General features: G+C 33.1%; 3 protein-coding genes and 3 long non-coding RNA genes across 8 annotated transcripts; 3 read left to right on the top strand and 3 right to left on the bottom strand.

Moving 5' to 3' along the window:
- Positions 1 to 25,334: 25,334 nt before the first annotated feature.
- On the top strand, positions 25,335 to 37,645 carry LOC109165292. The gene is made up of 3 exons (XR_002051522.1): positions 25,335 to 25,349; positions 27,961 to 27,968; positions 37,439 to 37,645. It is a non-coding gene; the product is annotated as an uncharacterized LOC109165292 (long non-coding RNA).
- On the top strand, positions 25,682 to 27,441 carry LOC109165288 (60S ribosomal protein L7a-1). Its single transcript, XM_019313979.1, has 6 exons — positions 25,682 to 25,730; positions 25,830 to 26,082; positions 26,452 to 26,621; positions 26,721 to 26,849; positions 26,927 to 27,019; positions 27,112 to 27,441. The coding sequence occupies exons 1-6, from the start codon at positions 25,728 to 25,730 to the stop codon at positions 27,241 to 27,243; spliced, it is 780 nt and encodes a 259-aa protein (XP_019169524.1). The 5' UTR covers positions 25,682 to 25,727; the 3' UTR covers positions 27,244 to 27,441.
- On the bottom strand, positions 36,854 to 37,106 carry LOC109165291. Its single transcript, XR_002051521.1, has 2 exons — positions 37,027 to 37,106; positions 36,854 to 36,938 (listed from the first exon to the last, which is right to left on the bottom strand). It is a non-coding gene; the product is annotated as an uncharacterized LOC109165291 (long non-coding RNA).
- A 4,375-nt stretch (positions 37,646 to 42,020) lies between the features above and the next one.
- Positions 42,021 to 47,109, top strand: LOC109165290 (ABC transporter G family member 18-like). The gene is made up of 4 exons (XM_019313981.1): positions 42,021 to 42,751; positions 43,916 to 44,095; positions 44,176 to 44,444; positions 45,475 to 47,109. Exons 1-4 carry the CDS (start codon positions 42,377 to 42,379, stop codon positions 47,009 to 47,011), a joined length of 2,361 nt encoding a protein of 786 aa, XP_019169526.1. The 5' UTR covers positions 42,021 to 42,376; the 3' UTR covers positions 47,012 to 47,109.
- Positions 47,110 to 47,708: 599 nt separating this feature from the next.
- On the bottom strand, positions 47,709 to 51,910 carry LOC109165284 (protein TIFY 6B-like). 3 transcript variants are annotated; one of them, XM_019313975.1, is made up of 8 exons: positions 51,646 to 51,910; positions 49,357 to 49,547; positions 49,031 to 49,272; positions 48,849 to 48,939; positions 48,522 to 48,758; positions 48,455 to 48,488; positions 48,300 to 48,357; positions 47,709 to 48,214 (listed from the first exon to the last, which is right to left on the bottom strand). In XM_019313975.1, exons 1-8 carry the CDS (start codon positions 51,707 to 51,709, stop codon positions 48,103 to 48,105), a joined length of 1,029 nt encoding a protein of 342 aa, XP_019169520.1. In that variant the 5' UTR covers positions 51,710 to 51,910; the 3' UTR covers positions 47,709 to 48,102. The 3 variants fall into 3 exon arrangements, with proteins under 3 accessions (XP_019169520.1, XP_019169519.1, XP_019169521.1); XM_019313974.1 differs by having other exon boundaries at positions 48,455 to 48,758; XM_019313976.1 differs by lacking the exon at positions 51,646 to 51,910 and adding an exon at positions 49,638 to 49,873 and having other exon boundaries at positions 48,455 to 48,758.
- LOC109165293 lies at positions 50,145 to 50,386 on the bottom strand. Its single transcript, XR_002051523.1, has 2 exons — positions 50,237 to 50,386; positions 50,145 to 50,195 (listed from the first exon to the last, which is right to left on the bottom strand). It is a non-coding gene; the product is annotated as an uncharacterized LOC109165293 (long non-coding RNA).
- Positions 51,911 to 72,089: the final 20,179 nt, after the last annotated feature.

A 72,089-nucleotide genomic window follows, 5' to 3' on the forward strand; every position in this document is an offset into this window, starting at 1 on the left:
CGACCTTCTCTAGCCGGGAGTACCGGAGCTCGGGACCGTGTAGCGCGTGGCTTACATAGTACACCGGTCGCTGGACCCCTTCCGGATCGGTTCGGCACAACACTGCGCTTACTGCGCGATCGGACACGGCGAGGTACACGTCTAGCTCTTCCCCGAGCTCAGGCTTTGAGAGCACGATCGGTGACATGAGATACTCTTTCAGCTCATCAAAAGCCGCTCGGCATTCTTCGTCCCAGACGAATCCATTAACTTTCCGCAATACCTTGAAGAAAGGTAAAGCGCGCTCGGCTAGCTTGGAGAGGAACCGGCTGAGGGCTGCTAACCGACCAGTCAATTGCTGGACTTCTCGCACGGTGGAAGGTGGTTGCATGTCCAGAATCGCCTTTACTTTGGCCGGGTTAGGCTCAATTCCTCTCTTGGTCATCATATAGCCGAGGAACTTGCCGGTCTGAACCGCGAATGTGCACTTGGTCGGGTTCAGCCGCAACTGGTACTTCCTCATGATCTGGAAGCACTCCCGGAGGTCCCGAGTGTGGTCGGACCGGTCCCGACTCTTGACCAGCATATCGTCGATGTAAGCTTCCATCGTCCGGCCCAGTAGATCAGCAAAGAGCATGTTGACCATCCTTTGGTAGGTCGCTCCTGCGTTTCGGAGGCCGAACGGCATCACTCGGTAACAATACAGCCCATCCGGTGTTACGAAGGCTGTCTTGCTCTCGTCTTTATGGTGCATCATAATTTGATGATATCCCTTAAAAGCATCCATGAAGCTCATTAGCTCGGCCCCGGCCGTCTCGTCGACCATCTGGTGAATGCTCGGTAAAGGATACGGGTCGAACGGACAGGCTTTGTTGAGGTCCGTGAAGTCGATGCACATCCTCCATGCTGGGGGCTTAGGAACAAGAACGATATTTGCCACCCACTCGGGATAAACCACCGGACGGATGTGCTCGATCGCCGCCATCTTTTTGACTTCTTCTCTTACAAACTCGCGGCGATCGGAGGAAAGGTGTCGTGTTTTCTGCACGACTGGCTTAGCTGCGGGATCGACGGCCAATTTGTGACAAATGACCGACCGATCAATCCCGGGCATATCTTCGGGCCCCCATGCGAAGATATCAGCATACTCCCGGAGCACGGCCAGAACTTCCGCTCGGATCTCGGGGGTGAGGGCTCGACCAATCTTTATCTTCCTGTCCGGGCGGTCCTCGGACAAGGGAACTTCTTCAATTTCTTCGGAAGGCTCAGACTGTTTCTTCCGATCCTTAGCCTCTTCTTTGGCTATGGTGTTCACCCGGGAAGATGGACCGGAGTCACGTCTATTGACCGCTCGAGTGTAACACTTCCGGGCGGATTGGACATCGCCACGGACCACGCCGACCCCGTTAGGGGTGGGGAATTTCATGCACAGGTGGGGCATAGAAATTATCCCACCGATCTTCATAATGGCGGGTCGGCCCAAGATAATGTTGTGGACGCAATGGAGGTTGACCACAACAAATTCCAGCTCCGTTCTGATCGATTTTGGAGGTGCGCCAATCTCGACCGGGAGCGCTATTTTTCCCTCGGGGTAAATAAGAGCCCCGGTAAATCCTGACAGTGGTACACCGACCGGAGTCAGCTCCTTCCTGTCGAGGCCAAGCTTCTCAAAGACGTCCAAGTATAGGACATTCACACTGCTGCCCGTATCAACCATAACCCTCTGGACGTCTGTCCCCTTAACGTCAATCGTGACCACGAGCGCCTCCATGCCGTGGTCGCTGCTAGTAGGTTGGTCCTCGAGGGTGAAGGTTATGGGCTCCATCTTCTGCCTCTTCCCGGTCCCCCGGGAATCCACTATAGCGACCGGGCAATTAGTCCGCGGTCGGGAAGCATTCTCTAGTCCACCAAAAATGACGTGGATGGTAGGCTTTCCGGACGGGCGGCTGCCAAATCGGTCAAGCTTTCCCCTTCTAATTGCTTGGCCTTCTCGAGATACATGTAGGACTTCCTCACCACTTTGGAAGTGATGAACTTCCTCACAAATTTGATCGCCAGGGTCTCAAATTTATCGATCGACCCCGGTTGCAGGGTACGGAACCACTCCGCCGCCCGACCGGTGAGGGTCGAATAGAAGGCCCTGCACATCACGGCGTCCGAAACGCCCTTCAGCATCATGTTGCTGAAAAAATCATTTACGTGGGCCTCAGGATCTGCCCGCCCGTCATAACTCTTCTCCCCAGAGACCTTTAAGTCAAGCGGGTAAGGCTGGGCCATTACCGCTGCTGTGAAAGGCGTCTGGTGCAGGGTCGATTGGTTGACCGGGGGTGTTGCAGGGTACGCATTCCTGAGCTGCGCAACTTCCGCCTGGAGGTTATAGAGTAATCCTCGGGTTTCGTTGAGCTCGGCGGCTTGAGCGGCTTGGGCTGTATCCCGAGCGCGTCGCCGTCGGTGAGATCTTGACCCGCTATACCCAGATGAAGCCTCCTGGCTAGCCTCCTGCATCTGTACGTCCTCTTGCCCGCGGTTCGGGTCTTGGGGTCCCAAACGCTGGCGCATCTCCGGTCGAAGACGATCAAAAGCTACCGCTCGGGCAACTTCTTCAGGGTCCTCCGCTTGGACGGCTTGAGCTGGTGCCTCCATCGCATCAGCACCCCCCGACCCCAACCGCGAATGAGCCGAGCGTCGAGCCCGGGATGCGGACTGACGCTGCGGCTCTACTTGTGCGGTCGGTTGTACTGGAGGGGCGGCGGCTGGAGCTGTATAAGCTGGCGTATATGGTGGATAACCAACCGGGGACGTGTAGCACATCGGTTGGCCTGGCCAATACCCATACGGCGGAGGTGGGACCGGGTAGGGATACTGGGCGGGATACATCATCGGCTGCTGCTGGTATGGCAGGCCGGGTGTTGGGTATCCCGGTTGTATGTAATTCACCGGCTGCTGGGTGGCCGGGTATGCATTTGACGGATGTGGTGGTGAGAGGTTGAGGTTGAGGTCCATCGTCTGACCCTGCTGTTGGGTAGCATAGTGGTCGAAGGAGCTCGCCGCATCCGCCTGGTCGTCGGCAAAGTTGTTGTGTGCCCACGGATACATGCTGATATAGAGGTCGGGTGCTCGTCAAGACGTTGGTTTCTTGGACGGGTCCCCACAGACGGCGCCAAAATGATACTGCTAATTATACGTAAGCAATATGTAACAACACGAGACCATCAAAGCAAGTAAATGACTTTATTGATCGCAATAGAGGCCCTAAGTACAATCTACTTGGTTGCTCTGAGTACCGACTGACTGCGGTCGGGATTCTCTAATAACAACCTATCGATCGTCCAAAAGTCCCTCACACTGTAGCTACTGTGGGTATTTATAGCCGTGATGCCGGGGACAGGATTCCAGCCGTTCGGCATGTCCTCCACGTAGCCACCACGTGTCATCCTCCCGGGTGCCCTGTCTGTCGATGTAGAGAGCCGCCACGTATCCTTCGTCAGCTCTCCCGCCCAAGGGCTACCGCTCGGTGGTTGACATCGTCGTTCGGGCAACTCCCGGTCGGACCCCGACCGGGTTCTTCACAAGGAGCCCGACCTGTTACCTGCAAAGACAAAGAGAAAAGGACAAAGGCTTCTCGGTCGTGGTGAAGCTACGTCGGTCGGGATATTCCCTACCACCTTTATTCAAAAAAAATTATTCATTATCAATAAATTAAATAAGAGAAATAATTGTATTAGTTATATTGTCTTTATCTTTCTACAATATATAAAAATTCTTTATATTCAAATTTATTAATTGATTATATTTGATACATTGTCCTTACCATGTCTTAATTCAGTGAAAAAAAATTATTCATTATCAATAAATTAATTAAGAGAAATATTTTCATTAGTTATATTGTCTTTATTTTTCTCAAATGTAAATTATATGATTATCCATTTAACTTTTTCGTTAGATACCATTAATTCACCGTTAGTCTAATTCTAATATTAACGTCTAATATAGAATTATAATTACACCATTAATCTAATTCTAATATTAAAGTTTTAATAGAACTTAACCACAAATCCTAATGTCGAAATCTCCTCAAACAATATTAGTATATATTTAATATTTTATGCCCTAATTTTTATTTGTTCTCCCTTATGTCCCGTATTTGGTTTCAACCATACCTATACAATTATTTTATTGACAATTATAATCAATCTTGACTATATTATCTTGCATTTGTAAACTTAGAATTACCTATTTAACCCGCACGAGCTTAGTTCAATGGTTTAGTGGGCAGTATTTGGGAGAAGAGACCAAGGTTTGAACCTCGGCGGCGGCAGTGCGGGAATTATGTCCAAAGTGGGCAGATTCCTTGTTCGCACCAGCATTTGGTCCTCTCTGTTGAACCATTGAGTCACCGTGATTTACAACTTCCCACACTGCTCTGTCGGGTCGGAGTGTGGGGGGCCCTTGGGGTTGGGGACTCAACCTTTGGGGGAAGAATTACCAATTTAAATACACAAATTCAACCTTCAATTATCTATGCATGAACAATTTCAATATAATCTTACCTTAATATACTTTAAAGTACTTATTAAAAAAAAAACATTGGGCATTATCCCAATCGCGCAATGCGCGTAAAAAACTAGTAGATATCAATAATGGGGGAAGAAGCTGGGTTGAACCGAGTTGGCTACATATATAGGCAATTTATATCCTACACCACGGCGCGCGTTGCACTGTGCGCCCAGATGCAAAACGACGTCGTTTTAATTTTTTTTTTTTTTTTAATTTCCCGCCCCAGTGAATGGCAGTAATTTTTTCTTTTAAAAAAACCCCGTTGTTCAAAAATGTACATAATGTTATACTAGAATACACATAATTGTATACATGAATGTACATAATTATACGGAGTATAACAAAATATAGATCAAAGTACTTATGAGGTCCCTGTACTATAACGTTTTGTTCAATTTAGTCCTTATACCTTTATTTTGTTCAATTTAGTCCTTGTACTTTAAAAAATGGTGTAATTAAGGACAATAGTTAATGGTGTTAATATTACGGCTAACTTAGGTTACGTGGCGCTGACGATATTTATATTCTTACTCATATATTTCTTTATAAATATTTAAAATTAGTTATTTTTACCACCAATATATTAAATTAGTATGTCTAAAATAAATAATAGAAACCATGTTTTTAATGAGATTTGGACAATTGTCCTTAGTTTCATCACTTTTTAAAGTAGAGGGACTAAATTGAACAGAATAAAGGTACAGGACTAAATTGAACAAAACACTATAGTACAAGGACTTTATATGTACTTTGACCCAAAATATACATACTCTTTTTAAAAGATAATACACATAATCTAACATAATACATAATAAACATAAACTTTTAACATAATACACATCAACTCTTAACATAATACTCACAAATTTTCTGATTCGGATGTACATAATTGTATAAAAAGAATGTACATAATTGTATAAAAAATATACATAACTGTATGAACAAATACACATAATTGCGTAAATAAATACACATAATTGTGTGAATAAATACACATAATCACAGAAACTTCCTACCGCGCCTCTCAAAACGATCGCAAAACGACGTCATTTTGGGAGGCGCGCGACGCACAGTGCTACGCGCGCCGTGGTGTAGGGTATAACGATTGACATATATATACCTGGGCTATGATTTTTGGGCCTAAAATATTATATGTGATTTTGGGTCTTTTAGGAGTGAAAACATTTCACAGATTTTTTTATTTTATTTTTGGAAAGTCAGAATAGTCCACTGATTAATATTATTATCCATAATATTAATATTTATAGTAATATTTTTATTAGTGTTATTGTTATTATTTTAATATTATTAGTTTATCATCATCATCATCATCATCATCATCATCATCATCATCATCATCATCATCATCATCATCATCATCATCATCATCATCATCATCATCATCATCATCATCATCATCATCATCATCATCATCATCATCATCATCATCATCATCATCATCATCATCATCATTATTATTATTATTATTTCTGTAAGTAGTAAGTGTATTTGAGAGTCTTTAATTATTAATTATTATATATTACGTTTAGAATAATATTTATATTTATTTATGTATTTATTCATTTATCTATACTATATATAAAAACAAAATCCTGAAATTTTAACTTTTCCCGCCCAATTCATAAAAAATCTCTCTTCCTATTAAAATATATTGATTGATTTCTACTTTCCCATTCGTACAATAATTCTGCGTTAAAATTCTATTCTAATATTATAAAATAGTGTAATACAATCTATACTATATATAAAAACAAAATCCTGAAATTTTAACTTCCTGCCCAATTCCTAAAAAATCTCTCTTCCTAATAAAATATATTGATTTCTACTTTCCCATTCGTACAATAATTCTGCGTTAAAATTCTATTCTAATATTATAAAATAGTGTATTACAATCTATACTATATATAAAAATAAAATCCTGAAATTTTAACTTCCCGCCCAATTCCTAAAAAATCTCTCTACCTAATAAAATATATTGATTTCTACTTTCCCATTCGTACAATAATTCTGCGTTAAAATTCTATTCTAATATTATAAAATAGTGTAATACAATCTATACTATATATAAAATCAAAATCCTGACACTTTAACTTCCCGCCCAATTCCTAAAAAATCTCTCTTCCTAATAAAATATATTGATTTCTACTTTCCCATTCGTACAATAATTCTGCGTTAAAATTCTATTCTAATATTATAAAATAGTGTAATACAATCTATACTATATATAAAATCAAAATCCTGACACTTTAACTTCCCGCCCAATTCCTAAAAAATCTCTCTTCCTAATAAAATATATTGATTTCTACTTTCCCATTCGTACAATAATTCTGCGTTAAAATTCTATTCTAATATTATAAAATCGTGTAATACAATCTATATCTATACTATATATAAAAACAAAATCCTGAAATTTTAACTTCCCGCCCAATTCCTAAAAAATCTCTCTTCCTAATAAAATATATTGATTTCTACTTTCCCATTCGTACAATAATTCTGCGTTAAAATTCTATTCTAATATTATAAAATTGTGTAATACAATCTATACTATATATAAAAACAAAATCCTGAAATTTTAACTTTTCCCGCCCAATTCATAAAAAATCTCTCTTCCTAATAAAATATATTGATTTCTACTTTTCCATTCGTACAATAATTATGCGTTAAAATTCTATTCTAATATTATTATAAAATAGTGTAATACAATCTATACTATATATAAAAACAAAATCCTGAAATTTTAACTTCCCGCCCAATTCCTAAAAAATCTCTCTTCCTAATAAAATATATTGATTTCTACTTTCCCATTCGTACAATAATTCTGCGTTAAAATTCTATTCTAATATTATAAAATAGTGTAATACAATCTATACTATATATAAAAACAAAATCCTGAAATTTTAACTTTTTCACGCCCAATTCATAAAAAATCTCTCTTCCTAATAAAATATATTGATTTCTACTTTTCCATTCGTACAATAATTATGCGTTAAAATTCTATTCTAATATTATTATAAAATAGTGTAATACAATCTATACTATATATAAAAACAAAATCCTGAAATTTTAACTTTCCCCCCAATTCCTAAAAAATCTCTCTTCCTAATAAAATATATTGATTTCTACTTTCCCATTCGTACAATAATTCTGCGTTAAAATTCTATTCTAATATTATAAAATAGTGTAATACAATCTATACTATATATGAAAACAAAATCCTGAAATTTTAACTTCCCACCCAATTCCTAAAAAATCTATCTTCCTAATAAAATATATTGATTTCTACTTTCCATTCGTAAAATAATTCTGCGTTAAATTTCTATTCTAATATTATAAAATAGTGTAATAAAATCTATACTATATATGAAAACAAAATCCTGAAATTTTAACTTTCCGCCTAATTCCTAAAAAATCTCTCTTCCTAATAAAATATATTGATTTCTACTTTCCCATTCGTACAATAATTCTGCGTTAAAATTCTATTCTAATATTATAAAATAGTGTAATACAATCTATATACTATATATAAAAACAAAATCCTGAAATTTTAACTTTCCGCCCAATTCCTAAAAAATCTCTCTTCCTAATAAAATATATTGATTTCTACTTTCTCATTCGTACAATAATTCTGCGTTAAAATTCTCTTCTAATATTATAAAATAGTGTAATACAATCTATACTATATATGAAAACAAAATCCTGAAATTTTAACTTCCCACCCATTTCCTAAAAAATCTCTCTTCTTAATAAAATATATTGATTTCTACTTTCCCATTCGTACAATAATTCTGCGTTAAAATTCTATTCTAATGTTATAAAATAGTGTAATACAATCTATACTATATATGAAAACAAAATCCTGAAATTTTAACTTTCCGCCCAATTCCTAAAAAATCTCTCTTCCTAATAAAATATATTGATTTCTACTTTCCCATTCGTACAATAATTCTGCGTTAAAATTCTATTCTAATATTATAAAATAGTGTAATACAATCTATACTATATATGAAAACAAAATCCTGAAATTTTAACTTTCCGCCCAATTCCTAAAAAATCTCTCTTCCTAATAAAATATATTGATTTCTACTTTCCCATTCGTACAATAATTCTGCGTTAAAATTCTATTCTAATATTATAAAATAGTGTAATACAATCTATACTATATATAAAAACAAAATCCTGAATTTTAACTTTTCCCGCCCAATTCATAAAAAATCTCTCTTCCTAATAAAATATATTGATTTCTACTTTCCCATTCGTACAATAATTCTGTGTTTAAATTCTATTCTAATATTACAAAATAGTGTAATACAATCTATACTATATATGAAAACAAAATCCTGAAATTTTAACTTCCCGCCCAATTCCTAAAAAATCTCTCTTCCTAATAAAATATATTGATTTCTACTTTCCCATTCGTACAATAATTCTGCGTTAAAATTCTATTCTAATATAATAAAATAGTGTAATACAATCTATACTATATATAAAACAAAATCCTGAAATTTTAACTTTTCCCGCCCAATTCATAAAAAATCTCTCTTCCTAATAAAATATATTGATTTCTACTTTTCCATTCGTACAATAATTATGCGTTAAAATTCTATTCTAATATTATTATAAAATAGTGTAATACAATTTATACTATATATAAAAACAAAATCCTGAAATTTTAACTTTCCGCCCAATTCCTAAAAAATCTCTCTTCCTAATAAAATATATTGATTTCTACTTTCCCATTCGTACAATAATTCTGCGTTAAAATTCTATTCTAATATTATAAAATAGTGTAATACAATCTATACTATATATGAAAACAAAATCCTGAAATTTTAACTTTCCGCCCAATTCCTAAAAAATCTCTCTTCCTAATAAAATATATTGATTTCTACTTTCCCATTCGTACAATAATTCTGCGTTGAAATTCTATTCTAATATTATAAAATAGTGTAATACAATATATACTATATATAAAAACAAAATCCTGAAATTTTAACTTTCCGCCCAATTTCTAAAAAATCTCTCTTCCTAATAAAATATATTGATTTCTACTTTCCCATTCGTACAATAATTCTGCGTTAAAATTCTATTCTAATATTATAAAATAGTGTAATACAATCTATACTATATATAAAAACAAAATCCTGAAATTTTAACTTTTCCCGCCCAATTCATAAAAAATCTCTCTTCCTAATAAAATATATTGATTTCTACTTTTCCATTCGTACAATAATTATGCGTTAAAATTCTATTCTAATATTATTATAAAATAGTGTAATACAATCTATACTATATATAAAACAAAATCCTGAAATTTTAACTTTCCGCCCAATTCCTAAAAAATCTCTCTTCCTAATAAAATATATTGATTTCTACTTTCCCATTCGTACAATAATTCTGCGTTAAAATTCTATTCTAATATTATAAAATAGTGTAATACAATCTATATACTATATATAAAAACAAAATCCTGAAATTTTAACTTTCCGCCCAATTCCTAAAAAATCTCTCTTCCTACTAAAATATATTGATTTCTACTTTCCCATTCGTACAATAATTCTGCGTTAAAATTCTCTTCTAATATTATAAAATAGTGTAATACAATCTATACTATATATGAAAACAAAATCCTAAAATTTTAACTTCCCACCCATTTCCTAAAAAATCTCTCTTCTTAATAAAATATATTGATTTCTACTTTCCCATTCGTACAATAATTCTGCGTTAAAATTCTATTCTAATATTATAAAATAGTGTAATACAATCTATACTATATATAAAACAAAATCCTGAAATTTTAACTTCCGCGCTCAATTCCTAAAAAATCTCTCTTCCTAATAAAATATATTGATTTCTACTTTCCCATTCGTACAATAATTCTGGCGTTAAAATTCTATTATAATATTATAAAATAGTGTAATACAATCTATACTATATATAAAAACAAAATCCTGAAATTTTAACTTTTCCCGCCCAATTCATAAAAAATCTCTCTTCCTAATAAAATATATTGATTTCTACTTTTCCATTCGTACAATAATTATGCGTTAAAATTCTATTCTAATATTATTATAAAATAGTGTAATACAATCTATACTATATATAAAAACAAAATCCTGAAATTTTAACTTCCCGCCCAATTCCTAAAAAATCTCTCTTCCTAATAAAATATATTGATTTCTACTTTCCCATTCGTACAATAATTCTGCGTTAAAATTCTATTCTAATATTATAAAATAGTGTAATACAATCTATACTATATATAAAAACAAAATCCTGAAATTTTAACTTTTTCACGCCCAATTCATAAAAATCTCTCTTCCTAATAAAATATATTGATTTCTACTTTTCCATTCGTACAATAATTATGCGTTAAAATTCTATTCTAATATTATTATAAAATAGTGTAATACAATCTATACTATATATAAAACAAAATCCTGAAATTTTAACTTTCCGCCCAATTCCTAAAAAATCTCTCTTCCTAATAAAATATATTGATTTCTACTTTCCCATTCGTACAATAATTCTGCGTTAAAATTCTATTCTAATATTATAAAATAGTGTAATACAATCTATACTATATATGAAAACAAAATCCTGAAATTTTAACTTCCCACCCAATTCCTAAAAAATCTCTCTTCCTAATAAAATATATTGATTTCTACTTTCCATTCGTAAAATAATTCTGCGTTAAATTTCTATTCTAATATTATAAAATAGTGTAATAAAATCTATACTATATATGAAAACAAAATCCTGAAATTTTAACTTTCCGCCTAATTCCTAAAAAATCTCTCTTCCTAATAAAATATATTGATTTCTACTTTCCCATTCGTACAATAATTCTGCGTTAAAATTCTATTCTAATATTATAAAATAGTGTAATACAATCTATATACTATATATAAAAACAAAATCCTGAAATTTTAACTTTCCGCCCAATTCCTAAAAAATCTCTCTTCCTAATAAAATATATTGATTTCTACTTTCCCATTCGTACAATAATTCTGCGTTAAAATTCTCTTCTAATATTATAAAATAGTGTAATACAATCTATACTATATATGAAAACAAAATCCTGAAATTTTAACTTCCCACCCATTTCCTAAAAAATCTCTCTTCTTAATAAAATATATTGATTTCTACTTTCCCATTCGTACAATAATTCTGCGTTAAAATTCTATTCTAATGTTATAAAATAGTGTAATACAATCTATACTATATATGAAAACAAAATCCTGAAATTTTAACTTTCCGCCCAATTCCTAAAAAATCTCTCTTCCTAATAAAATATATTGATTTCTACTAACCCATTCGTACAATAATTCTGCGTTAAAATTCTATTCTAATATTATAAAATAGTGTAATACAATCTATACTATATATGAAAACAAAATCCTGAAATTTTAACTTTCCGCCCAATTCCTAAAAAATCTCTCTTCCTAATAAAATATATTGATTTCTACTTTCCCATTCGTACAATAATTCTGCGTTAAAATTTCTATTCTAATATTATAAAATAGTGTAATAAAATCTATACTATATATGAAAACAAAATCCTGAAATTTTAACTTTCCGCCTAATTCCTAAAAATCTCTCTTCCTAATAAAATATATTGATTTCTACTTTCCCATTCGTACAATAATTCTGCGTTAAAATTCTATTCTAATATTATAAAATAGTGTAATACAATCTATATACTATATATAAAAACAAAATCCTGAAATTTTAAATTTCCGCCCAATTCCTAAAAATCTCTCGTCCTAATAAAATATATTGATTTCTACTTTCCCATTCGTACAATAATTCTGCGTTAAAATTCTATTCTAATATTATAAAATAGTGTAATACAATCTATACTATATATCAAAACAAAATCCTGAAATTTTAACTTCCCAGCCCAATTCCTAAAAAATCTCTCTTCTTAATAAAATATATTGATTTCTACTTTCCCATTCGTACAATAATTCTGCGTTAAAATTCTATTCTAATATTATAAAATAGTGTAATACAATCTATACTATATATGAAAACAAAATCCTGAAATTTTAACTTTCCGCCCAATTCCTAAAAAATCTCTCTTCCTAATAAAATATATTGATTTCTACTTTCCCATTCGTACAATAATTCTGCGTTAAATTCTATTCTAATATTATAAAAATAGTGTAATACAATCTATATATATATATAATAAAAATCCGAATATAATTCAAAAAATCCTCTTCTAATAATATATTGATTCTACTTTCCCATTCGTATAATTCTGTGTTTAATTCTATTCTAATATTACAATAGTGTATCACTATATATGCAAATCCTTTTACTTCCTCCAATTCTATAAAATTATAAATATGATTCTACTTTCCCATTCGTACAATAATTCTGCGTTAAATTCTATTCTAATATTATAAAATAGTGTAATACAATCTATACTATATATAAAACAAAATCCTGAAATTTTAACTTCCCCAATTCCTAAAAAATCTCTCTTCCTAATAAAATATATTGATTTCTACTTTCCCATTCGTACAATAATTCTGCGTTAAAATTCTATTCTAATATTATAAAATAGTGTAATACAATCTATACTATATATAAAACAAAATCCTGAAATTTTAACTTCCCGCCAATTCCTAAAAAATCTCTCTTCCTAATAAAATATATTGATTTCTACTTTCCCATTCGTACAATAATTCTGCGTTAAAATTCTATTCTAATATTATAAAATAGTGTAATACAATCTATACTATATATAAAAACAAAATCCTGAAATTTTAACTTTCCGCCAATTCTAAAAAATCTCTCTTCCTAATAAAATATATTGATTTCTACTTTCCATTCGTACAATAATTCTGCGTTAAAATTCTATTCTAATATTATAAAATAGTGTAATACAATCTATACTATATATGAAAACAAAATCCTGAAATTTTAACTTCCACCCAATTCCTAAAAAATCTCTCTTCCTAATAAAATATATTGATTTCTACTTTCCCATTCGTACAATAATTCTGCGTTAAAATTCTATTCTAATATTATAAAATAGTGTAATACAATCTATACTATATATAAAAACAAAATCCTGAAATTTTAACTTCCCGCCCAATTCCTAAAAAATCTCTCTTCCTAATAAAATATATTGATTTCTACTTTCCATTCGTACAATAATTCTGCGTTAAATTCTATTCTAATATTAACAAATAGTGTAATACAATCTATACTATATATGAAAACAAAATCCTGAAATTTTAACTTGCCGCCCAATTCCTAAAAAATCTCTCTTCCTAATAAAATATATTGATTTCTACTTTCCCATTCGTACAATAATTCTGCGTTAAAATTGTATTCTAATAATATAAAATAGTGTAATACAATCTATACTATATATAAAAACAAAATCCTGAAATTTTAACTTCCCGCCCAATTCCTAAAAAATCTCTCTTCCTAATAAAATATATTGATTTCTACTTTCCCATTCGTACAATAATTCTGCGTTAAAATTCTATTCTAATATTATAAAATAGTGTAATACAATCTATACTATATATAGAAAACAAAATCCTGAAATTTTAACTTCCCGCCCAATTCCTAAAAAATCTCTCTTCCTAATAAAATATATTGATTTCTACTTTCCCATTCGTACAATAATTCTGCGTTAAAATTCTATTCTAATATTATAAAATAGTGTAATACAATCTATACTATATATAAAAACAAAATCCTGAAATTTTAACTTTTCCGCCCAATTCCATAAAAAATCTCTCTTCCTAATATAATATATTGATTTCTACTTTCCCATTCGTACAATAATTCTGCGTTAAAATTCTATTCTAATATTACAAAATAGTGTAATACAATCTATACTATATATGAAAACAAAATCCTGAAATTTTAACTTTCCGCCCAATTCCTAAAAAATCTCTCTTCCTAATAAAATATATTGATTTCTACTTTCCCATTCGTACAATAATTCTGCGTTAAAATTCTATTCTAATATTATAAAATAGTGTAATACAATCTATATACTATCTATATACTATATATAAAAACAAAATCCTGAAATTTTAACTTTCCGCCCAATTCCTAAAAAATCTCTCTTCCTAATAAAATATATTGATTTCTACTTTCCCATTCGTACAATAATTCTGTGTTTAAATTCTATTCTAATATTACAAAATAGTGTAATACAATCTATACTATATATGAAAACAAAATCCTGAAATTTTAACTTCCGCCCAATTCCTAAAAAATCTCTCTTCCTAATAAATATATTGATTTCTACTTTCCATTCGTACAATAATTCTGCGTTAAAATTCTATTCTAATATTATAAAATAGTGTAATACAATCTATCTATACTATATATAAAAACAAAATCCTGAAATTTTAACTTCCCTCCCAATTCCTAAAAAATCTCTCTTCCTAATAAAATATATTGATTTCTACTTTCCCATTCGTACAATAATTCTGCGTTAAAATTCTATTCTAATATTATAAAATAGTGTAATACAATCTATACTATATATAAAAACAAAATCCTGAAATTTTAACTTTTCCCGCCCAATTCATAAAAAATCTCTCTTCCTAATAAAATATATTGATTTCTACTTTTCCATTCGTACAATAATTATGCGTTAAAATTCTATTCTAATATTATTATAAAATAGTGTAATACAATCTATACTATATATAAAAACAAAATCCTGAAATTTTAACTTTCCGCCCAATTCCTAAAAAATCTCTCTTCCTAATAAAATATATTGATTTCTACTTTCCCATTCGTACAATAATTCTGCGTTAAAATTCTATTCTAATATTATAAAATAGTGTAATACAATCTATACTATATATGAAAACAAAATCCTGAAATTTTAACTTTCCGCCCAATTCCTAAAAAATCTCTCTTCCTAGTAAAATATATTGATTTCTACTTTCCCATTCGTACAATAATTCTGCGTTGAAATTCTATTCTAATATTATAAAATAGTGTAATACAATCTATACTATATATAAAAACAAAATCCTGAAATTTTAACTTCCCTCCCAATTCCTAAAAAATCTCTCTTCCTAATAAAATATATTGATTTCTACTTTCCCATTCGTACAATAATTCTGCGTTAAAATTCTATTCTAATATTATAAAATAGTGTAATACAATCTATACTATATATAAAAACAAAATCCTGAAATTTTAACTTTTCCCGCCCAATTCATAAAAAATCTCTCTTCCTAATAAAATATATTGATTTCTACTTTTCCATTCGTACAATAATTATGCGTTAAAATTCTATTCTAATATTATTATAAAATAGTGTAATACAATCTATACTATATATAAAAACAAAATCCTGAAATTTTAACTTTCCGCCCAATTCCTAAAAAATCTCTCTTCCTAATAAAATATATTGATTTCTACTTTCCCATTCGTACAATAATTCTGCGTTAAAATTCTATTCTAATATTATAAAATAGTGTAATACAATCTATACTATATATGAAAACAAAATCCTGAAATTTTAACTTTCCGCCCAATTCCTAAAAAATCTCTCTTCCTAATAAAATATATTGATTTCTACTTTCCCATTCGTACAATAATTCTGCGTTGAAATTCTATTCTAATATTATAAAATAGTGTAATACAATCTATACTATATATAAAAACAAAATCCTGAAATTTTAACTTCCCTCCCAATTCCTAAAAAATCTCTCTTCCTAATAAAATATATTGATTTCTACTTTCCCATTCGTACAATAATTCTGCGTTAAAATTCTATTCTAATATTATAAAATAGTGTAATACAATCTATACTATATATAAAAACAAAATCCAGAAATTTTAACTTTTCCCGCCCAATTCATAAAAAATCTCTCTTCCTAATAAAATATATTGATTTCTACTTTTCCATTCGTACAATAATTATGCGTTAAAATTCTATTCTAATATTATTATAAAATAGTGTAATACAATCTATACTATATATAAAAACAAAATCCTGAAATTTTAACTTTCCGCCCAATTCCTAAAAAATCTCTCTTCCTAATAAAATATATTGATTTCTACTTTCCCATTCGTACAATAATTCTGCGTTAAAATTCTATTCTAATATTATAAAATAGTGTAATACAATCTATACTATATATGAAAACAAAATCCTGAAATTTTAACTTCCCACCCAATTCCTAAAAAATCTCTCTTCCTAATAAAATATATTGATTTCTACTTTCCATTCGTAAAATAATTCTGCGTTAAATTTCTATTCTAATATTATAAAATAGTGTAATAAAATCTATACTATATATGAAAACAAAATCCTGAAATTTTAACTTTCCGCCTAATTCCTAAAAAATCTCTCTTCCTAATAAAATATATTGATTTCTACTTTCCCATTCGTACAATAATTCTGCGTTAAAATTCTATTCTAATATTATAAAATAGTGTAATACAATCTGTACTATATATAAAAACAAAATCCTGAAATTTTAACTTCCCGCCCAATTCCTAAAAAATCTCTCTTCCTAATAAAATATATTGATTTCTACTTTCCCATTCGTACAATAATTCTGCGTTAAAATTCTTTTCTAATATTATAAAATAGTGTAATACAATCTATACTATATATAAAATCAAAATCCTGAAATTTTAACTTTTCCCGCCCAATTCATAAAAAATCTCTCTTCCTAATATAATATATTGATTTCTACTTTCCCATTCGTACAATAATTCTGCGTTAAAATTCTATTCTAATATTACAAAATAGTGTAATACAATCTATACTATATATGAAAACAAAATCCTGAAATTTTAACTTCCCGCCCAATTCCTAAAAAATCTCTCTCCCTAATCAAATATATTGATTTCTACTTTCCCATTCGTACAATAATTCTGCATTAAAATTCTATTCTAATATTATAAAATAGTGTAATACAATCTATACTATATATAAAAAACAAAATCCTGAAATTTTAACTTTCCGCACAATTCCTAAAAAATCTCTCTTCCTAATAAAATATATTGATTTCTACTTTCCTATTCGTACAATAATTCTGCGTTAAAATTTTATTCTAATATTATAAAATAGTGTAATACAATCTATACTATATATAAAAACAAAATCCTGAAATTTTAACTTCCCGCCCAATTCCTAAAAAATCTCTCTTCCTAATAAAATATATTGATTTCTACTTTCCCATTCGTACAATAATTCTGCGTTAAAATTCTATTCTAATATTATAAAATAGTGTAATACAATCTGTACTATAGATAAAAACAAAATCCTGAAATTTTAATTTCCCGCCCAATTCCTAAAAAATCTCTCTTCCTAATAAAATATATTGATTTCTACTTTCCCATTCGTACAATAATTCTGCGTTAAAATTCTATTCTAATATTATAAAATAGTGTAATACAATCTATACTATATATAAAAACAAAATCCTGAAATTTTAACTTCCCGCTCAATTCCTAAAAAATCTCTCTTCCTAATAAAATATATTGATTTCTACTTTCGCATTCGTACAATAATTCTGCGTTAAAATACTATTCTACTATTATAAAATAGTGTAATACAATCTATACTATATATAAAAACAAAATCCTGAAATTTTAACTTTCCGTCCAATTTCTAAAACAAAATCGTGAAATCGGCCTCCTCAGCTGGAGCCTTGACCGCGGAACCGGCCTTTAATTTTTTTTTTTTTAAGTTGTAAAGTGTCAAAAGTTCGGCAATGCATAACTTTTGACGCCGTTGTCCGTTTTGGACAAATATTTTTTTAAAATCGCGTATTTTTTCGAGATCTATCCACCGCAAACTGCCGTAAGCGGTTTGACCCACCAATTTCTAAAAAGAAATTACTTTATTAAAGAGTTTCTACGAAAAAACTATGAGAACCTTATGTTTTATTAATGAATTTTTAAAATTTTTAATTCAAGAATTGTCCCGTGCATTATTTAATAATCTTTCTTTATAATTGGTCAAATTAGTTAATTATGGTAAATTTGGGAATAATTAATGATGGTAATAGAAATCCTAGAAGAATATAGAATTGAACAATATTTAATTATTGTTATATTATTATTGTGACTCACGGAATACAAGAGTTAATGCTATTTTTGTTCCTAGACTTATTGGGGCATTGACACTTTTCATCCTCCATAATAAAAATTACCACTTAGTAGCCACGTTTATTGATCGTTGGACAGTTTTGATCCTCCGTCAATGACGCCGTTTGTTGACCGTGAAATAGAATGGTTTTTCTGTCTTTTTATGTTCTGATCCTTGTATTTCTCAATCCGTTGGTCACTGCTACATCCATTTCTTCAAACTGAGGTTATCCGCTTCAGTCCTTTCTAACATTAAGAAACCATCTTCACCCAACTAACAATCACGAATTTTACATTTGACATCAATCTCAAGATAATGGAAACAAGTGCAGTTGGAATAGAAAGGGCGTTAGTCCATGTCTGTGGAAATTTTGTCAAGCATACAACATAACTAGCAAAGTCAGGAATATCACCCAACCCCTCCATTAACCTTTCTGCATCAACTATAATAGGTATGCCCCTACTCTATTGCCTCATGCACTACAATCAAAGCAGTCTCATGCAACCTTCCATCTAAGTAGACAATATTTACTCCAAGCGCTGAAGACAATTTTGATTTGGGTTTGTAGACCCTCAGATATCATGGGTGGATATCCTGGAGTGAAAATGCACGTGCGAGTTTTTTTTTTTTTTTTTGGTTGTCAACAATGACATATGTGAATGGTGAGTTTCCTCCTTTGGACACCACCATAAAAGATGTATCAACACCATCCCTTTCAAACTCATCAAGTATTCTTTCGCCATGCGAGTCATCAGCAACCTTAGATATGATCCTTGGATTAACACCAAGACGAATTTTATCATCCGGGTTTTATCAAAGCATTGCCAGTGTTACCACCTCCTTGAACCTCAAAGCTGGTGCTCCGAATTTTATCATCCGGGTTGGGGAATGAAGCTACAGTAGCCAGGAAGTCAACACCGGCCATTCCAACATCTCAGACAATGCGATTTTTGGGGAGCGGCGGATTCCACATTTTCAGATTGAAACTTCAATGAATTTCAGGTAGAATAACAGAGTTTTTGAGGTTGTGCACCAAGTAGTTGTGGTCAGAGAGAGAGAGAGAGAGAGAGAGAGAGAGATGGGAAGGATATTTGTGGTCAATATGGAAAGGATGACTTACAGGTGCAAATTCTACATCACGCCATCTACAACTACAACTGCTATTTACCATAGGAGGGTTCGCCGACCTGCTGCCCTCTCTGCTTCGCCGGAACCAAAAACCACCGGTGAAGGCCCCAACCTCGCCGGATCTGTTACTGCACCGCCAGATTTGCCTTACTTGTTCGTCGCCGGAAGGAGTTATTGCTTCGTATGCTCGCCGCCGTACCCACAACTCGCCGGAGAAGAAACTCGCTGCTACTCACTACCAACGATTACTACTTAGCCGCCAAGTCTCGCCATCTCGCCTCACAGGAGTCACAGCAGCGCTGGTTTAAACAAGATTAGAAGAATAAGACATAAAAAGACAGAAAATCCCTTCTAATTCACGGTCAACAAACGACTTCATTGACGGAGGATCAAAACTGTCCAACGACCAATAACAGTGTCTACTAAGTGGCAATTTTTATTATGGAGGATGAAAAGTGTCAATGCCTCAATAAGTCTAGGACCAAAAATGGCATTAACTCCGGAATACAATACAACAATATTTAATTATGGTTATATTATTATTGTGCCTCACGACCATTATATACTAACAGTACTTGAAAAGAAACTAATAATAATAATAATATCTAAAAGTAATTAAGTGTTAATAATAATAGTAAGAATATTAACGTAAGAGTTGTAACATAGAATAAATTGTACGGAGTAATAATTAATAACTATAGTCTAGGATTAAATTTGGAATTGTCAGGAAAGATAAACGACCTCTGGTGAAATTAACTCTTAAATAATTATATATCGATTTAAATATTCTTAATATATTACAACAATTCCATTCCGTGATCGCACGGGTGAAAATACTAGTTTATGTTAATAACATTATTAGTTGCATTAATAATAATAATAATAATAATATTATTATTATTATTATTATTATTATTATTATTATTAGTAAAAGTGTTTTTGTTATTATTTTATTATTAGTATTAGTATTCATATTATTCTTTTTATTATTATAGTAATTGTATTCCATAAAATATTTAATTACTGATTATTATTTTAATGAGAATTGTAATCACTTTTATATATATATTTTTTATCATTATTATTATTAAGGTTATTCATTGTTTAGTGCTAATTATTTTTTTTTTGTTCGTACGGAAATACTATTAAATTTTGAACAAGAATTTACTCAAATCATGAATTTTGTGAATAATTTAATAGTTTAAAAAATGGAGATTAATTGTTATTCATCTTACTATTCAAAATAAATTAAACTGCTGGTTTTGATGTTTGTAGAAAATGACGTCATATTGTCTGCTAATCACGTCTCTACTGAAGGAATTGAAGCTGCTAGGTTGGATGCATGAAATTTCAGTTTTTTTGGAGTGTTTAACAAATCGATCTCTACACCGTTTATAGTGTTGACGAATTGTAAATGTTACTTAAGTTGTGTATATAAATTGTATTGTTCTTTTTTATTTATACTAGTTTTTTTACGCGTATTGCGCGATTGAGATAATGCCCAATATTTTTTAAAATAAATATTTCAAAGTATATCAATGCAAGATTATATTGGAATTGTTCATGCACAGATAATTGAATGTTAAATTTGTGTATTTAAATAGGCAATTCTAAGTTTACAAATGCAAGATAATATGTCAAGATTGATTATAGTTGTCAATAAAATAATTGTATAGGTATGGTTGAAACCAAATACATGACATAAGGGAGAGAAAATAAAAATTAGGACATAAATTATTAAATACTCCGTATATACTAATATTGAGGAGCTAGCTACTGATTGCCAAACAAGGATATTGCAAGATAGTTTCCCACTTCAATTTATTGTGTGATTTGAATATTCTTTTTGTCAATAAATCTCCCAAGTAGTTAATATGATTGACTTAATTATATTTTTTATTTATTTTTATTTTTTTAAAACAATTATTATTATTATTATTATTATTATTATTATTATTATTATTATTATTATTATTATTATTATTATTATTATTATTATTATTATTATTATTATTATTATTATCATACCCTTAGGTCATTTTACATGTTAATCTAAACAACTAATTTTTTCAAATATCTTTTTACCAACCATTGATATAATTCGCTGGTCAAATTCGCTAATATAATCCGCTAACTGCTGATTGTCAAACAAGAATATTGCGAAGTTGTTCTCACTTCAATTTGTTGTGTGATTTGAATAGTCTCTTTGTCAACAAATCCTTAAAGTAATTAATATGATTAGCTTTATTAATTATATTTTTTTAATTTTTTCATGATATTAATAAAATACTTGATAAATAAATATATAGCATTATTTTGTATTATAAATTTATAACTTTGATATTTAATTAAAAAAAAATAGTGCACAAAAAAAAGGTAATATACAATGTGTGAATATAATCAATTGATGAATTTGAATGTAAAGAATTTTTACATTGGAAAAATATACAGACAATATAACTAATAAAATTATTTCTCTTAATTAATTTATTTATAATGAATTATTTTTTTTAATAAAGACATTGTAGGGACAATGTAGCAAATATAATCAATTGATGAATTTGAATATAAAGAATTTTTATATTGGAGAAAAATAAATACAATATAACTAATGAAATTATTTCTCTTATTTAATTTATTGATAATGAATAATTTTTTTTGAATAAAGGCATTGTAGACACATAACTCTAAATTAAAAAATGATATGTATTATTTTTTGTTGTAGTTACTAAATTATTATTTTTAATTAATTTAATAAGAGTAAAATAGAGTACTAATTATGCCAACTTTGATTGGGATGAGGTTCGAACCTAAGACCTTTAAATTCTTATTAAAATCAATGAGTAAGTTAACGGTGAACTAACAGAAATTAACAGAAAAGATAATATTTAACGGAAAAGTTAACGGAAAATCACATTCATTAAGGATAAATTACGAAATCTTAAGGAAAAATTAAAATCTGATCAATCTGAGCCATTCATTTGATTAAAAAATTTGACCGCCATTTTTTCTACCCATTATAGGCCTAACTCTCTTGGGCTCTTATTAGTATAGTAGATAGATATATATAGTATAGTAGATTGATATTCTTTTTGGTTGTAGGCAATGTTATGCACAGCACTATATCTCAAACACTTGTGGACTCATCTACTAAATCAGATTTTTTAAATGACAAAGTTGTGAATCCTAGCATGGAAACTGGTACGTTATTAACTAAACTGATTATTGTGTTTGAAATTATTTATTCATTTAATTAACAATAAAGAAATAATTATTTAAATATTAAACTCCAATTATTGTAGAAAATGGTTTTCATACTTCAAATGATTTACTTATGTGGCTCTATCTAGAGTTAGCAACCCTAAGAGTCTTAAAGTTGTTATTTTAGGTCAAAATGGAGAGTACTCTTCTTCAACTACAAATGTTGCCTACAAGAAAGTTTTTAACAATTTGTAAAGTTTAATATTAATGTTTAGTATTTTTGTGAATTTATACACATGATGATATACCAGGACTATGTGGTCCAATGGTACCCAGGTTGGACTTCCATTTGGAAGGTTGTAAGTTCGAGCCTTAGTGGAGGCGTTATTAGCTCTTTGTGTTTCAGTAGGTTGAGAAAGTATATGAACAGATACTACAATGTAATAGAGCTAGTAGCATTCAAAAAAAATACACATGATGATATGATTATATTAGTAGTTATCTTAAGTTGTGTATTTTTTCAATAAATATTATTCTTATAATATCGTTTAATATCCATCCCGTGCATCGCACAAGTAGCATTCTAATTTTCAAAATGGTACATATATTGTCTCTCTCGTACCGTACGAGAGGAAAATTAACGGGCAACATTTACACTACGGGAGGGACAATATATGTACCGTTTTGAAAATTGAGGGGAAACATTTGCACCACTAATAATTTAGTAGTGACGACATTGATAATTGTCATATTATGGAGGGACACAAACTCATTTTAATCTATTAAAATATTTAACTTAATAATTCTTTTAAAAAATTCATTCTTCCAAAAGGAAGAACCCCAACCCTGGCCCGACAGAGCATTTGGGAGGATGTAAATCATGGTGACTCAATTAGGCTAGACCGGTGCTCACTACAGAGATTGCTCCCACACTGCCGCTGGTGAGACTCGACCCCTGGTCATTCTTCCAAAGTTTCACCTCTATGACCAGTTGAGCTACCCATGCGGACTCTTTTAAAAAATTCATGTCTATACATTATATAATTGAGTAAATTTCAATTTTGGTCCTGTGACTATTGAGATTTTGTTAATTGCAATCCACGACTTTTAAAACTGTTAATTTAGTACCTTAACTATTTAATTTTTATCAATTTTGGTCACTCCGACCAAATTGTCGGCCAAATCTCACCGAAAATTTTTAATTAACCAATTAATATTTAATTTAAGGACAATTTCGTCTTTTAACCATCATCCCATCCATCTTTGCCAGCACTCCATCGTCAACCTCCCACCTCCTCCATTCCCGGCGACCTCCATCGCAGTTCCAGCCCCACCATCCATGTCAACTATGGTTTGAGTAGATCCTTCATCTCCTATCTTGAGCCTCGTCGGCGACCAACGGAGAAACGACGACAACGACAAAGAATGGGAATAATGAGAACATATATTTTCGGTGGTGGCGGTGGATTCTTTCCCCCAAACGGAAATAATGAGAACATATATTTCCGATGACTGCAATTGGCAAAGATGATTTCTACAGTCCTCCTTCGATTTCTGAATTGATTTAAAAATTGAATAGTTAATGTACTAAATTAATAATTTTAAAAGTCGTGGATTGCAATTAACAAAACCCCAATAGTCACAGGACCAAAATTGAAATTTACTCCAATATAATTTATACTTTTTAAATTAAAAAATTTTATTTTTATTTCATATTTGTATAACTATTAAATACCAAGGACTTTGTGGTCTAGTGGTACCAAGTTGCTTTCCAATATGGGAGGTTGTGGGTTCGCGTGATGCGGTATTAAAAATCTTTGTGCTTCACTAGATTGAGAAAGTAATTATGAATAGAAACTGCATTGTAACAGAGTAGTTCTCAAAAAAAATATAATTATTAAATTGTAATTTCTTTATGCATTTATAAAACTAAAATTTATATTTTATAAATTATAAACTTACAATTTTAAAGTCACTATAAAAAATAGATAGTTATGCCGTGGAACCGTGTCCACCTTGCAAGGTGAATACGAATCTATGTTCATAATTATTGAACTCTATATTCATAATTATAAAACTCTATGTTCATAATTTTTGAATTTCATATTCACAATTATTGAATTCTATATTCATAATTACAGAATTCTATGTTCATAATCACTGAACTCTATGTTCATAATTATAAAACTCTATGTTCATAATTTTTTAACTTCATTTTTCACAATTATTGAACTCTATATTCACAATTATAGAACTCTGTGTGCATACTTATAGAACTATATGTTCATAACTCTATGTTCATAATTATAGAACTTTATGTTTATAATTTTTGAACTCTATATTCACAATTATGAATAGTTTTGTAACTGCTTTGAAGCCTTGTGCCTAAATTTTCAACACCAACAGGGGTTGGGGTTGCCCGGGGATCATAATATTTAATAATTTAATAAATTATGTACCGACAATTAATATGTTATGTACATTTAATTTATTTATTCGTTAACCGAAGGCAGACAAACAATCAAAACATCATTTTAGAGCAGTGTTGTATGGTGTAATTTGCGGTAAATATCATAAACATATTATTTTAGGGCAGGTCTTATAGGCCCAAAATTTCAAAAGCAAGTCCAGTATGGATGGGCCCAAGTTAAATCAGAGTCCAGTGGTATTCACTATATAAGGTCTTCTTCTTCATTGATGAGGGTCAGTGAGTTAGGGTTTTCGCCGATAGGAAGTGAAAATGGTATACATCTTTTCTCTTACTGATTTGCCTTGCCTTTGCCTGCGTTGTGCAGTTAACTAAATTTTTCATGTCTTTTTCTGTTATTGATACGATACGAAGGCTCCGAAGAAAGGTGTAAAGCTTCCGGCCGCGGCGGCAAAGAAGAAGCCGGAGAAGGTGGTGAACCCGCTTTTTGAGAAGCGGCCAAAGCAATTTGGAATCGGAGGTGCATTGCCGCCCAAGAAGGATCTTACAAGGTTCGTCAAATGGCCGCAAGTTGTTCGCATCCAGAGGAAGAGGAGGATCCTCAAGCAGCGCTTGAAGGTCCCGCCAGCACTCAACCAGTTTTCCAAGACCCTTGATAAGAACTTAGGTTGGTCTGCTATCTCCTTTATCTTTTTCATTTGATTATATATTTCCCTGTTAGAATAATTGTTTGTTACTGCTGTGGAAAAATTGGAATTTTGGATCCCTATTATGTTGATGCTTTAATAATACAAATTCAACCAGGTTCTGTTGATTATTATATCTTTGATGCCTTTCAATTCATCTTTTGAAGTTAAGTTTATATAATTCCTTTGTTGAATAGGGGATTGGTTATTTGACTAGTGTGTATGGAAAAAACCTGCCTTCTGGTTTTATATGTTTTGTCAAAATAGATATTAGAATGGTTACAAATATTGTTAATGAATTTGAATGTTAAGTGCTAAGTGTGGGTATGATTCTGTTTCTTAATTTGCAGCAACGAATCTCTTCAAGATGCTTCTCAAGTACAGGCCTGAGGATAAGGCTGCTAAGAAGGAGCGCCTTTTGAAAAGGGCCCAGGCTGAAAGTGAGGGAAAGACTCCTGAACTAAAGAAGCCTATTGTTGTTAAGTATGGGCTCAAGCATGTCACTTACCTCATTGAGCAGGTTTAGTCATTGATTCAATAAAAATTCTCTGTGCTGTGTTTGTGTTTTTCAAGCCATTTGGAAATATTATTTATTTGATAATGATTCATTCTTTTCCAGAATAAAGCCCAATTGGTGGTTATTGCTCATGATGTAGACCCGATTGAGCTCGTTGTCTGGCTCCCGGCTTTGTGCAGGAAGATGGAAATTCCCTACTGCATTGTGAAGGGAAAAGCAAGATTGGGTTCCGTGAGTATTAAACATAAACATTTAAGTCTTCATTTATATCCTTTTGTGCTGATGCTTTTATTTTACTCTACTTTCAGATTGTCCACAAGAAGACTGCATCAGTTTTGTGCTTGACCTCAGTGAAGAATGAGGATAAGTTGGAGTTTTCTAAGATTTTGGAGGCTATTAAGGTGAGCAGAGTTGAATTTTATATATCTACTTGTAAAGCATTGCAACCTTTCAATGCTTCCCCTTTACTTGAATAACCAATCTGTTGTTTCAGGCCAACTTCAATGACAAATATGAAGAGAATCGCAAAAAGTGGGGAGGTGGAATCATGGGTTCTAAATCCCAAGCTAGGACAAAGGCCAAGGAAAGGCTTCTTCAAAAGGAGGCAGCGCAGAGGATGTCTTAAGGATATTTGTTATCCATGTTTTTGGACAGACCAAAGTAGACTGATCTTGTGTTGTGAGCAGAGTTTATTTTTTTTACTTGTATTTGCTTTTGACAAAAAACTTAATGTGTCGTTTTACTTGTATTTGCTTTTGACAAAAAACTTAAAATGTGTCGTTTTCCTGCATACAATATAGTCATTGCATTTGCTTTGATGTTTTCTGCTGGAATTCTTTGCAATCATTTCACTCTAAGTAACGTTACAGACCAAAAAAAAAAAGTCTACAGTTCCCCCACCGGACCAAGCACCTGACCTCTTACCGACCAACCAATATAATGCAACATTGTACTCCCATTGCCAAAGTCTTAAATTTCTTTTTGGACTCATTCTGGAATCGCCAGGCAAAAATGTGATACTATTATTAAGAAATGAATATGAATGGTTTACGTTAATGATCAAGAATGCTACTTTTGTGCCCACACGATAGCTTAATTGGTTATGGGTGGTAGATTATATATTGTGAGCAATGCGGACATTAAGTATTGGTCTTCCCACCTAATGAATCAATTGTTGAATCTCCCTACCTTCCATTATTCAGTCAGGGCGGGGGGAGGGGGGAGTGTGATTGAGTGAGGGCCTTGAAAGGTGGAGAGAATTTTGTCTTTTGTAGGCAAGAATGCTACTATACTTTTCAATTTCCTTGGAGATTTTGTTTGTGGTATTGTTGTTTAATACAAGGTGGCAATGTTAGCCCACTGTATGGTCCAAATACACTTAAAAAAAAATTATACTCTTGAAATTTCCTTGTGTTCAATTGTTATTTTTGATTCAGGTCAACTTCAATGACAAATATGATGAAAATCGCAAAAATTGGGGTGGTGGTATCATGGGCTCGAAATCTCAAGTGAGGACAAAGGCCAAAGAAAGACTTCTTGCGATGGAGGCTGCTCAGAGGATGTCTTAATTTGTATTGTCATTTCAAACATGTTTCTTTCTCTGGTGACGAAATGCATTAAATTTTGGTTGTCTTCTGAATTTTTATAGGGTTTTTTAGCCTTTGCATTTTTTAGTTGTTATTTACTACAATAGTACTTAACTGTGAAATTCCTTTACTATTTGACACTTTGATCTCTGCAGTGTTAATCCTAGCCTTCACTTGTTCAATCTCGAACATAGCTAATAGAACCCCTGATTTTGTAGCTTCACCCACCTTTTTAAACTGTTGTGTCTATGAACATGGCCTCTGAAGCTCCCTCGTGACGTCCAGGGCCTCACGAGAATCGCCATTACAACCTTCCACCAGCTCTAGATTTCGCTTCGTTCCTTGATGAAATTTGAAGCTAGCCTTTTCTTGGTCTTCTTGAACAAGATCCCCTCTTTCTCTATTATTATATCATATTAAAGCATCAGCTTGTAGTGTTTTTCCCTCCATCGCAAACGTAACCCTAGTTGCTCACCTTTTGCAATGGTGAGCTACTGCGCTTTCTCCTTGCTTACGTATCCCCCGGTTTCTTTCATCTGATTGCTCTGCAACTAATCATTTTTGTATTTGTTTTTTTTCTTTAATGTGAAGGCTCCGAAGAAGGGTGTGGAACACCCCTTCTAAGAATTGTTTGTTTTTACTTTTGTGCCCACACGGTTATGGGTGGTAGATTATATATTGTGAGCAATACGGACACTAAGCATTGGTCTTCCCACCTAATGAATCAATTGTTGAATCTCCCTACCTTCCATTATTCAGATTATTCAGTCAGGCTGGAGGGGGGAGTGTGATTGTGTGAGGGCCTTGAAAGGTGGAGAGAATTTTGTCTTTTGTAGACAAGAATGCTACTATACTTTTGTGTGTTGATTTTCAATTTTCTTGGAGATTTTGTTTGTGGTATTGTTGTTTAATACAAGGTGGCAATGTTAGCCCACTGTATGGTCCAAAAGATTTGAACTTGATGTCTGGCTTTCATGTAATCTGTGGCATTCAGTATATGTAAAAGAGATGTTGCTAATTTCATTTTATGGATTCTAATCTTATGTTAAACAACTGTGAAGTGACTAGGAAATGTCTTGTTTGTTCATTGGCCTGTAGCCCTGTATAGGTTACTGTAATCTTGTTTTTGGTGTCCTTAAAATGTTTGTGTATGGATTAGATTCATATATAGCAAAAGTTGCATGTAGTTTGTTTGTTGGTCTCAATGTCATTGCTTTGTTTGATTTCTTCGTTCTACATTTCCAGGATAAAACTAGGTTATCTACGAGGTTGACATAGCAAAGGTGGAGGAGCAAGTTGTGAAGTTGGAAAGGGATTTGGTTGTTAAAGAAAGGGAAACACTTGTTGTCCTAAAAGAACTCGAAAGTGCAAGACTACCATGGAAGAACTGAAAGTAAAGCTGTATAAGGCATCTGAGCTCGGTGCTTCACTCGATGTTGATTCAGAAGCTAAGCGCGCAGATGCTGTTGCAGAAGTGGCAACGAAGGAAAGAAACGGTGATCTTGTGGGAGGTGATAGGTGTGGTTTGAATCTGTTAGAGATTTATATAGTAATGGAGATTAATATTTCAGATGGACTACCATGAAAGCTTAAATAATATTTGGAGTTGTGGAGTTATAAATATTATTTTGGTTTGGTAGAAAGTAAGTTGGGAAATATGAATGTTGCGTACAAATCATTGTGCACAAATCGTTATTCAAACGATGGATTCGGTTGTATCAAATTCATTAATTTAACGAATCGAAAGATTCGGGTTTAACGAGTTGATGGCATGCATTTTGTTTATTTCGTTGGGTTACACGAATCAATGCTTTCGTGCTTAACGTTTTGAATGTTGGAAATGATTTCGTGTGAAGCGAGCTTTATATTATAACCTTTCACGAAAATGGTTTGCTCCTTTCGGCCACATGAAACTAACGAAAGTAGTTTCATTTGCTCCTTTCGGCAACATGAAACTAAGGAAATTAGTTTCATTTCCAAAGCCACGAAATTAGTTTCATTTCCAAAGCCACGAAAGTATTTTCATTTCCAAAGTCTTTTGGCTTGTGTGTAGTGCATGCATGTATGTTTAATATATATTGTTTATTTATTTTGCATGTTAACATGCAATGTTTTAATAAATATATAATATATATTTTACTTTTTTTTTTTTTTTTTTTTTTTTTTTTTTTTTTTTTTTAAGCAGTGCATGAACCCATGAAGGTCAATTTCATATGAATATATGTAATATTCAATTATATATTTCCCATGATTAATATATCAGTTAAGATATATCTTTTTGGAAGTTGAAGTTTTAAACTTCTGTAACTTCCATGTAACCTCTCCTAACTGTTAAAATATTTTATATAAATATGTTGAGGGCATCTGAAACATACAGAAGGAAAATCAACAGGCAATTGTTAGAGAAAAATCAACAGGCAATTGATGGAGGCAATCAATTTGCAGGAAACCAAGATATTTCACAGTTCTACAGGAAATTCTCAAACAGAGCAACTTGAGAATTTCATTCATCTTCTTGTATCCCATAAGATTAAATCTTGAACCTTGTTGCTTTTATAGAGGGAGATTTAAAGCTTATAGGAAAGTGATTACACGCATGAAGATATCAAATGATCCAGTTTTTGTTCCCTGTTGTATTCTGTATTATTGTTGTATCTCAAATGTATTACAGTATACAAGCATCTTTTTCCAACAATCTATAAGCTTTAAATTTTCTAAATCTGTGATCATGGTCTTGTCTTGAAAGTTTTGAAGACAAGATATCAGGTGTGAAAGAACAGTTTCCAATCACGGAAATATTTTGGAATGAGAATTTCGAATTTGGTGGTAAGGATGACAGAAATCACTTTCTATTATACAAGAAGGCTTTTCCTGCGATTTTTGCATGTTATTCATGGCATGCTGTGTACATGTTGAACATGTGGATTAAATGCATGTTGTGCAGTTTTTGTTTTCATCTTCACTTAAAAATCATGGGGCATCAAGTGATGCCAAGATGATTAGTGAGATATGTAAAATGATTTTATTTAAATAAATCATTTTGTTAGCCATGATTTAATTGGCATGAGAAGATGTGTACTTTCCTAGAGTGGGTGTGTGGTTTTAGCGCATCAAAGGCCGGAAGATATGGATTATCAAGGCAGATACAAGTTACAGGATGAGATCAGTACATTACCTTCTTTATATTTGTCTCGGCCTCGGCAGGTACGTAAGTTTTATTTTACTTACTAGTTAAGTTCTGGTTTCTGTCTAGAAGGTATGCATACGATTCTTTTGAGTTTTTGCATAGCCTGCCAGTACAAGGATATGTTTATGCATGTATATAAATATTTTTATATTGAGACTCTGTCTCGGTTGCATGCATAATATACAAGATTCATGTATAATATGTTGGATCTTGGTATGCTGTATATTGTCAAATTTGGTGTAGTTTGGTGTTGTAAATTTCTGGTATCATTTGCATGGATAAAGAGTTGCATAATGATAAGATGAAATTATTTTATTTTTTCATGCATGAAATATTGGTATTTTAGCACACAGATGTTTTTATCCTTGTGAAAGTTTTTGAAATATTATGTTATTAATATTTCTAATAAAGACAGAAAGCCTAGGAAATATTCTGTTATATTTCTTATAAAGGCATACAGAAACTTTTATGCATGAAGTATGCATAATGAATTTCATAAAAATTTATGAATGTATTTAACACAAAGTTTCTCATTTTGAGAATGTGTTAAAATTCTGAAAGCCAAAAAGTTTACTAGCTAGTTTATCTAGTATGGCTGGCAATTAGCAGTGAAAAGAAAGTTTAAATTTAAATCATGGATTGAGATTTTAAGTTGGTATGATTCTTAAGTTTAGAAGAAACATGAAAAGTTAAAAGTTTAAAATCAAAATGGTTTATTCTCCAAAGTTGATGTTCTCTGAATGGAGGAGGTTTATTCTCCAAAGTTGATGATGTCTCAAATGGAGGAGGTTGAATTTTTATTTTAAGAAGTCTTCACTGCTAATAAGTTCAACATGATGATTGAAATTCTTGGTTGTAGAATTTGCAGGATATAAATATTTATTGACTAGGAACTTATTAAGTGAGTTCCGGTATAATCAATTGAATATTTTATTTCACCATTTCTTTAATAGAATATTAAAATTCTATCATCATGTTCAGTTGGCTAAGTGGATGGGATCGAAAGGAATTTTGATATACTTGAATAAAACCATTAAGTATGATTTAGTATATTTAATAGAAATTTCCATCCTGAAAAGATATTCTAATGCCAGTTGAATTTCTAATCATGAAACTTGTTCCTCAATTAGTAGAAGGATATTTCTGCTTGGAGGAGGTGTTGTTTTATGGATTTCTAAAGGCAAAGTTGCTTTTTCAACTACGGCATCTGAATTTCTTGTGTTGGCTTTGACATACAAGAAGTTGATTGGCTAAGGAATTTGATTATTTAGATTCCGGTTTGGCCAAAACCGATGTCACCAGTTTTAGTACATTGTGACAGCGCTACTACACTGGCCAAAGCATATAACAATAAGTTATAATGGCAAGTTAAGACACATAGACATGAGATATAGCTATGTGCGGGAGCTCCTAAGTTATGGTGTTGTAGCATTGGACTTTGTACGGTCCCGGTTTTAACGGATCCGTTTGCAAGAGTCCTTGCAAGGGACATGATTCATCGGAAGGGATACAGAAAGCCTAAATTAAAATTGCAAGTGAAGGAAAGCTCAACTCACGTCTAAGTTATTACGTTAGACCTTGAGTTCAATGTAGATGAGTACTTCATTTTGTGATTTGCAAGCATCAAAAGTTTAATTAAAATTGTATCCAAAGAAAAGGTGATGCTTGGTTCTGCATTGTTGTAGGGATGAGTTTTTACTCTTAACTAATCTTTTGAAAAAATGCAAGATGCAGTGTATGAAATAAAAGATTAGCCTCTGTGAGCATGAAGTGTGGCCGCTTCAAACAAGTTTAGGTTTTACTTGGTACGTGCTCATTAATGGATACGGACACATGGCCTTAATAGTGTCAAGTTACAGTAAGTTGTAACGACTGTAAAACTTGTGTGTGTTATATCTACGTTTCTTCAAAGAGACTGCGTGATTCAAGGTTCGTCCATCACTGCAATCCGAATTAATGTAACGCATATAATACTATGTGAAAGTTCAATCTGTAAGACACTTTCATTTATGCATGAGTTTTGAATCTATCTTGGTACAGTATTAATTTTTACTATATAAATGGAGGAGGAATGTTAGAGATTTATATAGTAATGGAGATTAATATTTCAGATGGACTACCATGAAAGCTTAAATAATATTTGAAGTTGTGGAGTTATAAATATTATTTTAGTTTGGTAGAAAGTAAGTTGGGAAATATGAATGTTGCGTACAAATCATTGTGCACAAATCATTATTCAAACGATGGATTCAGTTGTATCAAATTCGTTAATTTAACGAATCGAAAGATTCGAATTTAACGAGTTGATGGCATGCATTTTGTTTATTTCGTTGGGTTACACGAATCAATGCTTTCGTGCTTAACGTTTTGAATGTTGGAAATGATTTCGTGTGAAGCGAGCTTTATATTATAACCTTTCACGAAAATGGTTTGCTCCTTTCGGCCACATGAAACTAACGAAAGTAGTTTCATTTGCTCCTTTCGGCAACATGAAACTAAGGAAATTAGTTTCATTTCCAAAGCCACGAAATTAGTTTCATTTCCAAAGCCACGAAAGTATTTTCATTTCCAAAGTCTTTTGGCTTGTGTGTAGTGCATGCATGTATGTTTAATATATATTGTTTATTTATTTTGCATGTTAACATGCCATGTTTTAATAAATATATAATATATATTTTACTTTGTTTTTTTTTTTTTTTTTTTTTTTTTTTTGTAAGCAGTGCATGAACCCACGAAGGTCAATTTCATATGAATATATGTAATATTCAATTATATATTTTCCATGATTAATATATCAGTTAAGATATATCTTTTTGGAAGTTGAAGTTTTAAACTTCTATAACTTCCATGTAACCTCTCCTAACTGTTAAAATATTTTATATAAATATGTTGAGGGCATCTGAAACATTCAGAAGGAAAATCAACAGGCAATTGTTAGAGAAAAATCAACAGGCAATTGATGGAGGCAATCAATTTGCAGGAAACCAAGATATTTCACAGTTCTACAGTTCTACAGGAAATTCTCAAACAGAGCAACTTGAGTATTTCATTCATCTTCTTGTATCCCATAAGATTAAATCTCTACAGGAAATTCTCAAACAGAGCAATTTGAGAATTTCATTCATCTTCTTGTATCCCATAAGATTAAATCTTGAACCTTGTTGCTTTTATAGAGGGAGATTTAAAGCTTATAGGAAAGTGATTATACGCCTGAAGATATCAAATGATCCAGTTTTTGTTCCCTGTTGTATTCTGTATTATTGTTGTATCTCAAATGTATTACAGTATACAAGCTAAGCATCTTTTTCCAACAGAATCTGTGTCCATCGTCGGCCCCTGGTCTCATATTGTTGGAGTTGAAACAAGCGAAATTTAATTTAAGCAAGACTACGCGTGATCTTGTGGACATTCGAGCCACAGTTGGATCATACAACACGAAAATAGAGAAAGAGAGGATCTTGTTCAAGAAGACGAAGAAAATGCTAGCTTCAAATTTCATCAAAGGAACGAAGCGAAATCTGGCGCTGGTGCAAGGTTGTAATGGTGATGTGTATTATATTTGCAAACAAATAATTTTCGAAGTACGAGTTATCGATCCACAGGGAAGTGGTTGTATTAAGCACTAGTTACTAATCTATTCATTAGAGTTAATCCTAACAATTATTTAGATTGAGTTGCATAAAATAAATAAAATAAAATAATGATTTAGAGTAATGGAAACAATAGAGAGAGACTGAGATTCTTGGGATTCAAGTGTTTATTCCCCTAGTGCCTAACCTAATGTAATATTAAATCTGGGTTCATACGAGTGTGAGGATGCAAAGTGGTATAGAGCTACTCTCGTAGTCACTAACACGGGTGAATATCCACTCTCGTGCGATAATCACCCAATAAAACAAGATCATGCATCATAAATTCCTAACTACTACCATCTCTCGAACTGGCAATAATCAAAAATTAAATCTCCCTAATAAATTACACTTTGTCAAGGTGCAACAATTATGTGCAATTGTGTGTGCCCTAATTTATGCCTAACTCTCTTTCAGACATGAATATGGCTATGAAGCAAGTAATTCAGGCCCTAAACTACTAGCAACAAGAATGATAAACACAATTGCAACACAAGTATTAAACCCAAATAATAATATATTAAAGAATCTGAGAGCTCAGGCACATAAGTTCATAAACACTTTTTACCCAAGAATCTCTAAAGAATTTAGCCAAGCATGGCTAAATTATACATAGCATATATAAATAAAGAATTACAAAATCATCAAAAGGAGTACAATAATAAACCAAACGATTCTCTCGAATCTCCCTAATCTTCTTCTTGCTTCCCAAGATAACTTGTGGCTCTTGATTTCTCTCTTTCTTGTCTCCAAAGATCTCCGAATGAATATTAGGGTTGAGGAAGGTAGGATTTTATAGCTGAAAGCCCAGAACCAATTCTGATTGAAATAAAAATTCTGTGCAAAATTGGACTGAAATTGTATTTGGACCGAATTTAGAATATAATTTCTAAATTATAATTTGCCGCCTTCCAATTTGATTAGGAATATAAATGTTGTATTGGTTTGCATGGAAGTCAGCGCAATGATTGAGAAATAATGTCTTTTTGATTAGGAATTAAATTTCCTTTCTTTCTTTTTTTTTTTTTTTTTTTTTTTTTTTAGCATTCAAAAAAAATTTCCTTTCTTTCTTGTCCCAAATTCCCTTTCTTTAATTAGGCGTAACAACGCCCTTTGTATTTCGCTGCGTCTTTCTGGACGCGTCGAGACTTGATGGTATCAACTGAAATCTTTATTGGAAAATTTCGACGCGTCAAGTCTTTTGGACTCCAATTTTGTCCATTTTGACTCCAAACTCGCCTTAGAACTTCCCTTGCTCATAGAATTGACCTACAATGGTAAAAAAAAACACTAACAAACAATGTAAAACATTCAAAACAAGTGTGGACCATAATTAAATAATAAAATAAAGGATTATGCAATTACATCACCAAAATTATGAACTTAAGCCTAACAAATATAATTAAATCAATACTAAAGATGAGCACAAATGTGATAACATCAAATGGCGATTCTCGTGGGGCCCTGGACGTCACGAGGGAGCTTCAGAGGCCATGTTCGGAGACACAACAGTTTAAAAAGGTTGGTGAAACTACAAAATCAAGGGTTCTATTAGCTATTTTCGAGATTGAACAAGCGAAGGCTAGGATCAAGACTGCAGAGATTAAAATGTCAAATAGTAAAAGCATTTCATTGTTAAGTACTACTGTAGTAAATAACAACTAAAAAATCCAAAGGCTAAAAAACCCTATCAAAATTCAGAAGACAACAAAAATTTAATGCATTTCGTCACCAGAGAAAGAAACATGTTTGAAATTTGTCTATAATGAGTAAATGGCAATACAAACTAAGACATCCTCTGAGCATCCCCCGTCGCAAGAAGCCTTTCTTTGGCCTTTGTCCTCACTTGAGATTTCGAGCCCATGATACCACCACCCCAATTTTTGCAGTTTTCATCATATTTGTCATTGAAGTTGACCTGAATCAACAAAATAACAATTGAACACAAGGAAATTTCAAGAGAATAATTTTTTTTTAGTGTATTTACAAAATTTAAAATTTCATACCTTGATGGCCTCCAAGATCTTGGAGAACTCCAATTTGTCCTCATTCTTGAGTGGAAACTACCGTGAGTGGAAACCTTCTTAAAACTTAAAATGAACAAAACCAGTGCAACCAAAGTGAACAATCACTCTGAAAGTACGAAAATAGGTACTGACAACAAGCTAGACTGACTATCCTCAAAATTCATCCAAATTCACATAACTAGCAAACACAGAGCTGCAATAATATCCTATACTGAACTTATATGCCAATATTTCACGAACAAATTAAATATATATATTCCCATATGCATAAAACATAAACAAATTAAAAGAGAGGCAATAATCATATCTGATCAAATATCTACAAGTTCATAAAATGTCATTCTCGACAGGTAATAATGGAGATCGGTGGCAAAGCAAGCAAATGACCAAGGTTTTTATCAAGGGTCTTGGAGAACTGATTGAGGGAAGGTGGAACCTTCAAGCGCTGATTGAGGATCCGTCTCTTCCTCTGGATACGGACAACCTGAGGCCATATCACGAACCTTGTATGATCCTTCTTGGGTGGCAATGCTCCGCCGATGCCGAATTGCTTTGGCTGCTTCTCGAACAACGGGTTCACGACCTTCTCTGACTTTTTCTTGGAAGTGGTGCTTCACACTCAAAGGACTAGTGACATGCAATCCGGAACTTCTCAACAGATTGACAAGTATCACAGTCCACATAATCATAGCAAATTAGAAACCCTAATCAAAGTATCAGAAATTCACACTCAAAGGACTAGTGACATACAATCTAGAATTTCTCAACAGATTGACAAGTATCACAGTTCACATAATCATAGAAAATTAGAAACCCTAATCAAAGTATCAGAAATTCACACTCAAAGGACTAGTGACATGCAATCTGGAACTTCTCAACAGATTGACAAGTATCACAGTCCACATAATAATAGCAAATTAGAAACCCTAATCAATAAGACAATAATCTATAACAAAAATGTAAATAGGGTTTAGCAATTACTTCGTTTCTCACAAGTAATCCCTCGAGAACAAAGGGTTTCGATTCTAACGTTCCACAGTTCCACTAGTGACCGGACTAGGGCTTCTACCACTCCACTAGACTAGCCGACTACTCCGACTAGGGCTTCCACCAGAATACACCAGAGTACCAGACTACAGCTCTGAGTGTCTAAGAGACTGAGAGAATCAGACTATCAGAGATTCAGAGAAGTGAGAACTCAGAGAGTAAGACTCAAAGACTAGAGCGAAAGAGAGAATCAGAAATGAGAGAACTCAAAGACCAGAGCGAAAGAGAGAACGAGAGAATTCTCTAGAAGCCTAGAATTCTCAAATGAAATGAGGGCTCGGCTGCGCTGAACAAACATTCAATATATATATAACAACCACACGACGTCGTATTACATAGGGTAAAAAAACCCTAGCGTTATTTTGGATATTCGGACGGGTTCGGGTGGCATTTATTGCCCCCAACCTGAACCCTCTTATCCGCCAATAAACGCAGCAATGGGTCGGATACGGTCCACGCCACGACTTCATTCGTCGGGTTTCGGATCGGGCGGGCGGGTCGGTTTTTTCGAATATTGCACACCCCTATTGGTGCAATAGTTCTTCGTGAATCTAAAAACCTATGTTCAAATGATCCCATAGAAAGAAAATTGCGCACTACATTCAATGCCAAAGAAAGGAAAGCTGAAAGGAGGGCCGACGAACGTGTAATATCTGCCAATGATAAAAAGGGTTGATGAAGACAGTGACGACGAGGAATTTGAAAGCAAAACCAAAGCATTTTCCAAGAAGAGACCTGCAGTTCTCCCCTCTCCTCTCATAGCCAGCCCCTCACCGTCTTCGTCATCGTCTTCTTCCGAGAAATCATCTCCAAATAATTATGCAAATCACTGGCACCGTTTTTTTCATGCACGCAATGAGTTGTTGACTGAACCGCCTTCCATCCATCAAACCTCAACTGGTTTTGCTTCATCCGATTGCGGCGCGTTCACACAAGCGCTCTGCTTCCCTACCATTTCTACTGCTTCTGATCAAACCACGGTTGTAAATTCTCCAAACCTTTTGCTCACCGAACTGATGGGCTTCGTCGCTGTCGTTTCGCCTCCAAGTACTTGTGGCGGAGTGACGGGTCCTGCAAAATCAACGTGAAGCGGCGTTTGGTGATGACGCAGTGTTCATTCATTATTCTTCCGGCCAGCCCATCCAGCTGTAACTTCTAGAGGGATAGGGGGCGAGGAAATTACGTATGTACCATTGTCTTAACGCCTATCTAACTTACAGTTAACGGAATGACTAATAGTGGAACAAATTTAATAGTCAATAGTTTATTTTATCCAAATTAAAAGACGAGGACCAATTGTGAAAAATCATAATAGTCGGAGGAGCATTGCTGAAATTAACTCTTTTAGTTATCATAATAAAAATTAAAATTATTTTATTCATTTAGTAAAATCAATAATAAAGTAATTAAGAAAAGTACTCTCCGTCTTTATACTACACGTGATATTGGCGTGGCTCAATCATATCACAGAATTGAATCATGTATAAACAACATTGCAATGTGATTGAACCGCACCAACATCTCGAGTTTGTAAAATGTAACACAAAAATACTTGCCTGCAGGTGATGTGTTTGTCATTTTGATGCTCATTTCTGTTATGATACTCACTATCTATATATGCATTAACCCACTATTTATATATGCATCCCACTTTGGTTTTCTTGTTCCCAAATCCCAATGCCCAATGAGACCATATATATTATCATTTTCACTTTTTTTTAATAGTCCAAATATCTCGACTTGATCGGACTAATTTCTAGATCTTATATATGAATCCGTTTCCAAGGTTCATGAAAAGGAAATTTGAGTTTGTGCTTTAAAATTTAATACCAAACTATACACATCCGCGTACAAAGAATTTAACCCAGCCCTAATCCAACTTTGAGAGCCAATCTCCAAATGATCCGTGGCTGGAATTGTTAATTACCAATATGTTTAGGACTTTTTAGGTCTTTTTTAAAAAATAAAAAAATTACTTGATTGAATAAGTAATTAAGTGACATTATTAAGGGCTTTGTGGTTCACTGGTATCAAGTTACTCTCTTATATAGGAGGTGGTGGATTTGGACCTCGGTGGAGGTGATTATGGTAACATTTGATGTAATTGTTTGTATATGTGAGTATCTCATTTTCTTTATAATAAAAAATAAATAAAAATTAAGTGACATTAGAACCATTGGTCTAGAAGCTTGTTTTGTATTATTACTAATATAATATAATGTTAATTGCTAAACATATTGGACAAAGCTTATTCTATTAAATTGTTTTAATTTGGTTATGAATTAAGTATACATTTGTAAAGATTTTTGAGAGATTTTTTATTGCTTTTGAGTGCACGACTATTATGATATTTTAATTTTAATTTTAGTTTTTGACTTATAAATTTGTACTTTTACGGGACATTTGCTGGATGGAATTACAATTCCATCCCACCTAATTCTCACATAATTTCAAGACAAGCCAATTCTTTCGTTTGGTTGAAGGGAATTGCAATTCCGCGGAATTAAAATTTTCTTATTTTTATGGAATTAGAATCTCATGTCCCCATTGGTATTTCAATTCCATGGATTTTAAGAAGAAAAAAAAAAAGTAACTTTGAGACAAAATTACCCCTCTCTATTTTCAACCTAAAATTGATGTTTGACATTTCTCTTTTGATTATAGCGTGTCTTCTTCTTCTACTCTTAACACACAACATCAATCAGTAGGCCAACCTCAATTAAATATGTTTTCTTGAAACTCCCTTATCTATTTTATTGCTTTTATTATGCAATTCTAACGTTAATTTAGACATCGTTTTACATAAATTTTCTATAGTTGCAAAAATCGCGCCTAGGCGCTAGGCCGCCACCGTGAGGAAATGGCTGTTAGCTGTTAGCTGATTGTGTTAATTAGAAGGTATAACTAGTTGATAACATTAGCTATTGTAGAAAAGTGTTTGGTAAATTAACTGATAGCTGATAGCTGTTTGGTATAATTTATTTTCTCAAAAAGCTAATTGAAAAAGCTGCTAGGAGTAGCTTTTTAAATTTTAACATTTTGAAGTTGCAAAAAACTAATTAACCAAATACTTATATTGATATTTTAACTAAATCAAACAATTAATAGTGGTTAAATAAGCCAAAATTATATTCACCCACCAAACAGGATTGAGAAATTATGAATTGGAGTTTGGACGCATTAAAGAATGTTTGGGAAGTTTTGCTCCTTAAAAGCAGTCAAAATAGTTGACTCCAGTAACTTAGTTTGTTACCCAAAAAAAAAAAAACATACTAGAAGGATCAAATTTGTAAAAAAAAAAATAAAAAAAAAATGCAAGTTGTAACTTAATTAAAGTGAAATTTTTTTAAAAAAAGTCTAGGACCAAAACTTTAAAATTAAGAGAAGCAATTGTGTAGCCAAAAGTTTTAAATTTTCTATTTAGAATTTGGGGTTAGAGATTTAATAGCTCATTTTCTATAGGATGATGGCACCGTTGTTACCATTTCAAATGGGTGTTCGACGCATGGGTTCATAATTAATTTCTCAAAGTAATTTAAAACACGCTTTCACTAAGGCTCGAACCCACACTTTCTCACATAAGGGAGCAATTAATGCCACTAGACCACAATGTTCTGGACAATTATGAACAACGTATAGTTATTTATTAACGGTTAAACCATAACCTTTGCCAATTTAAACACAATCTAAAAATTCACTTTTTACGTAAGTGTTTGACAATGATTGTTGAGCATGTAGTTATTAATGTGCAATTCAATTATCAGCTTAAACTTTTGAGATAGAACACATGCTTCAATTATGACAAATATGAAAATGGGTTGTCAATTCAAGCATAGGATAAAACCAATATTCCAAGTCTTGTCAAAGAGAAGAGTTATAACAATGCTCCAGAAATGAGAATCCAGATCTTTTGTTTTTATTGCCATTTGATTCCTTCATGAGATCAGAAAAGTATATAAATTAAAATTACTTTAGCAATTACATTGTTTGACCTGACTTAAGTTGTTAATAAACACAGGAATTATGTCTTTATGCCTTAAGAAACATCACTACTTTCCGGACTAATCAAAGCAAATCAGCGACAAGACCAAAGTACATAACATTTAGGAAGAAAACACAGCTTTCTGGCGGCCTGCCATCTCTTTTTTGTTGTTTTTTTCCTCAACTCCAAACCCAAATCTCTCAATTTAATCATCATCAAATCCCCTTTTGTCCACCCTCATTTATAAACATGCAAAGTAGTCAGTGCAGATTTGGGTGAGGGGAAAAGGGATCAAGAAAAATGGCCAGGTTCAAGCGTGCAGCAGATAACAGGAACCTGGAGATCAACATCATGGACACAGACAAAGCTGCAAAGATTAATGGAAAGAATAATAATAATGTCGGGGCAAGGCAGCGATGGCGAAAGCTGATTCCGGGGCATGGCCTGGAGTTCAACAACCTGTCTTACAGTGTGATGAAGAAGCAGAAGAAGGATGGTGTGTGGATCAACAAGGAGGCTTATCTGCTTCACGATATCTCCGGGCAGGCCATCAGAGGTGAAGTTATGGCCATCATGGGGCCTAGTGGTGCCGGGAAGTCCACATTTCTTGATGCCTTGGCTGGCCGGATCGCCCGTGGAAGTCTTGAAGGATCTGTCAGGATTAATGGCAAACCAGTCAGTATTTCTATCTGTTTTCTTTATCTTCTTGTTTGTTCGACCGAGGCTAGTAAGGGTCAAGTCTAGCACCATGTGACTAGGGAGACTATTGGGCGGAGATCGAATCGGTTAAGGGCCAAGTCCAGTACCATGTGGCTAGCGAGATTGTTGGCGGAGGTCGGTGAAAGGCCAAGTCCAGCACCTTGTGGCTAGCGGGATTGTTGGCGAAGGCCGATGAAGGGCCAAGTCCAGCACTATGTGACTATTGGGCGGGGCCGGTGAAGAAGGGCCAAGTCCAGCACCATGTGGCTAGGAAGATTATTGGGCGAAGCCGGTGAAGAAGGGCCAAGTCCAGCACCATGTGGCTAGGGAGATTATTGGCGGAGGTCGGTGAAGGACCAAGTCCAACACCATGTGGCTAGGGAGACTATTGGGCGGAGGCCGGTGAAGGGCCAAGTCCACACCATAGGGCTAGGGAGACTATTGGGCGGAGACCGGTGAAGGACCAAGTCCAGCACCATGTAGCTAGGGAGACTATTGGGCGGAGGTCGGCGAAGGGCCAAGTCCAGCACCATGTGGCTAGGGAGACTATTAGGTGGAGACCGGTGAAGGGCCTAGTCCAGCACCATGTGGCTAGCGAGACTATCAGGCAGAGGCCGGTGAAGGGGCCAAAGTCTAGCACCAGGTGGCTAGCGGATTGTTGGCGGAAGTTAGTGAAGGGCCAAGTTTAACATCATGTGGCTAGCGGATTGTTGGCGGAGGCCAGTGAAGGGTCAAGTTTAACATCATGTGGCTAGCGGATTGTTGGCGGAGGTCAGTGAAGGGCCAAGTCTAACATCATGTGACTAGCGGATTGTTGGCGAAGGCCAGTGAAGGGCCAAGTCCAGCACCATGTGGCTAGCGGGATTGTTGGCAGAGGCCGGTAAAAGGTCAAGTCTAGTACCATGTGGCTAGGGGATTGTTGGACGGGAGCCGATGGGAGAAATTGTTGGGTGAAAATTGATGAAATGCCAAATCTAGCACCCTGCCTTTGAAAAATATGATTGCTGTCTTTACACCTAAACTTGATCCTAACAATGTTGAGCATAAAATAATCTATTAACTTAATCTTTTAGTTGAAACAGAACACTTTATCAGCTAAGCCATTGCCCTTTTCTTACTACCGTTGATGCACAAAATCAGGTCACAACAAGCTATATGAAGATGATATCTTCATATGTGATGCAAGATGACCAGCTTTTCCCCATGCTGACAGTCTTTGAGACCTTCATGTTTGCTGCAGAAGTGAGGCTCCCACCTTCAATTCCCCGAGATGAGAAGAAGAAGAGAGTGAACGAGCTCCTCGATCAACTAGGCCTAACGGTATACATACTACGATTATATTCCCCTCGTCCTTTATCATATAATATATAAAACATAAATGTGCAGTCCCGTATCTACAGAGTGCCGCACATACTTACATCGGGGATGAAGGGAGGAGAGGTGTATCGGGTGGAGAGCGACGAAGGGTGTCCATAGGAATTGACATTATCCACAAACCTTCACTTCTGTTTCTTGATGAGCCAACTTCAGGCCTTGACTCCACCAGTGCTTACAGTGTTGTTGAAAAGGTTAAAGACATTGCTAAGAGTGGCAGTATAGTCCTAATGACCATTCACCAGCCCTCTTTCAGAATCCAGGTTCTCCTCGATCGGATCACGGTTCTTGCTAGGTAATTAACAAATTACAATTCAAGAATTATCATCAACATTCCAATCCTAGCTTCAACACTTACCATGTTGGGGGAAACCCCATGTCAAACTGCCAAGTTAGTCAAACAGTTGATGATTTGGTAACCACAATGTTACAAAACTTGACTTCCAGCGATAACGGCTTATTGATTTTTTTTTTTTTTTTTTGAGTATGTTGGCTATGGACAACCTAAGAGCATTTACATTAGTAGATAATATGGGGAGATTGCAGTATTAATTCACCCCACCCAAGATAATAGCTAATGTGGGGGAGAATTATTTGAGAAATAATTCTTCTGCAAATGAAGGAAGATTTCAGAAATGGTGGGACCCACGCGTGGCTGTCACCATAGCGCCTGACGGGCGCGTGCAGTGCACGCGCCCGTCAGGCGCGCCCTTTTTAAAATTTAATTTTCCTTATTTTTTTTTCCTTTTTTTCTCTCCCCTCCCATCTTCTCTTTCCTAATCACTCTTACATTATCCCCCTATTCTCCCCAACAAATGTGGATGCTCTAAGTTTGTTTACCTCCTTGTGGTATGGTTTATTGCTGGTTAGGGTCAACTATGGACAATCTAGACAAGTTACCTCCTTGTTATCATTTGCTGGCTAGGATCGCGAAGCGAGGTTTATGTGCCCCGTAGTTCTTTGCTGGTTAGGGTCTAACTATTGACAATCTAGACTAGCTTACCTGGCCTCCTTGTGATCATTAGTTGGTTAGGGTCACAAGACGCTATTTATGCGCCTGCACTTCCTTGTGGTGTGGTGCTTTGCTGGTTAAGGTCGGTTATGGACAATTTAGACTAATTTACCTCCTTGTGAATTGTGATCATTTGCTGACTAGGATCACAAGGCAAAATTTATTTGCACCTTCTTGTGGTGTGGTTCTTTGTTGACTAGGATTAGCTATGGACAACTTACGACTAGTTTACCTCCTTATGGTCTAAATAAGGTAACACCGAGGTAACATTATATTGTTGATCAAACTCATTGACACCTGATTTTGATGGCAGGGGAAGACTGGTGTATTCCGGGAGTCCAAATGATTTAAGTGGTTTCCTGAGTGGGTTTGGAAGGCCAGTTCCAGATGGGGAAAACGGATTGGAATATCTCCTAGATGTGATCAAAGAGTACGATGAATCAACCGTGGGGCTTGATCCTCTTGTCCACTATCAATTCGACGGCGTTAAGCCCAATCAGGTCTCCATGAACACCGTCCCCAAAACACCCAGAACCATTAAAACCCCCCGCAATCACCCCCCCAAGGCCCCCTGGATCAAACCCATCAGCTTCATCAGCAGCCAGTTCTCCATCGGAAACTCCGCCGCAGATTATGAAGAAGACGACGACGAAGAATTCCACAACTCCCTGGAACGCAAAACTGCCCACACCCCAATGCAGAGCGGAGTTTACAACCCGCGCTTAGCTTCCCATTTCTACAAAGATTTTTCCGCTTGGGTCTACAATGGTGTCAAGGGAACCCCTCGCCGGAAACCCACATGGACTCCGGCAAGAACCCCTGGAATTTCCGGTTTCACAAGCCAACAATACCCCAAAACGCCGGTGCCGATTTTCAGCCCTGAACCACCGTCATTCTCCTCCTATGCGCCTTCTTCATTTGAAATTGAAGAAGTATTGGATGAGCCGGAAAACAGGAACAAATTTGCGAATCCATGGCTCCGGGAAGTTGCAGTTTTATGCTGGCGAACCACTCTAAACGTGATCAGAACCCCAGAGCTTTTCCTCTCCAGGGAAATAGTCTTAACAGTAATGGCTCTGGTTCTCTCCTCGCTCTTCAAGAACCTCCACCATTTCAATTTCCTGACCATAAACCGCCTCCTAAACTTCTACATCTTCACCATCTGCCTCGTCTTCTTCTCCTCCAACGACGCCGTCCCGACCTTCATCCAAGAACGCTTCATCTTCATCCGAGAGACCTCCCACAACGCCTACCGAGCTTCTTCTTATGTAATTTCCTCCCTCATCGTCTACCTCCCGTTCTTCGCAATCCAGGGATTCACATTCGCCGTTATTACAAAATTCATCCTTCACCTCAACAGCAGCCTCGTCAACTTCTGGCTCATCCTCTACGCCTCGCTCATCACCACCAACGCCTACGTCATGCTCGTGAGCTCCATGGTTCCCAGCTACATCACCGGCTACGCCGTCGTGATCGCCACCACGGCGCTCTTCTTCCTCACCTGCGGGTTTTTCTTGAAGAGGACCCAGATCCCTCCCGCCTGGGAATGGCTCCATTACATCTCGGCGATCAAGTACCCGTTCGAGGCGCTGTTGATCAACGAATTTAGGGATGCTAAGGAGTGTTACACGGGCCAAATCTCGGAGCTCTCGCCTGGGCCTTTGGGGGATGTGAAGCGGAGTTCTACGGCGTGTGGAGCGGGGTTGGAGGGGAGAGATGTTCTTAACTCCATGGATATTCGTGGAGGGAGTATCTGGATTGATATCGCCATCTTGCTGGCCTGGGGAGTTCTTTATCGTTTCCTGTTCTATTTGGTTCTCAGATTCTACTCCAAGAATGAGAGGAAATGAGGATTTTTTAGATTTTTTTGGAATTTAAAACTTTCATAAAAGCTATTCATTCCTGATTGTAATGAATATAATGTATGCTTTTAATTTGCCTCTCATAATTATGACTCATAATTTGAGTTGATACCTAGGAATGACAATTTCAATCCGCCCTGCAAATATCCATCTGAATCCATCTTGCGGAGTTTTATTATTTATTTATTTTGGATAGTGTGTGATGGGTTGGGGTGGGTCTTAAAAAGTAAACCCACCCTATTGATTTCGTGACTAACAGTTAGCAAGCAGACAGGTCACACAATTGCAAAAAAAGTACAAGAAATGTAATTACCATAACCGCCCCTAATCAAGCCTTCATCGTTGAGAGAATCTGACCGGGTGCACTTAGTCCCCAATCCATCAGCTCCGAAAAGAGTGACTAAGTGGATAGAATATGATTCTCGTAAGTTTACCTAGTACTCACACCACACAGGCAGCTGATCACTCACCGTGATTTATCCTGTCAAGCCGAGTGTGGGAACCTTAAGGAAGAAGGAATTTCGTATTTGTGAACAAGTTTACCTAACTACTGCACACTCTCAAATAGTGATTGCAAGTCTGAAACCAAATCAAAGAGCATTAATGTTTAAGTAACTGAATCTTGAAGATAGATACAAAAGCTTTGCCAAAAGATGCAGCAATATATCATATTTCAACATACACATGATGAAGATTGATGTGAAGTAACCATTAACACAAAATTTTCCACAACATATAATGTTGGCTACAAGCTGCCCAATAGCAAAGCATCAACACATGCATGTAGGCAACAAACAATAATGTGTTCAATTCTACTTAGTATATATAATAAAAACACTTTCTACAGTATACTGAAGAAAGCTAAGGCAACCTACAAATGCTTCTATAATACTGGGATGATGAAAAAAGTCTTGGACACAACTGAGCAAAAGGAACACCTTCAATCCCATCTAAGGATCATTTAGGTGAAAACAAATACATTTTTGTTTCAGCAAAGGGACCATTGCAGACACCCCTTCACCCAATATCTATTTAATTATACTGCTTCAATCTCACAGCCCGCCCGGTCTTCACACGTACTAACTGGTGGCATGCAGAGAACTCGACCCCAAACTGTTCATAGAGAAGCTTTGCCCGGGCTTGTTGCACTCCGGGTACATCTTGCTCAAGTAGGGCGATGCACTCATTACCCTGCAGGATCCAAAAGTGAAACGATTTTAGCTTTAGACTCGTTGAAGTTGTGGGTTATACAAAGCAATGATGGCGAAACCATTACCTTTCCTTGCGCTTCTCAAGAAACCGAGCCAAGGAGGCCTTGCGAGCTTGAGGAACAGCTAAAGACGAAGAAATTGGAGAACATTAGGGTGATATATAAACAGAAAATATGCTTTTAAATGTCTCTCTAGACTGAAAGTAAGAGTTAAAACCTACCTGATGGAATTAAGGTGGCCCGGATAGACCCTGGCGAAACAGCTTTGAGAGGCTCAGCTTTGATAGGTTGAGATGCCACGACGCCTATTGTTTTCACCACGTTTGCTTCGTTGGTGCTAACAGATCCCGCAGCAGGCTGAGAGACAGGCTGGGGTGTCTTCAAAACGGGGCTTGGAAAACATGGCGTTGCAATATGGCTCGGGTTTACAGCGAAGCTGCTAATGACGGGAGGCATTGGTAAAGGCGCCTGAACTGGAGCTCCCGAGGGAGTCCCGTTTCCAGCCAGCAGCATAATAGCTTGAGCCTATAATCACAACAAATAAACCAATGAAACTCCTAACCTAACCTAAAAGTCCTCGAGAACACAACTAGGAGCTTAGAGGATCGGATTTACCTTCTCGGGAGAAATATTTTCATAGACACACACCGAACCAGCATAGAATATGGTCAACTGTGCAGGACCCCTCGCCATCTGTGGACCATTCCTACAAAACCAGATCTGATTCAACTCAGCACCTACATCGTTTCTCTTCCCGGGGTATAAAACGACAGAATATCGGGCGTTTTAAGGCATACCTTAGTTCAGTAGTGCCAACAACAGCACTGCCAGCAGAAGGGCGCAAATTTGCAGCACCAAACAGATTCTGTCCAGCAGGGGAAACAAACGACGGGTGAACAGGCATGTTCATAGAAATCGACATTTGATTCGTTTTGCTAACGATTGGGACTACTTTCACTTCATGAGATCGAAAGTGATTTGCGGGATAAGTTGTCACTGTGTAATGTAGTCCCCCTTGTTTTTCAACAACCATATTCTTCTGAAATTCGTAGAAACAGAAACTAATGAAAAAGACACACACTTTCCAAGCGTTACGATAAATCTACACATAATATTGCAATACCTGTGGAGTAGTAGCTCCAGAGAACGCCCGCAAACCAGAATCAACAGCATCAGTAGTTGTTATCGTCACCAATCCTGTCGAAGCAAGGGCATCAAAACCAGTCTTCGGCTTTTCCTCTTGAACACCCTTGAAGGACAGATATTGAGGAAGATTCGAGATCTTGGTCGACATTGCACAACTCCTGATAGGTGCTGGAAAATCACAACATAACCAGAAAAACTGTCACAAAACACTTAATCAAACTAAACATATGAACAATCCTCGAAAACCAATTCTTTTACCTTTCCCCCCTCACCAAACCAATTGGTTAATTGCCTAAGAAATAATAACCAGGCAGCACTTTTACTAGATTACAGGTTCTGGAAAATGTAAGGTAAGACAACCAACCCTTCTTAACTCTATATAAAAGTGGCATTAGTACTAAGCACCATTATTAAATCATATTATATATTAGCTTTGTGTAAGAGATTCAATTAAAAATCTCATTGGTGCAGCTGTAAAGGGGGGTGGACATGTTCATCAACATTTAAAAAAATAAATAAAACCTTAATTAGAGTACATCATGTGCTTTATAATACTGGTAGTACTATAAAAAAACATTGTACTATTGAATGCAAACCAATAAACAACATAGAAAAATCCATCTGGTCAAAATTGTTTTTTATTTTTTTATTTTTGGGTGTACCCAGGGTTTTCATAGTTCCCGCTGAATTGTAGGCACCTCCTTTTGGGTGGGACAGTTGGTTGGATATTTAAGACTGCTCCATACCCAAAGCCAAGGATCGAACTTTTGGGTGTACCCAGAGGGGTTTCCACCATCCCCGTTGAATTGTAGGCAACTCCTTTTAGGTGGGATAGCTGCCCTAGAGATTTAAGGCACTTCCTTTTGGGTGGGACAGCTAGCCTGGAGATTTAAGGCTACTCCATACCTAAAGCCAATAATCGAACTTTTGGATGTACCCAGAGGGGTTTCCAGAGTCCCCGCTGAATTGTAGGCACCTCCTTTTATGTGGGACAGCTGGCCTTGAAATTTAAGGTTGCTCAACACCCAAAGTCAAGGATCGAACCACCCTTAACCTTTGGTTAAAGATGGATGAGTCCCTTCTACTCAACCACACTAGGTTCTGGTCAAAATTGTTTATTAAATATACACAACACCAAATCAATCAACCATTTTGAGGCTTTTTAAAATCCATTATTTATTGCAACCATCACATTGTATAATATATTCCTCTGTTTTGGCATCATAGTTTATGAACAAATGCGTGTGACTTGTAGCAAGGCACAACTAATCACAGCATAAACTAATCATTAAAAAAGTGGATTAAAGAAAGAGCCCATGCAGTGCAGGTTAGCAGTGTGTAATCTAAGGAACATAAATAACAAATATATTATACGGAAAAGAAAAGTTCAATGGACCCTGCTAACATAAGCTGGATATAAAGGTTAATTTAAAGAATTAATAAATTAATTAAGCATATAAAACACCACAGCATGTTTGCACACCCCACACTCCAACAAATAAAAATGGTTTCTTTATTCCCCAATTTGTTTATTCGTACTAAACGTGAAAAGCATATATTAATAAATTATTTCTGGTGTGAACCACAACAAACACTACAACCAAGTTTTTTAAATAATAATAATAATAATAATAATAATAATAATAATAATAATAATAACTGTTACTCAAAGGAAAGCAATCCATTAAGGTCTGTTTGGCAGCTGACTGGAACAAAGAAAAATCAAGAAAATCTTGAATTCCCATCATATGATCTGGACCATCTATTCAGCGCGGGGTGTTTGGTAAATAATTGTTAGCTGATAGCTGATTAGATTAGTGAATTTGACTAGTTGATAGCATTAGCTGATTGTAGAAAGATGTTTGATAAATTAGCCATTAGCTGATCGTTGATTACATGCAAAATGACTTTCTCAAAAAATTGATCGAAAAAAATTGTTTTGAGCAGCTTTTTGAAGCAATAAACTGTTACAAAAAACTAATGAATCTATTCATATTAACTGTTTAATCAAGTCAAACGAGCCAAAATTAGCTGATAAGCTAACTATATCACCAAGCATCGAAGTTTCAAGACTAATCATCAGCTTGTTCATACAGCTGGGTTTACATAAAGTTTCAATTTTTTTCCCTACCCAACATAAAAACAAGCTTCATTAAGCTGTTTCCAGAATTGAAACCTAAAAAATTCTCATGTTTTAATTCAAGAAATGGAAATTTCGCTTAGAAAAACAAGAAACAATAAGAAGAAGGGGAAAAAAATGGTGAACCTGGATCTATGGGTTCTTCAGGAATCTCCTGTTTCACAGTTAAGCCCATGAAGTCTCTCTCCATTTGAGGTGCAAGTACAAGCTATGAAGAGCTCTGAGCAAAAGTGAAATTAAGGATTTTTGAAGAAGCTAAGGAGATCAGAGTGAAAAGGAAGGGCAAGGGGGCAGTAGTTATTTCGAAGAAATTAAAGTTTTTTGCTTGGTTGAGAAACGGATTAACCAGAATTTGGAAAATGAAATGTGAGGAGAGAAGGAAGAATATATGACTTTTAAAAGAAAAGAAAAAAGGATATAAATAGAAAAGAAATTGGCAAATCACATCTGGGCCGTCAATCTTATACATCACGCTTTCCATATCCAACCAGTCATTCCTGGTAATGTGACTCGTGCAAAATCTAGTCATGTTATGCCATGATTTTTAGTACCAACTACCAAGTAATATTAGCATCTTTTCAGATGTCTGTGTAGTTGCAGTTTTTTTTTTTTTTTTTTTTTTTTTTTTTTTTTTCAGTAAAATTATACTCAATCCATTTTATTTTGTGTGTAATTTGATTAATAAATTAAAGTGAAAAAATTGTAATTTATGTCCATCATAAATATGACAATTATCAATTGTTATCCCTGAATTATTAGTGGTGTAAATATTAATCCTCAATTTTCAAAATGTAACATATATTGCCCCTCCCGTAATAGGAAGACTGAGAAGCATTGTTGTCGGCAGAAGAAGAACAAATGAAGAAAGAAAAATGAATGAAAAAAACGTGGTCTTCGAACAGGGAAAATGATGGATAACCACATTTACACCACTAAAAATTCAGAGAGGGACAATATATATCACATTTTGAAAATTGACATGAAATATTTACACCACTAATAGTTTAGGGGTGACATTGATAATTGATATATTTATGAGGGGCATAAATTACAATTTTCACAATTAAAGGTGATCAAAAATTATTTATAGTTCAATTTTTCATAATATTAAATTGAATATTAGTATAGAAATTTATATATTTAAAAATATTAAAATATTATTAAGCACAAAAAATAACTAAATTTAAAAATAAGTGAAGAATACTAAACAAAATTTGAAAAAAAAAAAGAGTTGATTTGATCAACGAATATCAAACAAGACAGGTAAAATGAGATATATAAACATTTTAAAATTTTACTATTTTAATTTATAAAAAATAAAAATAAAGTTATTTAAAATTTATTTGTATAAAAATATGAATACGATTAATGATGATGATGATGATGATGATAATAATGAACTGAGATTATAATGCAAGTACTGAAGTACCGATGAGAATATAATTATGTTGTATTCAATAATAATGTCTGAGAGTACAGAGAGCAAATATATAGAGATGCTACATAGAATCCTAGTCTAACACGAATAATATAGTCCTAGTCTAATATGAATAATATAGTCCTAATACTAATATGAATAATATAGTCCTAATACTCCCCCTCAAACACAAGGTTGGCTAGCCAAAACATTGAGCTTGTCACGGAGAAAGTTAAAACGAAGAGACGACAGAGACTTTGTGAAAATATCCGCTAGTTGATCCTTGGTTGAAATAAAGTGCACTTCTAACTCCTTTTTGGCTACTTTATCGCGAACAAAATGATAGTCAATCTCAATGTGCTTCGTGCGGGTATGAAACACTGGATTGGCACATAAATAAGTAGCTCCCAAATTATCACACCATAGTCGAGGAGGAGACGCAAGCGGGATGCCGATTTCATGTAACAGAGAAACAAGCCATGTAACTTCTGCAGATACATCAGCGAGTCCCTTGTATTCTGCTTCAGTCGAAGAACGTGTCACAGTCTGTTGTTTCCGACAAACCAAGATATAAGATTACTGCCCAAGAACACAGCAAAGCCACTAGTAGATTTACGGTCATTCGGATCGCTAGCCCAATCTGAGTCAAAATAGGCGTGAATATCCATAGATGTAGACCGAGAAATACGCAGGTCAAGATTTAGGGTGCCTTTGACATACCGCAGGACTCTCTTTAGAGAGGCCCAGTCTGTAGTAGTGGGAGCATGCATATGTTGACACAATAGATTAATAGCATAAGATAGATCCGGATGAGTTACCGTAAGATACCGGAGAACACCAACAAGACTCCTGTATTGTGTTGGATCGGCATAGGTAACGGCCACGTCGTCTATGATTTTCGCAGAAGAGACAGGCGTGATTACTTGCTTGCAGTCCACCATGCCAGCACGTTTGGGAATATCCTTCATGTACCGTTATTGGGATAAAAGCATACCGCCAGATAACGGGATAGTTTATATTCCCAAGAAGAAAGAAGCCACACCCATATCACGAACCTTAAATTCAAGTGCTAATTTATTAATAAGAGTAGTAACACGATCTGAGTCAGAACTCATAATTAAAATATCATCAACATACACCAAGAAATAAAGACGAATATTGTCACGAGATTAGATAAAAAGAGACACATCCGTCTTAGAAGGCGAGAAACCCACAGAGACAAGAAAATCATGTAGCCTTGTGAACCATGCACGTGGAGCCTGTTTGAGATCGTATAGAGATTTTTTAAGCAAACATACATGATGGGGTAACGACTTATCCTCATAACCAGGTGGCAGTCGCATGTAAACAGTTTCAGCTAGCTCGCCATTTAAAAAGGCGTTGTGAATATCCAACTAGCGAATAGACCACCCACGAGATACGACTAAAGATAAGAGAAGGCGAACCGTAGTGGGCTTAACTACAAGACTAAAGGTCTCAAAAAAGTCCTCTCCAGCAACCTGATTAAAACCCTTGGGTACTAACCTTGCTTTATGACGGTTTATTGAACCATCGGCCTTCCGTTTGGTTCTGAAAACTCACTTGCAACCAAAAACATTCATACCTGGTTGAGATGGAACGAGACGCTATGTATGATTATGGACCAAGGCATTGAACTCCGCATCCATTGCATCACACCACTCAGGAAATTTGACCGCCTGAGAGTAACATGTAGGCTCAGACAATATAGTGGAAATAGTGGTTAAGGCAACATGTGATGCGGGCTGGAGCTGCGAGTGTTCATGTTATGCGACCGAGGAGGCGGAGTCACGTTGAGGACGTCCGCGCGGCCTGCCGCGCTGCTCAACCTGCTGGTCCGAGACAGTTCCCTCACTCGATGCGGACTACTCGTGATCGTTACCGGCATCACCGCCAGAAGCCGCCACGGGCTCGTGAATCTGCCGAGCACCATTAGTAACCGTGGTCGAGACATCACTTCCTTGGCCTGTCACAATTGGTGCAGTAGCTCACGGTTCGGAACGCGGTGTAGCAACCTGCGAGGCAATAGGATAAACAAAGGGAAACACAGTCTCATCGAATCGCACGTGGCGACAGATAAAAACCTTGTTAGTGTTAGTGTCTAAACAACGATAGCCACGATAAGACGGAGGATAGCCTAGAAAGACACAGGGAGATGAACGAAACTAGAGTTTATTGCGATTATAAGGACGTAGGACAGGAAAGTACAAACAGCCAAACACTCGCAAGTAAGAGTAAGACCGGGGAGATCGATGTAAACGGAAGTGAGGGCACTCAGCTGACAGAACATGAGTAGGCATTTTATTAATTAGATACACAATAGTTTCAAAAGCATAGTCCCAAAAACGAGACGGGACAGATGCTTGAGCCATTAAACACAGCCCTGTCTCAACAACATGACGATATCTGCGTTCCACTCGACCATTTTGCTCGTGAGTATACGCACAGGATTGCCTGTGGCGAATACCCAGCGAAGAAAGAGTGGAACCAAGCTTTTTGTATTCTCCCCCTAAATCAGATTGAAAGGAAATAATCTTGCGAGAAAAAGAACGTTCAACGAGTGACCGAAACTTATCAAATATAGCATACAAATCAGATTTAGCACGCATGGGGTAATACCATAAATAATGAGTGTAATCAATCCGCAAACAACACAAAATATTTATAGCCAGACGCAGAAAGTAATGGCGCCGGGCCCCAAATATCTGAATAAATTAATTCCAAAGGATGCGTACTAGTAATTTCGACACGAGTCAAAGGAAAACGAGAGGATTTTCTCAATTGACAAGAGGAACAGACATTGGGAAGATCAGTAGAATTAAATGTACCAATAGACGAAGACGTTAAAATTTTACGAAAAACTCGAGAATGAGGATGCCCCAACCGCATGTGCCAAACGTAAGAGGATCGCGCAGCAACAAACGCAACAGGAACTGAGGAGGACGCAGGCCATGTGTAGAGACCCCTAGATGCATGTCCCTTAAAAAGGGGGTGAAACTCAAAAGAAAACATTATTGTCTTTTGCAAAACGCTAGACAGACAATAGAGAAGAAGAGAGACCAGGGACATGTAAAGCATCATGTAACTTAAAAGACCTAGAATCAGTAGCTAACGAAGTGGAACCAACATTAATAATAGGCAAATTAAACCTGTACCACTGCTGACTCGCAGAGACTCCGGGCCATTATAACGTGTCGCAGAAGTCATCAAAGAAGAATCAGGCATAGCATGATCTATAGCATCAGTGTTAGGGAACCACTGATGAGGACCGTTGGAATCACCATTATCACCAGAGATGGCCACATTAGCCTGAAAACCTGGAGCCCCTGAATAACGCCGAAAACAGTTGGAGCCAATGAGATGTCAACATTGTCAATTATTTGAAAATGGTCATATCATTTTAAAGTCCAGGTGTAGTTGTATTTCTGATCAACAACTTCGTAGTTAGGTTGCGCTCTAACAATGATGTAAAAACAATTTTGTTCGATAAAAAATAATAATAGTTCAATATTTGTAAAGTAATGTACAATTATAGAAATACATACAAAAAATATTAATACCATAATGACCTAAATCATTCCAATAATGCAAAAACATAATTGAAATATTGAGTCTTGTTCTAAATAATCAAAAAAATATTAGTTAAGTGAAAAAAAAAAAGAATTTTTTTTTATCTAATTTTTTTTTTAATGCAAGAAAATGATTTTCAAGATTCCTGATTTATAATCTTTAATGCAAACCTTTGAATGCTATGTATTTAGTCGGGCTAATTATTTGACCAAAGTTTATGTTAAATTTTATATTATATTTTTTAAAATACATTTTAACGTATTCGTAGTATATATTTAACAATTATGCCAACTCTGATTGGGATGGATTCCAACCTAATACCTTTCTTATAGAAATTAATGAGTAAGTTAAGAATAATAAATAATAGTTAACAGAATATTCCGTTACTAAAGTTTATACTAACAGAATGCAAGGTTATTTAAGAGAAGAAAATAATACTCCGTATAATAGAGGGTAAATAAGGAAAATCATAAAAAAAATACTAAAATCAAAATAATATGAACCATTCATTTCAACAAACAATTACACAAACATTTTTTTTTTTTGTTCTCGTTAAACTTCTAACTTTATTGGCTCTTATTAGATTTGTAGACATCCTCATTTGGTCATAATATATTTGGTATAAAATCATAATTATATATATATATATATATATATATATATATATATATATATATATATAGTGAAAGGTTCCCGGTGCGGATGTGCAGTGGATTAATGTGCGTGAGTGTTGTGCTTAATGTGCCTGAGATTTGTACTTAATGTGCGTGAATGTGTAAAATGCAGCAGAAAATATTGATGTCAGCTTCTTCCCCATCCCCAATAGCCATTTGCCCCCTCCCTAATGATGATGATGCGGAGACGGGTTATGGTGGTTAAAAATTATGGGAATAATACAACAGAAATTCACACTTAGCTGCTGTGCAAATTTTACTGTGCGTGCGTCATTTATATAAACATTCAACTGCACTGAAGGTAGCTGATAATCTAGAATCCATGGCCAAATTGAAGGAAGAAGTAACAAGAAGCTTGGGCGTTAATGTGCGTGAGTTTCTGTTCTGCTTCCTTCTGCTCGTAATTCTGAAATACGCACGCACATTAAGCACAAATCTCACGCACATTAAACACAATACTCAGGCACATTAAGTACAAAACTCACGCATATTAACATGACGCACATTAAGTACAAATCTCAGGCACATTGAGTACAAATCTCACGCACATTAAGTATAAACCTCACGCACATTAGTCCACCGCACATCCGCACGGGAAGCAACAAATGCACCCGATCCCTTCCCTATATATATATATATATATATATATATATATATATATATATATATATATATATATTATACCAAATATATTTTTATATTTACAACATAAGTCTAGGCGTGACCAGTGGTGCAAAAATTGCGCCTAGGCGCCGCCCGCAAAGTCGGCTGAACCGTCCCTTATTATTTTAGGGTTATTTGCCAAATGACCAAAATACCCTATTTTACAATATTAGTGTTGACTTGTTGAAGTTTCTACTAGTTGCAAAGTGTAGAAACTTTGGCAAGACATAACTTTTGACTCGATTATCCGTTTTGGACAATTTTTTTTTGAAATTGCGTATTTTTTTGAGATCTATCTGATACAAACAATTTTTTTTTTTAAATCGCGCATTTTTTCAAGATCTAGTCGTAGGCGGTTTGCCCCTCTAATTTCTCAAAAAAAAATGCTTCTTTTGCTTTTAATTTTAATTTTTTTTATGTATTTAGATGGTGACAACAATATTTTGCACAATTTTACAACCACTTACGTAAATAGTTTGTAAGAAAAAACTAGTGGAACCTTATGTTTTATTAGTAAATTTTTACAACGTTTAGTTAATTTTTTTTTTAAATTAAAAAAAAAATCAGGTGCCTATGTGCCAAAAAATCAGCGCCTAGGCCCTAGGCACCTAACGTATTTTGCAACATTGGGCGTGACCACAGATCGGTTCCGATTCCAACAAATCACAAACCGGAACCAGAACCTTATATTAAGGTTCCGGTTCCAAATCATGAACCGACGATTCCGATTAAATAATAATAATAATAATAATAATAATAATAATAATAATAATAATAATAATAATAATAATAATAATAATAATAATAATAATAATAATAATAATAACAGTAATAATAATAATAATATCTAATAATAATAATACTATTAATAATAATAATAATAATAATATAATAATAATAACAGTAGTAATAGTAATAGTAATAATAATAACTGAACAATTAGCCAAGCACGTTGTGCTCAGATAGCATCTCTGTGTGTTTCTTTAAGGAATGTCACAAGATCGAACCCTGGTAGTGAAACATGGACTCTTTGGATTGCAACAAATAGAGAATTTCACCGACCACATCCGTAGTATTGTCATGCCAAAATTTCTATTAAGGGTGCATTCGGAAACCCGAAAAATAACTTCTGAAAAATATTTTCCGGGTTTGCAGTGTTTGGCAAGAGGGGGGAAAATGAGGTCAATGGAAAATGATGTCATAGTCAAAGGAAAATAGATATGTTTTCCCTCTTTTTTTGAGGAAGTCAATTTTCAACCGCCTGCTCCTCTTCACGCCTAGAGCTGTCAATATGGGCTGGCTGGGCGGGCCAAAGCCCGACAGGCTGTGGGCCAAGGCGGGCCCCCATTTTTTTTTTTTTTTTTTGAATTCTTAACTCTTAAGTTGTTAATTTGATACTTTAATTTGTTAATTTTTACCATTTGTACACACTCTAAAAATAATTAAAATAACTTGTTACATAACTAACATAAGACATATATAGTTCATCAAACATTAGACATTAATGATAAATTCCATATATAGTCTAAAATTTTAAAATATTAAACTAGTGTTATGGTTATTACTTTTATATATATATATATATATATATATATATATATATATATATATATATATATATATATATATATATATATATATATATATAGAGAGAGAGAGAGAGAGAGAGAGAGAGAGAGAGAGTTTCGGTGCAGCGAGACCCTCTCGTGCGGTCGTGCGGTGGTTTTCATAATACACCAATAGTTAAGCAAAATATACACCATCAACGTTATGAAATGCACTACAAAAACACACAAATTAGGTATGCATCACCAACAACACATCATTAGGTATGACTAAAAGTATCACACAGTGTTCAGAAATACACCATTAGTGGTAGAGAGATATATGGTGTATTTTTTTGGGCGTGTTGTGCAATTTTTGGTGTATTTTTGCATTTTATTGTTGTGTGTTTCTCTTACACTATTGGTGCATATTGTTAACACTATTGGTGTATTCTGAAAACCGCGGCACGACCGCATGGGAGGGACTCACCACATTTGAATTTTTTCATATATATATATATATATATATATATATATATATATATATATATATATATATATATATATAATAAAAGAAACTAGAACTGACAGAAAATTCAGAAATTTTTGACCTAAATTGTTAAATTTTCTGGGAGTATTTGGTAACGAATTTTGATACAAAATTTTTCAGATATGAAGTTTAGCAAGTCTAGAACATACAAAAAAATTTCATATCAATCCAAGGCCTAGAAGTAATTTTCTCGAATTTGTCCCTTAAACTGCGTCAGACAGAATTTTTCTGGACATCACACTATGTCCCTTAAACGAATTTTCTATGATTATTGGAACATGTTTTCAACTCAAACTTTTTTTTTTTTTTTTTGGATATCAAGTTATATAAGTGTAGGTTCTACAAAAAAAAATTAATAATAATAATAATAAAAATAAAAAATAAAAAAAATAAAAAAAATTCAAGCAAAAAGGAGTCCAGGAAGTATTTTTTTTTTAAAATTTATTTTTTCGACTGCGCGAGACAGAATTTTCTCGGAAGTAAAATATATTTTTTTGATGGCTATTTTTTCCAGATCTGACATCTAAAATGGTTTCCTGGCCGGAAACTTCTAGAAAACCAGCTTGGCCGACTGGTTTCTACATTTTTTTTTTTGCAATATCATTGAATTAAAATGTCGAAGTATACAATTCTGTTCATTTTCCTGCTCATTATCAGGAAAATGAACCAAACACAAAAAGACAGTTTTCCGTTGTGCATCCGAACACTTAAAAGAAAAATGTTTTATGAAAAATGACTCATTTTTCAGAAAATATTTTTAAAAAAAGTCATTTTACTACTTTCTAAACGGAGCCTAATAGTGGATTCATCAAACCTTGTCCTCATGTTTCAAAATATATATAATTTGATTAATTTCTACCTTTGACCTTTTAATAATAGTACTGTAGTAAGTTAAAAGATATTTGTCAGCTTGTAACTAATATCACTTTTCTTATTTATATATATACACTATACATGTACGTACGTATATGTAATATGTACGTGTATGTCTAGTATATATGTACGAGCACTATTATTATATGGGGCCTGATCAAATGTATTATTCCAAATTTCCAATTGTCTGTCTCGTGCCTGAACTGTTTAAGGGTGTGTTTGGTTTAAACATAGGAATCGTATTTTGAACGCAAATTATGCTGTGCAACTGTATGCACCATCGACGTCGTTTTGACTAAAAACGTGCGTCCCACTTTAAAAATAAAATTTAGGTTCGATTTCTGACAATAGCATTTTTGTGTGCATAATTTGAATTATATATCCACAAATTCATAACTATATATCCACAATGAATGAGTAACACAAAATCCACAATGAATGAACTAAATATCCATAAATTCATAACTATATATCTACAAATTCATAACTATATATATACAATAATGTTGTTGAGAGGAATCGAAACTAAATTTTTTTTAAAAAATGAGACGCTCGTTTTTAGTCAAAACGACGTCGTTTTGCAACCGTGTGCACCATGCATGGTACACACGGTTGCACAACATAACTATTGTATTTTGAATGTGAATAAGATACTTGGTAATTAGAGTGTATTTTAGTAAAAGTATTTTGCATATTTTGTAGTAAGTTGAAATTTGAATAATAACTAATATTGTTGTTTGATTATGTATTACTCTATAATTGGAATAAAGGTTTTAAAATACAAAAATAAAAAGTTAAGGCAATTGAAGCTAATATGATGACATCAAAAGCACCAATATATATGAACAAAAAATATATAAAAAAATCTAAAAGCACTACTAATTATATGTAGTGAGGAAACGATGAAATGGTGATGAATAAGGCTAAATTAATAAAATGATATTTGATTTAATAATAATAATAATAGTAGTAGTAACAGTAGTAATAGTAATAGTAATAGTAATAATAATAGTAATGTTCCTATACTCTGATCAACAATCACTTGCAACCTTATCCCTAATGACATAGGTGACTTGGTATTGGGGGTAACATCAGCAAGGACAAATTCTCTAGACTCTTTACAAAATCCTAACATTAAGGACCAAATTCGAAAATTCATTAAAAAAAACTAGAAAATAAATTTATATAATGAATAATCAAGGCATTGATTTTACATTATAACTAAAAGACTAAAATATCAAAAAATTTTAATATTTAAATTTAAAATCTCTTACTTCATAAATGCTGTCCTTTGTACTCAAAAAAAAAAAAAAAATGCAGTCCTTTAATAATATCACATCATCTTATTATGAACTTGTGGTGAGATTAGTAAATCACTAATAAACATTAGAAAAAGGATTTCTTACACTTTAAGAATAATAGCCTTATTTGGTGAAAAATTAGCCTATAGGTCAATTTTGATTTATTTGACTACTATTAATTGTTTAATTTAGTTAAAATATCAATATAAGTGTTTGGTTAATTAGCTTTTTGCAACTCCAAAATGCAAAAATTCAAAAAGCTACTCCAAGCAATTTTTTCAATTAATTTTTTTAGAAAAGAAATTATACCAAACAGCTATCAACTAACAGCTAATTTACCAAACACTTTTCTACAACAGTTAACGCTATCAACTAGTTATACCTTCTAATTAATACAATCAGCCAACAGCTAACAGCTATCAGCTAACAGTCATTTATCAAACAACGCCAAAATATTAATATTAAAAGTAAATTTAAGAAGAAAAAATTAATGATTACAATTATACTATGGAAGTGACAATATATGTATCATTTTCTATTTATTTTTAATTAATATATACATTGTGACATTTTTATATTCGAGCAGGTAGTGTATTTTTAAGGTGGTCCTAAGGCACTCGTAAGTCGAAACCACGGGTTTGTTATCACGCCCATAGAATAGCCAAACTTTAATTATTTTTATTTTTAACGTGTACACATACCTATGAATATAGGAATAATTTATTAATTAAGAATTACAAAACGGGAAATAGATTTCCTTAATTTATTTTTTATTTTTCTATTTTTGGAGTTGTACTTCATCCAATCATTTGTGAGCTCTAAAGATAAAAGAAACCAACATGTTATATTTATTTCGGAGTAGTTAATAATGACAAAGTGCACGATCTTCATACTTTCTAATTAATTATTAAAGTCAGCATTTTCACAATGTTAGGTGAGCACGAGAGACACAAACCTAGAAAACTAGGTTGCTATTTGGTAAAATAATTAGTTTATCAGTTAATTTTAACTTATTTGATCACTATTAGCTGTTTGACTTAGTTAAATAATTTATATGAGTGTTTGATTAATTAATTTTTTGTAAAAGTTCATTGCCCAAAACACTAAAATTCAAAAGCTGTTGATAGCGGTTTTTGACTTTTTTTCGATCAATTTTTGAAAAAGTTTTTTTTTTTTTTAATGTAATCAGTTATCAGCTAACAACTAATTTAATAAACATCTTTCTACAATCAGTTAATGCTATCAACTAGTCAAACTCACTAACTCAATCAGCTAACAACATCAGCTAATAGCTATTTACAAAACACCCCTGTGAACAACATGTTCGATCAGGAGGATTTTAACAAAAATTAAACTCGTAACTTTTAAATACGAAAATCATATTCCATCCATTTGATCACTCATTTTAGAGTGTTAAACAATATATTTACAAAAAGGGTACGGTCTTATGGATATATCAACCAAAATTGTTAAATGAGTTGTAAATTTGCTCTATTCACTAACTAAGATGTCTAGTTCCGTTTTTACGTAGGATTTTATGGAAACATATATATTACTTCCAATATATTTTATGCTTTTCATATATAAAACCCTAAATACAAATAGTGTTTTATGTTTTTGTTAATCGATGAACTAAACTTACAACTCGTTTAAACAATTAAAAAATTAAATTTATAATAAATATCAATATATCATAATAGATGTATTAGATTTATTATAACTCAAGAATAATTTAAGTGCAATTTTTTCAAAATAGAGCTAAGGCTTTAAACTAGATTTCAATCTTGAAGATTTTTATACAATTACAGTCTAATCTTGATAAAGAGCTAATGATGATTCGTTTAATATATATATATAAAGTACTGGTCATTAAGTTTTGCCAAGATTAGAAAAATTAATTGTAAATTTAATATATTGAAACGAACTATTATCAATTAATATATAAGGATTGAAATCTTGTTGCACGCAATTTGTAAGATGGGAGTGTGGTTGCACGCAATTTGTAAGATGGGAGTGTGGTTGCATAAAATTAACCTAAGTAAAACTTGAACTTTGTCATTAATAAACCACTGTCATGGGTACACTTCAGTCAACTCTCGTTAACCGAATCAGACACATAAAATAAGATGGAGGTAGTAGTTTTCAACATTGTATCAACAAGTCTGCTAGCTCGGATGCACTTGTTGTTAACTATTTTATATTTTATCTTTGATTTGACAACAATACTCTTAAATTTAACACTCACTTAACGTAAAGACTAACATCGGATTATTTGTGGTAAAAATGAAAGTCGAGCTGAGGTATGTGTTTTGGTCGAATTGAAAATTGAGAACTAAAAGGAGTACTACCCCAATAGTCAGAGAATCATTCGTGGTGTTAACTCTAAAAATAATTATCTAAATACTTATTGTAGTTGGTATGGTATTAGGTAGTAGATACTAGCTACTTTTTGTTGAAATTACACTAAGTTTTGTTAATTCGCTTTTGGATAGGTTTGTCATTGTCTTCGTCTTTATTGCTTGTTCGCTTCTTTTTTTTGTTGGTATTGTCTCATGTGCAGTTGGATTATTGGTGCTAGTTTGGGAAAAAAAAAAACAGATTTGATCTAATTAGTTTTGTTACATTAAAGAAATAGATGCATGAAATCTCTTAGTTGATTCTCTTATACTAATATTTATAAAATTAACCCGTCATTTTTTAGTCATTGATCATCCCAGATGGATGGATAAATAAGTTCACACTTATCACGAGCAATCTAGTTCACATTTGATCATGATTTATATGTATGTATATATATATATATATATATATATATATATATATATATATATATATATATATATATATATATATATATATATATATATATACTTAACCTAAATTTTTTTAAATGTAAGACAATAATTTTCAAGTTTCATTATTTGTAATCTTTGATGCTCAACTTTGAATGCTATATATATAGTCTGACTAATGAATTGACTAAAGTTCATTTTAATTTTTATATTGTATATTTTTTTAATAAACTCTAACATATTCATAGTATATTATGCCAATTTTGATTGTTATGAGGTTCGAACCTAAGGACTTCCTTTTGAAAATCAATGAGTAAGTTAATAATAAATAGTTAACGAAATATTCCATTACTAAAGTTTACACCGATAGAACGCGGGATACTTAGGAAAGTAAATGACATAATAGAGAATAATTAATTAGAAAAATAAATAAAAATACTAAAATTGAAATAATATGAACCATTCATTTTAACAAACAACTCTACAAATATTTTTTAGTTTCCGTTATAGGCCTAACTTTATTGACTTTTATTAGATTAGTAGATTTTATAAACAATTCTAAATAAAAAAGATAAAATTAGTATATTATTTCATAAACACTTCTAAATAAAAAAAATAAAAATAAAAAAATCAAAGAGTAAAACAATTGTCTACAAATTGGGTTTCTACAGTTCGTGTATTGCATGTGTATGAAGGGCTTATAAGGGTATTTTTTTTAATAATAAAAAATAGTTATTCTTATCTAACGGGTTAAGAATAGCTATTGGGAATGACTATTCACATTGCAAAGGGAATAGACCATTCTGTGAAATTCTATTCCTTTAAAAATTGAACCAAACAGAAGAACCGATATATTCCACGAAATGACATTTCATTCTCAATGTATTACACAAACCAAATGCCTAGTAAGTAATATGGTATATTTGATGCTTTTCTCTATCATCTATTAGTGAATATTTTTTTTATTAATTTTTTGTATTCAATTATATATTTTTTTAAAAAAAAAATTATTAACGTTTTAAGTTAGTCAAATCACAAATAATTAGAGAATTTAAATGTTATTAAACTTGATTAATTGGATCATGATAAATGACATAAAATTTCATACAAATATCATTTTACTAAATCAACAATTTTTTTTTAAAAAAATTGAAAATAGTTTTGAGTATAATTAAATCCCACCATCTTATTCATATATACGGCAGCTCCCCTCCCCCACCCCCACCCCCACCCCCACCCCCATCACAAAAAAATGCAGCTATTGTACCGCCAAATCAAGTTGGCATCTCTGTTATTATATGATTTATGTTACGACAATATTTCAAATTTAAACATTACGTACACAATAAGTACAAGTAATTTTTAGAGCATTTTTTTTTTAATAATATTAAGTAATCTTGATAAGTTGTTCAGATAAGAATATAAGATAATTAGTTATTGTGTAGAAAACGAAATTTCTTGATACAAACGAAAAGTTCCATTTTAATTTGGCCCCTTTTAATTATTATTGTATCATATGATTGCCCGGAATGGAGCATTGATTAGACTTTACACAACCTTCAATTACACACAAGTGAGTGTAAACATTTGTTAACAACGTACGATGAGTTTTTAGTGCGGGCATGAAGCACTGTTTGTCGGTAGGTTGAAGTTGTAGGTTACATTTATAAATATTGATCGTATAAATAAATTACCCTAAGCTAGTTGAATGTTTGTCTATCGTAGATTATATTATTGACTAGTTATAAATATGTTTAATGCACGAATAAAATGTTTTCCGTGACCAACTACCATGTAGTGTGATGGTATCCTAAGGATAGTTATGCTCACTACTGGAAATTATGAAATTTCCGACCACCTAAAAGTGATATTAAATCAAGTCAAAAGCCTTGTTCCGACCACTTTTGGTATCCGAAAAAATCTTTGTTGCTATTTCCGATCACTTTTTGGTATCAACTTGATTTAAGATCACTTTCAGGTGGTCGAAAATTTCATAATTTCCAGTAGTGGCTGTGCACCCGTATGCACCATGCATGGTGCATACGGATGCAAAAACGACGTCGTTTTATTAAAAAAGCGCATCCCAATTTTTTTAAAAAAATTCAATTTCGATTCCCCTCAACAGCATTATGTTGTTCATCCATTCTGGAATTTTAGTTCATTGATTCTGGAATTTTAGTTCATCAATTCTGGAATTTTAGTTCATCGATTCTGAAATTTTAGTTCATAGATTTTGGAATTTTAGTTCATTCATTCTGGAATTTTTAGTTCATAGATTAGATTATAGAATTTTAGTTCATTCATTCTGGAATTTTAGTTCATCGATTCTGGAATTTTAGTTCATATGTTGTTGCTGGGAATCGAAACTGATTTTTTTTAAGTGAGACGCGCGTTTTTAATAAAACGATGCACAGCATAATTTGCCATATCCTAATTATCATTCTAAATGAGTGATTATAGGTTAGAATATCAGTGATAGGAGCTTAGATTATTTGGGCTGAAAATGTTTGAGAAAGTATAAAACATATACTACATTATAAAGAAACATGAGTATTTCAAAATATATATATATATATATATATATATATATATATATATATATATATATATATATATATATAGACTAGTGTGTTTTGTAATATGTCAATTGTTATATCATGGACCAGTTTTATATTGCATTGTAAACCCTGATACAAAAATTTTGTATCTTCAGTTAACACATTTTGTACTTACAATTAATAGTTTCTGTACATGTACACAAATAACTTGATAATTATTGACACGTAATATGGTAACAACATGTACAAAAACTATCAATTGCAGGTACAAAATATTCTTCTTAACTTATTAATTATTATTATTATTATTATTATTATTATTATTATTATTGTTATTATTATTATTATTATTATTATTATTATTATTGACTCAATGCAAAATTTTTCTAACCTTTCAATAATAATAATAATAAATAATAATAATAATAATAATAATAATAAGGAAAAACCGCGAGTTTGGTCCCTGAGTTATAATGGTAGTGACGATTCAGTCCCTGAGTTATGACCGTATCCAGTTTTAGTCCCTCAGTTATGAGCGAAGTGACGCATTTGGTCCCTGACCGTTAAAATTGATAGAAAAATTTAAAAATATTTAAAATTTTAGGGGTAAAGTAAGAAATTCACATTTTATTCACTTTCTTATATTGAAACCACTTTTGCAACATTATTTTCAACTTCCTAGCATTCTATTTCAAGATTCTTCAATTCCAAAAGCAATTCAATAATCTTTGTATGACTTGTTAGTAACCTGAGTCTCGTATAAGGAACATGTGACTCAGTACAAACAAGAGAACACTTGATCATTGTCTTCAAGCATGTAAAACACATCATCCTAAAAGTTTTTGTTTTCCCTTACTAAACATAATGGTAATCAAACCATAACTTTTGAAATACAAGAAGATATCAATTAAAATTCTCAAGTTATTTTTTATGACAAATTCACAAAGGGGGTAACTTGAGAATTTTAGTTCGTAAAATTCTTTCGTAAGCTCTGCAGTAACTTAATCAAGAATCGTATATCCTGACAATATATGAAAATTATATTATATATATACCCATCACCCCCTCTGTCTTCTTAAAAGCTAGAGTAATGAATGAAGAACCTAAGACTCAGTTATGAAAATTCTAAAAAATTTTGTAACTTCTAAGAACGACTATTGACTGTTGCATATGAAAAAATTTTACATACTAAAAATCTCAAGTTATTCCGTTGGTGAATTCCTCATAAAAGCAACCTGAGAAATTTGACATCATTTTGTATCTCAAAAGTTCTGGTTTGATTATCTTTGTTGCTTAGTAAAGAAAATTGAAAATTAATAGGATAGTGTGCTTCAATTCACACATCTGATATCAAGTGTTTCTTTGTTTGTGCTAAGTCTTAAATTTGTTATACGAGAGCTAGGTTCCTAACAAGTCATACTAAAGTTATTGAAATGCTTTTAGAATTGAACAATATTGAAATAAGATGCTAAGAACTGAAAAATAATGTTGTGAAAGTGATTTTGATATAAGAAGGAGAATAAAATGTGAATTTCAATTCATACTTTACCCCTCAAATATTAAATATTTTTTAATTTTTCTGTTAGTTTTAACGGTCAGGGACCAAATGCGCCACTTCGATCATAACTGAGGGACTAAAATGGATACGGTCATAACTCAGGGACTGAGTCAAAATTTAGGTATAACTCAGAGACCAAAGATGCAATTTTCCCTAATAATAATAATAATAATAATAATGAGAATTTTAATTTGTTTTTATATTTTGATTAGTGTATACAAAAAAATTTGTGATATATATATATATATATATATATATATATATATATATATATATATATATTATCTTCTATCCTTTTTGCATCTCTTATCTTCTTTGTGGTAATAATAAAAATATAATAATGTTTAGTTATTTATTTAATTTTATTTGTTTTCTAACCATTAAAAAATGCAAAATATTTTATTTTTTGAATTGTCATTCTAACACAATATAAATGTTATATTTGAGTTATTCTAAATAATACATTATTTCTCTTTGCTTAAAAGAATACTTTTTTTTTGAAAGGGCTTAAAAGAATACTTATTTGTTGTAAGGGAAAATTTTAATTTTTTATTTCAAAACTATTTTGCTACAATTAAAATGAATATTTTATTACAAGTTGATCTACTATGTATGAAACACAATTATTTCTCTTTACTTCAAGAGTTTAAATGAAAAAATTCATTATCTAGTCAATCTTATAGCTAAAAAGAAAAATTAATATTACAAAATATCAATATGAATTTGCAAGAGGAGTAGTTCATATATAATGACAATTGAGGTCCCTATCATATACACAAGGAAAACCAATAAATTCTTATTAACTTCATCGCATAACACTTTAAGTACTTTAGATCTTCGTCAACATAAGTAAGCCTACTATAATCATTTCACTTTTAACCCAAAAAAAAAAAAAAAAAAAACAAAAAAACAAAACAAAACAAAACAAAAAAACAAAAAAAAAAAAAAAAACAAAAACAAAACAAAAAAAAAAAAAAACAAAAAAAAAAAAAAGAAGAAGAAGTTAAGTTTTACCAACTTATCAATGATCATCCATTGTTAGGACATGATTTTTACCAAACTTAGTTTATGTTTATATAAAAATTATTAGGACATGATTTTTATTTTCAATCATAACTATCTATAATAATACTCATATCCTCCTTTATATAATAAAGCTATATGGTTTGGGAAACAATTAATGTTACAATTAATGCCACAACATCCTTTATTAAATAAATAATAAAAAAAAAAGAACAACATTTAAAAAAAAATAAAATAGCTATATATTATATAATCATATAAAAAATATACATTTGAAAAATAAAATAGCTTTATATTATATAATCATATAAAAAATATGTTCAATTATAGTTTAAATTTACACATACAAAATTTGAAATTTGCTTTCCAAATGTAATTATCTTAATTATTATTCATATTGTGAAAATTATAATATAGATGAAATACAATTAAGAATAAATCAATGTAATTATGTAAATTCTCTCTATAAGTTTATTTGAATATGCACATAATTAGAGATTATATTAATCATACAAAATTATAATTTTAATATTAATTTTAATTTTAATTGTAATTTTGTATTCTATAAAAATAATAAATACTTGACCAGTGAAAGCTCAAAAATATTATTATATTAAATAATTTAAAATATTTTAGTTTTTCTATTTTATATTTATATTTATAATAACATAATTTTTTCCGTGCATCGCGCGGGAGAATTACTAGTTTATTACTAGTATTACTTTTATCACAAGTTAAAAATACTTATTTTAATTACATTAAAAATAACAAATTTATTTTATATTAATTAAATTTTATATTTAAAATTATATTAATTATTTACTTATTTTAATTTCTATATTGAGCATTAATTTAATCAAGTAATGTATGGGTAAAGGAATTGTAATTCCGTAGAAAAAGAATAAAGTGAAAATTTAAATTAGTTCGGTAGAAAGGAATACAATGATGGGAAATTGAAAGGGAAGAAGTTAATAAAGATTAAAAATCCTTGTATAATAATAATAATAATAATAATAATAATAATAAAAGGATAAAATGGTAATTCAACATGGAATTACAATTTCACAAAGTGTGAAATTGCCCGCAATTCTTCTGTGGGACCTTAGGAAGTACAATTCCATGGTTATAAGGAATTGTAATTCCGTGGAATTGCAATTCCCTCCAATCAAACTATAAAATTGTAATTCCATGGAGTTTGATAGGAAAGGAATTGCAATTCAATCATACCAAACACCACAAAGTGTGAATTATATTTTCCTTTGAAAAATAAAAGGAAACTGCTAATGAATCTATTTCAGATTATTTGACCAATTGTAACTTCTTGATTTGAATAATTGAAAGTTTTTAACTAAGAATAATTCACAATAGAAAATTCTATAAAGTTTATTTTAGTTGTCAGTTTGGTTTAAGTTAGTACATATTTTTTTCTTTTTTATTGACTCTTTTCAAAAAAGATAAAATAAAATCGGGTGAATCGGAAATAATTAATTAAGACTCAAACTGTTTATGGAACAAACATATCAATATGCGTGGATCATACCTTTTGTTCCCCTTCTAGTTCCTATGTTAATAGGAGCAGGACTTCTTATTTTTCCCACGGTAACAAAAAAATCTTCGTCGTTTCATCATTAATTATTAGTTTTCTTTATTTAATTATTGTATAAATTTTTAATGATATCTTATATTTGATTAATTAATGATGAAATCAGATAATTCACGATAATTAAAGACGACATTTGGTTAAAATATTGGAATCGAATTGGTAATTAGAATCAAATGATTGATAATGGTAATGAGTTTAAATAGAATTTGTCTCCTTGTCTCTCTTTGCATGTGACCTTTTGGCACTTTTTTTGGTGTTTTTCTTTAAATTTTGGTGGAGTTGATGGACAATTTTAATATAATGTCCTCGCAAGTGCACGAGTCAGTGTAGTAATAAGGTGCAAAAGCAAGGGTCGAACCCAAGGGAATTGATACTAAACAATTTAATTTATAAACTTGAACTAACAATTTAAAGGTAAAAAAGAGA

This window comes from Ipomoea nil, unplaced genomic scaffold (genome assembly GCF_001879475.1).
Source record: "Ipomoea nil cultivar Tokyo-kokei standard unplaced genomic scaffold, Asagao_1.1 scaffold3069, whole genome shotgun sequence".
NCBI classification, from domain to species: Eukaryota; Viridiplantae; Streptophyta; class Magnoliopsida; order Solanales; family Convolvulaceae; genus Ipomoea; species Ipomoea nil.

Coding starts and splice junctions, on each gene's coding strand:
- LOC109165288 (XM_019313979.1), top strand. Junction 26,083..26,451: donor GACCCTTGATAAGAACTTAG/GTTGGTCTGCTA, acceptor CTTAATTTGCAG/CAACGAATCTCTTCAAGATG. Junction 26,622..26,720: donor TCACTTACCTCATTGAGCAG/GTTTAGTCATTG, acceptor ATTCTTTTCCAG/AATAAAGCCCAATTGGTGGT.
- LOC109165290 (XM_019313981.1), top strand. CDS start 42,377: ATGGCCAGGTTCAAGCGTGCAGCAGATAACAGGAACCTGGAGATCAAC. Junction 42,752..43,915: donor TCAGGATTAATGGCAAACCA/GTCAGTATTTCT, acceptor GCACAAAATCAG/GTCACAACAAGCTATATGAA. Junction 44,096..44,175: donor TCGATCAACTAGGCCTAACG/GTATACATACTA, acceptor CCGTATCTACAG/AGTGCCGCACATACTTACAT.
- LOC109165284 (XM_019313974.1), bottom strand. CDS start 51,709: ATGGAGAGAGACTTCATGGGCTTAACTGTGAAACAGGAGATTCCTGAA. Junction 49,273..49,356: donor CTGGAGCTACTACTCCACAG/GTATTGCAATAT, acceptor TACGAATTTCAG/AAGAATATGGTTGTTGAAAA. Junction 48,940..49,030: donor GTTGGCACTACTGAACTAAG/GTATGCCTTAAA, acceptor CTGGTTTTGTAG/GAATGGTCCACAGATGGCGA.